Source organism: Protopterus annectens, chromosome 4.part1, assembly GCF_019279795.1.
Source record: "Protopterus annectens isolate FY-2018-M chromosome 4.part1, PAN1.0, whole genome shotgun sequence".
NCBI lineage: Eukaryota > Metazoa > Chordata > Ceratodontiformes > Protopteridae > Protopterus > Protopterus annectens.
The window spans coordinates 280,711,869-280,783,957 of NC_056734.1; positions in this window are offsets into that span (position 1 = coordinate 280,711,869).

The following is a 72,089-nucleotide window of genomic DNA, read 5'->3' on the forward strand; positions in this document are numbered from 1 at the left end:
ACACATTTCACAAGGGTGCATTTAAAAGTGGATGACCTCAGTGGGCTTGTCATAGTAGGGCTATGGGGGCAGTGTGTGTGCATGGGCCATAACCCATTCATCTAGAGGTTGACACACCACATGTGGGCACATGCAGCATTATATTCCACAGGTACATGTATACAGCTGCTAGATTACTACTTCCTTGTACAGTCATGTTGCACAGCTAGCACTTGCACCACATAGTCCATAATGCTGACAGATACCAGTGGCTAAGGTCTCCAGTGAGTGACATCTGAACCTCATGTGGTTGTAGCCATTTGGCTGTGTGCTCGCTGGGACAGGCCTCATAATGGATGGCCCCTTGTGACAGTCACTCTCTTCCACACATCTATGTACATCTACTTTTAGCTTATTATAGTGTGTTGACCTTGGATATATGCCTGTATTTCTATCCAGTGTGTGTGTACAAAGCATGAGTGGTGCATACTGAGGAGTGTCTGCACCAACATCTGCAACTGCCAGATATGTCTGGTCCACTGTTGTTTGCAGACATGGCCTTCATTTGTTTAAGTGTGTGAGCATGCCCAGTATGACCTTTCAGTATGTTGTTGACTGACATTGCCTTCATTTCCCTAAGTGTGTGAGCATGCCCAGTATGCCCTTCTGTATTGCATGTGTGGATCGATTCCAGGTAGTTTGTACTGCAGTGCAGACCTTTGTGTTGTACACCTACAGGTAGCATACTGTTTCTGCAGAGTATCCGTCGATCATTTGGCAATATAGGGACATACTGTGCAGGGGATAGTGTGTACTGTAGGTGATTGTGTCTGTGCTGCTTCAGCTGCATGGTACTGCTGTTAGCAGAGATATTCAGACATGTGTACTGTTATACACAGTGATAGTTTCTGTCCTCATGTACTGTCAGGTGGGCATTCTTGCTTACAGTGATGACTTGGGGGATAAGGGTGATTGCAGCTGTGTCCAGTATTGTGGGTAGACACCTACATATTTATGGTAAGTTAGGCCATTCTGGAGGGGGAGCTGCAGACACTTGGTGCTGAGTTTGTGCATCCAGTTCAGCACTTTGGTACAGTGCTGTCAGAGGATCCCATACTTGTCCGCCCATCAACATAACACTATGGCCTTATCTTGCTGTGGCAATGCCTCATAGCTGTACAGATTTGCCACAGGCAGGGACCATGGGTCAGGACATTTACCCTATTGTAGTGTACGGGCAGGTGTGTAGCTACCCATTTATGTGTTTGCAGCCAGGGATAGTGTGTGCACACAGCTTGGTGTCGGACCTTGCACATTCCATGCTGCCCATGCTCCCACACCCCCTCTTTTATTCTAACCTCTTCCATACATTATGCATACATTCTCTGATACTTTCCCTAAGGGTATCACCACATCACAGGTGTGTGCTAGTGTTGGTCCACAGTTCATGCAGTGGGACATGATGGACATGTTACTGTGGTTTGTCCACATGGCCTTGCATATGGCTTATGTGGGGTGTGTTATGTTGTTATTTGGGTGTCCATGACATAAAATGCATTGGCAGTATGTGTGAGACACAGGCCTTTGGCAGATGCCTGTGGGGCATTAGGTGTTGCTGCATGCCAAATGTGGCCATCCATTACATTCTGTCAGTCCTACAGTCCCAGACCACTATACAGTATATTCCCCTGGGGTGACAGAGTAGGTGTGATAGGTGTTCATACCAATGCCTTCTATCAGTCTTGATCAGGTGGTGTGGATGCTGGCAGGGTGCTACCTACAGTTAGGAACACACCTGCATGGGACACCTGCATTGCATGCTGCAGTCTTCCACTATTGCCATATACAGGTGGGGTCTTACTGTACCCATTCCCCACAGCAGGGATAGTACCAGAGACATGCCTGTGGGTGGTGTTTGCGTGGCTGGGTGCATGTGTGCTATGGACACTACTTGCATCTGACACACAGATATGCATGGGGCATTCTAGTTATGCTGGCATGTGCAGGTACATCAGCTGATTCCCAATACACCAGTCCTACCTCCTTTGTGATCTGTATGTGCTCAGGCAGACATCACCGGTATCCATACTACAGGTCCAGTTGCTGTGATGCATACCTATATGTACAAATCCAAGGATGTCTCCATTTCACAGTGACACAATATATACTGCATGTCTTGGGTACATTCCCCTGTGTACTGCTTATATATCTAGCCCAACAGCCATGCCATGTCAGTCTTTCAGATGGTGACACATATTACCACCATACATTTACAATGGCTTACTGCTAGCATGTGTTATACTGGTGGGGATTGTCTTTGACACTGCAGTTGTGAGGGTTTGTCCCTGTCATCAGCAGTAGTGGGCAATGGCCACCAGGTCTTACCTCAACATGCATACATACTGACCACTCTTACACATTATGAAACACACACCATCCAACACACACAGACCTGCATATTGTGCAAATGCAACAACCTATCCTGCTACCTTGGCCACCTCTGGGCATCTGTGCTCCACTCGTATTATACCTACTCATACATGTTACTACATTTCTACACAGGATTGGGGAGGCACACCTGAGTATAACTACATTTCTACACTGAATTGGGGGAAGGGGCAGACCTGTCTGTTTCCACATGTCAACATAGGGGTGGGGGGCACACCTAACTATTACTAAATTTCTACATATGATTGTGGGGAGACACACCTGACTGTTTCTACATTTCTACATTAGATTGGGGGCACACTTGACTGTTACTACATTTCTACACTGGATTGGGGGTAGGGGCACACCTGACTGTTTCTGCATGTCTACATGGGAGTGGGGGGGGCACACCTGCTGTTACTGCATTTCTGCATAGGGTTGTGGGGGATACACCTGACTGTTTTTACATTTCTACACAGCATTGGGGGGACACAACTGTTTCTACATTTCTACACATGATTGGGGGGCACAACTGACTGTTTCTACATTTCTACATAGGATTGGGGGGCACACCTGACACTTGTACACATTTGCTATGACTGTACTGGTATGCCAGGTACTCCATTTCATTCTGTATTCTAGCCTATCATACTGACTAGAGGCATATCAGTGTACTACAGATCTTAGCTTTGGTTGTCCTACATATTAGTGTCTGACTTCCTACCCTTCAAAACTAACATCCCACTGCCTGACCTGCTGTAGTCTGTCTGTGTAGGCCTGGAGGTTGGTTACCCATAGGCATCATTCAAAGGCCATACCACAGGCTCTGTTTGGATTTGTCTACACTTGTCCTGCAAGCTGTGACTGTTGTTGGGTATGTGAACCTCCCTGACTGGCATGTGTGAGTCATATAGACACACATGTCACCCAGCACATTTCTTGCAGTGGGTTTTGTCACCTTGTGCAGTACTGGCTACTATGGTGACTCCAGTATGTGTTACAGATGTCATGGTCTCATTATGGGTGTCTACTATCTTCTGCCATACAATTCAGCCACCAAATTCCCTTGCATACTCATATCCATACCATAGATACAGGTGGTGACACATTCTTCTCCATTTGGCACTTGGTAAGTTGATTGACTTACCTTGTGAGTATGCCACGATTGAGGATGGGGCTGGAGAGCTGCCTATGTTGGATGCACATACTACACTCCCTATACATGGTTGAGCACAGGTAGTGTTATATTTGCCATCCCTTTTACAGTATGTGTGAGTCAGAGAGAGGTGTCATTTCCTGGGTCCCTACTGTGTCAGTGTATGTGCTATGTGTTGCCTCTTTGCCAAGGCCAGGGCATACTGGGCATGCCTCCATCTGCCTACTCTGGCAGGCACAGGTTGTTCCTCCTCTGAGTCACTCTGTGTCTGTGCAGACCTTGGCATTGGTGGGGGGCTGTGTGGCCCTGCCCCTTGCTGTTCCTCCTGCAGCTGTTTCCACAAGATCATATTGTGTAGCATGGCACATACCATAACAATTTGAGTACATGTAGCTGGTGAGTACTGCAAGGCTCTGCTGGATGTGTCTGGGCACCAGAACTATGACTTGAGCATCCCAAACACATGCTCTGCTATAAGTCTGGTCTGTGCATGTGTCTCATTATGGCGTTCTTGTTCAGGTGTGTGTGCATTTCTGATGGGTGTCATCAGCCACGGCTCCAGTGTGTAACCAGCATCCCCCACTAGGTGACCGTAGGGGATGTCCCCATTGGCAAATCTCTGGTACAGCTGTGTCAGATGCCAGATGTGGGAATCTTGTTAGCTTCTAGGGCAGCCAGCACACACATTTATTATGATGCCCTGGGCATCGTACATGACCTGGCAGTTGATGGAGGGGAGGCCTCTGCAGTTGATGTAGGCCTTACCCTGATTTCTGGGAGGTGCTTTGATGTGTTTGTTTGTGCAGTCTATAGAACCCACTACCTCAAGGTATTTTGCTATTTGGTGGAAGATATGCATCTTGCTGGCCAGCACCTCACAGGTATTGAGGAAATATACATGCTCACTGGTATGTGCTGACATGGCATCAAGGAACTGGTGGAATACTCTGGATGCTGATGTCTGTGAGATCCCCATGATATCCCTAGTTGAGCTTTGGGAGGTCCCTGTGGCTAGTATTCCTAGGCCTACACATACCGTGGTATTCACTGGGATGGGTTCCCCTCAATCAGTTCAGTGTGTCAGGCGTGGCTGGCACAGCTCAACAATTTACTGTAGGAGGTCCATTTCCACCATATAGCACTCCACTATCTACAGCTCATGTAGCCCCTGATAGGTTACCCTGGGTCTGTACACTCTTCTCCATCTCTTCACTGTTGGTTGATCGGCAGCATTCATATTCTCACCACCCTCAGCCTCTTGCACATGTTGTTATATGTTGCCTGCTGCATCCCCTATCATTTTGTAGTTTTGTTTATTAAAAGTTCCCCACTTGTATACACCGGTGGTGTAGAGTTTGGGAAAAACCAGAGGGGAAGGTGTTTGCATAGTTTATAGTAATGTTCTGGGCTGGGCTGGTCTGCTGCCTGTGTAATTGGTTGATTCTGATACATTTCACCTGCCAGCTATGCTAGTAACTTTCTACTAGTGTTTTCCCTTACCATTGCCTTCCTGTTTAAGCCCGGGGGTGCACCGTGCAAACACAGTGCTCAAATGTACACAGAACTGCTATTTCCTGGTTTATATTTTTTCTTTAAAACCCTGTGCGCAGCATGCACACCCGCTTAGGCAATGTAAAGAGAGCTAGGCAGACTCAGACAAACCCCCCTTGCTTAGCTGTGCTTAGCTAGGAGCAAACCTGAGCCACAGGGCTCCAATTCACTTACAGTATGCCTGACACATGACACACACCCCATGATGTCAGCTAACTCCTAGGCTTGCACCAAGCTATTCCTGCTCTTACATTGTTGGGACCTGTCTAGCATGCTGGGGAAATCTGGGATTCACTATCATTCCCCTCATTTGCATAGGATTGCCTGGTAATGCATAGTTACATGTCTCACACTGAGCCTCCCCCCTTAGCAACCACTACTCACCGGCTATGTTGTCTTCTGCCTGCCATTGACTTTAATGGCAGAATAGTGATTTTAGTTAGAATACTTATTTTAGGTTTATTTTCTTATTCCCCTCCTCTCAGAATATACACAACCCCACAATGAAGAACAGCAGAAAGGACTAAGAAATGAGCAAGACCACTCATAGGTGTCCGCATATCCCCACCAACAGTCCCCCTCATGTACAACAGCAAGTATGTTTGTGTCTTTCAGCTTTTCCCGGTTAGGGGTTGCCACAGCGGAACTCCGGTCTGCTAATGATTGGCAGTGGATTTTTACGTGCTGGCTTGCAGGGCCTAACGCACAACCTTCAATGAAGGAACACCCATTCACGCATGTCACCACACAGAAGATGCTCTAACTGAGAATCGAACGGGCAACGTCTAACTGTGAGGCAACAACGCTACCGCAGCACCACCACCGCAGTACAACAGCAAGCATACAGAAATAAAATAATCAAACATTTTTTTTTTAAATCCGAATAAAGCTAACCATAGGTGTGCGGGTGGGCCCATCGCTTAGCTATGGTTAATGCAGCTTAAATTGCTGAAGAGTATAACAAAGAAGATATATGCAAATGAAGCAGAATAGCAATAGTGTAGTGGGCAGAGCAGTCGCCTTATGAATAGGCATTCCCAGTTTGAGTTCCACTGCAGCACAATCCATTTTCCATGGCAAAGCACGTTATGACCTATATTTATGTTGCATAACCCACTAAATAACATATAGTAATGAAATGGAGTACTGCAGTAAATGCACATGTGAGGTATCAGTATCATAATGAATAAAACACTTGTAAGCAGGTTTAAGCACCAATAAGTACTAGTAATCATATTTAAGCACTAGTAAGATGGTTTAAGCCCATTTGTGTGGGGGTAAGCAATGCACACACAGGTTAAGCAATTTTAAAGCTAACTCTCTGTAAGCATATGTAACCGGAGGTTAGCATTGCTTACCCTCGCGCAAGCCCGCTTACAAATCCTCAAAAGTGCCCTAATCACTCTGTATCCAATGGCCCTTGTTCTGCCCATCAATAAAAGAAACAGCCTTGCAGGTCTTGAACGCAGGACCCTATACACTATAGTCACAGTAGTTAACCACCAAGCCATCACAGAAATACAGAAGAATGAGGTATCAGCAAACAAGTCTTCACCATAGTAAAATCAAACTGAACCTATGAAAGGAATCAGTATGCAGACATATGTGCCTCAACCCACTACATAACGTAAATATGTGAACTGGAGTACAGCAGTAAGCCCAGAAGTCAGGTGTAATTGTAATAGAGTGTTGAAGTCCCCAGTAAAACACAAGGACCCCATACAGTGTAAGCACACATGAATCATGGATACCAGCCATACATATAAGGTGTAGTGAATAATAAATCAATGCCAAAAAGGAAATATAATGCAAAGCCTAATGTAAGCAATGCTAAGCATTGCGCAGGCCAGTTTAGGAGGTGTAAGTGATGTGTAGGCTAGCTAACACAGTGTGCCCAGAGGTATACCCCTTTAAACAATGCCACCTTTTCAAAGCCGGCCAATCACATAAAAGTGCGGGAAATCGGCCCTACTTAAACCCAAGAGGAGGGAATACATCTCATAACTGGTTGTAGCTTCCCCTTGCAAGCACCATGTCAGGAAGGGGAGAAGGTATGCACTTTCGGGTGCAGTGCTGGTGCATCCAGGAGTCCAGAGTTATGGCAGGACTCCTTGTAAAAGACCATGATCAGAGACTGGTGAAGGGCCAGTACTAGGGCTCCCAATATAAGGCAGAGGCCTGGGACTGTCTCGTCCATGACCTCACCAGTGCCACTGGCATACCCCAAACTGGTGATCAGGTAAGGCATCACTACCGACCTAAAGTGGCATAATGGGGACCTCTTAGACCAGTGGATCCAAGAGGCTAGAATGGAAGGGGATGTCCCAGCTGTAAGTATCACCCCACTATGTGTGTAATAATTGCCAGCTCACGTATATCATGGATAGGTATGGCTAAATATTCCTCTTATGTCTCCCACAGCTGCAATAGAGTGGGCCATGAACGAGGCCCATGTCAGTTGTTTGGCAAGGTTGCGATGCAAGGCAGGTCAGTAATACTCATGTATTTACTGTCATAGGAAATAAAACTAAAAGTATTAGTACATTAATTGCCTGTATAAAACGTGTATTGTTCAAGGCAAGTACTGCATACACCGAAGAATATGGCAGGAAGAGTCTCATATAGTTTGTATGTAAATAAAGCGTAATAGTTTGACAATAAATTTCTAACTGCTGGACTGCATGTGTATACTCTGGTATCATATGGTAATGTACATTTGCAATCACGTAATAGTACTGTTGTATTAAGCACTGTTACCCACACTGTGCACCATAAATACAATGCGTAGGAATGCCTGTATATGACTGGTGTAATTCCCAGAGGCCATTTACTACAGCTGAGAGACACATAGACAGAAAACAGGGAAAAGGCAGACAACAAAACCCGAATAGCACATGCAACTGAGATGTGAACTGTTATATTTTTAGCTCACACAGCCATGGTTTGAATTCTGGCAGTGGGAGTAATCTGCATACAGAATCATACCCCACAACTGTACTGATATGTCCAGAATGTTCAGTAAAGTGCCCCATATCTGGTGCCTGTCAACCTGTCCCCCTGTGAAATCAGAGGGATTATCCCAGATGTATAGGCAGCAAACAGGAAATACAACTGATTGACACACGTCTATGAGAACAAAGCTGGCACACTAGCAACTCCTGAAACTGTAAAGAGAGTAATAAGCCAAGTATATCCTATCTACACCCCCATGTTGTCAAGCTGTGACCAGAGTGTGTATAGTAACAGAGTGAGATGTATGTGAATAATACTAATGTGTAATCTGGAACTTTGTGTGGCAAGAAACAGGTAGTGCTAACAATCATTGCTCCCACAGGTACTTCGGATATGAACACTGTGCCAAGAAATAAAACCCTTCATGCCATGTACTGGTACTGTTTACTCTGGTATTGTAGGGAATAGTGAGTGATGCAGTTTCTCTGAATAATAAAATAACACTGATCACCATCACCCACACATTAATATAACTGTGTAGGAAAGCATGTATATGTGTGTGTCAAGTCAATAAAGGTTGTAGAGGGCAATAGTCTAGATATGTCTCGGTACACCTGCATGTTGTCAAGACATGGACAGAGTCTGTGCAGAAAGAGTTGAATAGCTACATGCACAACATCAACCTGGAATCTGGGAGTATGTGTAGAAACAGTTAGTTAGTGTTAACAAACATTTCCTCCACAGGTACACCAGGTAAGAGGTGTATACTGCAGGTAAAACCAGTTCATGTATAACGATAACAACAGTCATATCACTGTCCAAACTAAGGCCATAGGGTAGTATAGTAATACTTGAAAGGTACAGATAACAGCACTGACTAGGAAAGTAATGTAGACTACAGGAATATACTAGTTGTTAATTGACATCTTTCTCTCCCCCCACCATATCTCCAACAATAAACTACATATCCACCCCAACCGGTATGTAATGTCTCCAATGTTCTGATTATGCCATATTGGTTAATATTTATTTTTGTTTCCATGCATGTGAGGTATTGAATTATTCCAACATTGGTGGCATGGTGCCATCACTGTACCTGCATGCTGTTGTTATTACCATTGTGGTCCCATATATGCATATGTTCTGTTTGCTGTGCAACTGGTCCATATCTGGTGTCTGGGTTAATTGGAATATCTATGCATGCTGTTATACCTAACCCTGGAATGTGTTGACTATTACTAACCCACATATGATGATAAAATCTAAACACTATAGCACGTTTGGGAAGGCCGGTCCCACCGGACCCACCTGTCCCACCTCAGCAGGCTGTGGCACTGTGCACCAGCATATCTGGGGTCCAACCCAGGACCTCCTCATCTGTTGGTCCTGCACCACCTTCAGGTGGAACCACCTCAAGGGATTGGGCTCGCCCCCCCAGGAGTGAGTGCAGAGAGGTACCTGTCACCCGTCACCAGGTCAGGGTCGTGGTGCATAGAGAGCTCAACCAGCAGCTTGATGATCTTCTACCCCAGCTCGAGGACCATGTGTCATGACTAAAGTGTCAGTCTGGTTCTGTGACTCAGCCCCCAGCACAGCCACCATCAGGGCTGTGAAGGTGCAGTGGTGACTGCCCATGGATGTGGACCTCAGTCCCACTGTTTCCACCATGGGGCTCATGGGCTTCCGATTTCCCAACACCCCTCCCCATCAAGGTGTTTACCCCCAACATGTGTCATATACTGCCCCTGTATGTGTCTTGTTTCTCTTGTCTGTTAACCTACCCAACCTACCTCCCCACATATACCTACTACCTCTCCCCAACAACCCACTCTCACATTAAAAAAAATAAAAAAGGGCAATCTGTTCCCAAACAAATATCACGCCCCATACATAACTGTCCATTTCGCACACATGTCCACTGGACAAATGTAATCAGGTCTAATTGTCATCTCAACATATTGTTGTCCTCACCCCTCTCTCAGGGGTTTGATTGTCCAAATCTACCTCCAAATTCAGTGTATATGCACAGCTGTTGCTGGAGAAGAAATGGACAGCTACAGACCTTCCCTACACCCTTCCTGCACATCCCTAGCTATTTTTCCTGCTGTCTTACCCTCTTTGTGCCCCTTTTTCATCACTTTCCTATTAACCCTTTTTTCTTTTCTTTTAAAGAAGCTAGCATGAGGGTAAGCAGGAGTAAGTACTTTTAAGCAGCAGTAAGCAGGATTAAGCCTGTTTGCACGGGGGTAATCAATGCCTACACAGGTTAAGCAATTTATAAGCTAACTGAGTATAAGAAACTGTAACCAGAAGTTAGCAGTGCTTACCTCTGCGCAAACCTGTGCAAACCCTCTTGCAACTGCTCAAAATTTTATTAATCACTCTGTATCCAACGGCCCTTGTTCTGCCCAGCATCAAAATAAATAGTCTCTTCAAGTCTTGAACTGAGGACCCTGCACACCATTGCCAAAGCAATTTACTACAAAGCCATGTCAGAGATACGCAAGCCTGATGTTTTCACAAACATATCATCCAGCCTAGTCATTCAACAGTAAAGGGAATGTATTCCAACATTTATGTATGTGTGTGTGTAGATATTGTTATCTAAACAGATATAACATATCTATATATGTAGATATAGATATAATATAGAAATATATCTATATATATATATATATATGTATATATATATATATGTATATATACATATATATATATATAAACATATATTCATACAAATGCATACATCTATAGACATATATATCTACATATATACAGCAAGTTATATATATGTAAGCAGATATATGTACCTGCATAGGTATATACAGACATACAACTGTAGATAACAATGGGAACATAACATAAACATTTATGTCCACATGCACTGTTACTGGGGTTGAGAGGCCCCAAACAACATACATTTTGTACGATTAGGTATTCCTCCCCCACAGTCAAACACGTCTGCCCTGCAATACACTGCTAACTGCCGCAGCCCCAATATCCAGGACCTGACATGACATGGGCACAAGATGTTAACAGTACTCCATCCCACCTGTATGATGTCAGGCTGGTATCAGTAACATATGCAGTACAGTCTGGCTCCCATAAGGAATGTACAATGTGGTAGCAGTCAACATCCCTAGGATATATATATACACAGACACATATATGCAGATGCAGATATACACATATATGTAAATATATATATATATATATATATATATATATATATATATATATATATATATATACATAATATATATATTTTATATATATATATATATATATATATATATATATATGTAACTACATATACACACACACAGATATGTATAGAAAGATACATACGTAGAATGCACACACAATATGGAAGAGCCACTATTCCTACAGTTACCACCTTACCAACTAGACACTGTATGAGCCACCCATACAAATGACAATCATTGCCTGCAACATATATCCACAGAGAGATCAAAGGATATAACGCCACACACAGGTTTGCATAAATGGGAAAGCTGTAATTGTGTACTATTACAGTTGTATATGCCATGTCATATAGCTGTTTAGACACGGACACCCATATAAACTGAGTAATGCAACTGTGAAACAGTTATACTAATACAGTAGTTTGGAAATGTTTACAAATGTTGCTGTCCAGGCCAAGGCCATCAAGTAGTACAATAGTAAAGGCAGACTGGGCCACATGATACCAAACAATCAACAGTAAATAATGCAGATGTATAGTTCAGCAGCCTCTATCAACACTCTGTAGACAATCCCTAGGGGGTAAAGACCTCAGTTGACACAATGGGATGTAACTGTTACATAACAAAGCATAACTGACACAATCACAAGCATATTGACAAACAGAACAGTCTGTATGGCAGGTGGCAGTAGGCCTGCATTTACCCAAGGTGGATTGTATGGTAATGTACTTCCATATACCTTAAGGCAGCTCACCCTTGATGTTCTTCAGGATTCTGGGCTTTTCCTGGATTTTGTAGCACTCCCATATACATATATTTATATATAGATATATGTATATATAGATATACATATATGTATATATAGATATATGTATATATAGCTATATATGTATGCACATCCTATGTGTACAGATATGCCTAGTTATGTTGGTATATATATATATATATATATATATATATATATATATATATAGATATATATAGATATCAATAGCTATATGTGCATACATATCTATTCTGATATACCTACAGTTGTCAGTATATATGTAGATATCCATACGTATATGAGCATATGTATCTCTATCTGTATATGTGTAGACATATATTGCTCTGTATATGTATTTATCTGGGTATTTATGTGTATATTTATGTACATATACATATCCATCTATGTATGTTGATATGTATATGTGGAAGTCTATATAGATATCTGGATAATTATATGTACATATATCTTCACCATATGTCCTGAACATGGAGTGTAGCCCTACCTCAGCCCCTATAGTCCCAACTTCATAGTGTAAGGGGATGTCAGGTATGTATAGCAGGTATATTTGTAGACTATAGCTACTGTAATAGGGAGTGTCTTCACAGGCATGGTGTGTGTGGGAGGTCACATCTGCATTTAACATGTGCACCACTGGCTAATGACAGACATCCTAAGGGCATCATAGTACAGTACCACTGTTATCCCGTAATACTCCTGTGGACTACAGCCGAGATAATGGCCAATATATATGGACAGTCTGACATACTCTGGACAGCCAGAGGTATACACATAACCCCTTAGTGCAAGACATGTGGACCAATCCTGAAAATGTGGATGTTAACAGCCATGTAGATGGGTATAACACATAACTACTGGTATATATGTGCCCCCATAGGTTATGCATTCACACATCCCTGTCTGTCCTGCCACATAACCACTTGTACAGAGGTGCCATGGCCACATACTACCCACTAGATATTGACATACATCTGTACAGCATCCCACTGCTCTGTTTGGCATACATGACTGTTATGGTGGCCCAGCAGCAGTACATCTGGCAAGTATCTGGACATTACATCTCACTGGGTAAGTACACTAAGCTGATAGACATGTAACAAAGCACTGTTCAGGCTATAGGCAGACCAGCTCAACACTGGCCTACATATCCTATGGGGGAATGCACATGTACCTTACCTGCATATATAGCAGGCTCTACATGCATGCCACAGCACAGAGTAACATACACCTGTGTGAAAATGCATAGCCACAACCAATGTAAGCACAGCCACATATGGTATGCTAGCATAGTATTACAGTATATGGACAATCTGTTCAACACCAACCTCATATGTGCCACTCACACACTAACCTTACATATACTGGGCCAATGGCTGTCTGTTGTGTGGGACATGTGAGTGTATGGCCCTACAAACATGTAAGTTGAAAGGTTAACATACAGTGGAGCAGCATGTAACATCAGATAGATCAGGACCAAGAACCAATGACATCTACCACAGCCTGTACACAGGCCACGGTACATATTAACAATACACACACTGCCGACAATCACCATAAGTACACAGACCTCGGTACTGTACACACAACCACAGAATGTCCAGGTTATGTCATCAAATATAACGCCTACTTTACATAACATGTGCAGCAGTCTGATATCTCACTGGCTTGTTATCAGATATGATGTCACTAATTATGGTGTACAGCAGATATGCACCCCTTACAGCATGACATAAGTACAAAGGTTGACAGGGTTGTGGCTGGAGGCACATACACATTGCCAATATTGATATGTTGCTGTGATAACCTCATACATTTACTGTTGTAACAGGGTTTCATAGGTTCATAGGTTCATAGGTTGGTACTAGGCTATCAGCCCTAGGGCCTATACAAGCCTAGCCATAACAATTCCCTGGCTATTTCTTCCCACATTATTTACTTTCCTGGACCTCTGTCTAGCAGGGCGACTGACGTGACCCCTGGGGTGAATTTCCCTTCTCCCATCCAAACGTCAAGGTTCCTCTTGAAGAGGTCCAAAGAGGCACTCTGCTTGACATGTATGGGCAATCTATTCCAGAGTCTGGGGAGTCTCTGGGTCAGGAACCTATCCATCCAGCATGTTTTGTTTATTGTGATGACAAGGTTTAGATCCCTGGAGCGTGTAGCTCTGAGGGATTGGGATTTCTTTAAGTGTAGCATGTCCAACAGCTCTGGGTTTGACATGGCCTTGTATGTTAAGCAGAGATCACCTCTGAGTAGGCGATATGCGACAGAGTATAGCTGGAGTTTTTAAGGCGGTCAGCGAGGGGCATCTGCTTTAGGCCTGTGATTCTTTTAGTGAGGTATTTCTGAGGCCTTTCCAGTTGTTGCAGATGTCTTGAGAGGTACATACCAAATGGGGTGTTGTATTCTATAATGGGTCTAATGAGGGATGAGTACAGTGGGACAATGACCTCCTTTTTTCTGGATGAAAAGCCCTTCTTGATGAGGTGTGCCACATAGAAGGATTTCCTGACTGTTGTGGCGATGTGGTTATCGAAGGTAAGACCACTGTCCACCTGTGTCCCTAAGTCTCTTATCACACTTTCTGTGTTTAGTGTACTGCCACCTATATGGTAATTCATGGATACATGTTTTTTCCCAAAGGGGATAACAATACATTTCTTGGCATTGAGCTTGAGCCCATGGCTCTGGCACCAAGCATCTGTTTCTGCAAGGCCCTTTTGTAGAGTATCCACATCATTTGGGGATTCAATAATGGCTCCCAGTTTGCAGTCATCTTCAAACTTTGTTAGCCAGAGTCCCTTAGTGTTGACCTGTACTTCAGAGAAGTAGATGCCAAACAAGAGCGGACCCAGGACTGAACCCTGAGGTACTCCACTTGTAACTTGTCTGGAGCTGGATTTGGAGTCGGCTACTTTTACAGTGTGGGTTCTATCAGTAAGCCATTTAGCAACCCATTGGGTGACATAGGGATTAATACCCAACTTAGTAAGTTTATCTATGATTCCAGAGTGGGGGATGGTGTCAAAGGCCTTGGCAAGGTTTAGATAGGCTGTGTGGACCATATGAGGAATATGAAGTCAGTAACTCACACGGCCTTCACCATCTACAGACTGCAATCCTCACACTACCTTATGCAGTTCACAGATAGGTGCTCTGTGGGTAACACGTGAAACAAAAGGCACCACACATTGGCCAGTCTGCAGATGACCCTACAGATGGGTTTTTCCTCATAAATATAGCACTGACATGGCAGGTATTAAAACATGTAGGACAGCTATATCCACACACACACTGTTAAGCCAACATTACTCCAAGTGCAGTATAGCAGCACTTACAGTCTGTAGTCAGGTCAGGCACATCCCCCTCCTGTATGTTGGCCTGTTTCCACAGTGTATGTTGTTAGAGGTAAATCCCCAATCCATCTAAGATGCTGTTTGTCAAACAACAGATCAAGTTCCTGCTCACAGTGAATGAAAGGCCCAACACCAACATGATGTTCCTAGATATTGGAGTGTTTCCATGCAATTAGCAATGGGAATGTTACCACAGCTGTTCCACATGCAATCAGCTAGAGGAGGGCTGCAATTCATGCAGAGGCTATCAGCTGATCCTGAGCATCACTTAAAATACACATGCTGCTGCCTAAGCAAAGCAGGTGTAAGTCTACACATCCACCAGAGAGGGAGTAAGATAGGCAGACAGAGGAAAAGAAAAGACAGGGAGGCGTGGGAGAGTAAAACTTAAGCATGTTTGTGTCACACACCTACCAGTACACAGTATCAAATCCCTGATGACTATGTAGTGCTATCACATGTCCATGCAGTTATTGGATGCGCCACATAGGTTACATTTTGAGGAGCCCTCAGAACATGTATGTGATGGTGAGTGACATCTGCAACAGGGATATGGTAGCTATATGGTAGGTGTAGTACACATGCCTGTCCGCATGAACAGGTGTCAGCAGCAACACAGCCACACTGTCACAGGGACGCACACACATTGCCACACTTGTCAGGGTCAGGAATACAACTCTTCACTAGTGGGATTGCCACAACACCGTACTGTGCAGGTATCGCATGCACCACAGGGGTCATACGGAGGTTATATGTGCAAAGGGTATGTGGAGGTGTCTGACATCAGATAACATGCTTCAGTATGCCAATCGGGGGTTGTATTGAGTGCGAATGTGGTCATATGCATCATACAACACACACACGCACAGACATGGGTGCCAGTACTGACATGCATGGGTGCACTGCTTCACGGGTGTGCTGTGGTCGGCAGTGCCAGCCGGCTATATAAGGCTAGGTGATGTGTATACCTTGGCATCAGGCCACATGACAATGGTCTGCATTGTGGCTCAGGGGTGTAGTGTCTGGAGTTGCCCACATAGGTGGGTATTGTATTCACCATCCCGTCACCTGGGTGACTATTGCATGTGGCCAATGCTGTGCACTTCTTGCCATGTTTGTGTTCCTTAGTCCATGATATGGACAGTGTCTGGGATGTGCACACCTCCCACATGCATGTACAGTGACATGTGGAACTGTACCTGGGGTGTCTGGCCCATGTTGTGTTAATGGACAGCAGGTTGACCCTGCACCTACATTGATAGCATGATACTGGTATTCCCTGGTGTCAGTGGCATCTGTCCATACAGGGCTTATGTGTCAGGCATGGTACATCCTTTGTGGGTCTCAGTTGATGGCACCACAGGTGTTGCAGGTGTCCAGTGGGGAACATGGGGTAGGTGCACTGTCGGCATGTACTTGCGTATTGGACTGATGGACAGGGTGCCATGCCCTCTGTATCTACTGCAATCACACCATGGTTACTATCAGTGGGCAATATGCAGGGTACTACCAACATTGCAGCTGTTGCCTAGGCAAGTGTGTTTGTGTGTGTGTGTGTGTATGTGACATGGGTTGAGAGGGTTCCCTGCTTAATACAAGAGTTGCTAACATTGTTCAGCTAGCATTGATGTCAAATTTTGTGGTATGGATCTCTACCCCAGTCTGTTAGCTATTTCATATCTGTTATCCATGTACAGTGAACATTGTGATATATACTTGGACCACCATATAAGAAGTTTGCAAAACCCACGCCACATTGAGTCCAGTTGTTACACACTCATACCGGATATGAATGACAAAGACACACACAGACACACACACACACACACACACACACACACACACACACACACACACACACACACACACACACACACGCACACACCTGCCATGTCTGGGATTAGAACTTCTACCTAACTAGTATATTACACTACAGCACTACTCAGTTATAGGACGTGCCATGGAGATTACTGGAATACTCCTTCCCCAAAGGTGTATTTCACAGTGAATGACATCAGCAGGCTTGTCATAGTAGGGCTTTGGGGAGGGCAGTGTGTCTGCTTGGGCCATAACCCATTCATCTAGAGGTTGACACACCACATGCGGGAACACGCAGGGTTGTATTCCACAGCTAAGTGTATACAGCTGCTAGATGACTACTTCCTTGTACAGTTATGTTGCACAGCTAGCACTTGCACCACATTGTCTGTAATGCTGACAGATACTGGTGGCTAGTATCTACAGTGAGTGGCAGCTGGATCTCATGTGGTTCTGGCCCTTTGGCTGTGTGGGACAGACCTAGATGGCTCCTTGTCACGGTCACCCTCTTCCACACATCTATGTATGCCTACTTTTGGCTTATTATAGTGTTGTCCTTAGATATATGTCTGTATTCCTATCCACTGTGTGTGCAAAGCATGAGTGGTGCATACTGAGGAGTGTCTGCACTGACATCTGTGACTGCCAGATATGTCTGTTCCACTGGTGTTTGCAGACATGGCCTTCATTTGTTTAAGTGTGTGAGCATGCCCAGTATGCCCATCTGTATTGAATGTGTGGATCGAGTCCAGGTAGTTTGTACTGCAGTGCAGACCTTTGTATTGTACACCTACAGGTAGCATACTGTTTCTGCAGGTTATCCATCAATCATTTGGCAATATGGGGACAAACTGTGCAGGGGATAGTGTGTACTGTAGGTGATTGTGTCTGTGCTGCTTCAGATGCATGGTACTGCTTTTAGCAGAGATATTCAGATGTGTACTGTTATACACAGTGATGTTTTTTGTCTTTGTGTACTGTCAGGTGGGCATTCTTGCTCACAGTGATGTCTTGGGGGACAAGGGTGACTGCAGCTGTGTCTGATATTGTGGGCAGACACCTACATATTCATGGTAAGTTATACCATTCTGGAGGGGGAGCTGCAGGCACCTGGTGCTGGGTTTGTGCATCCGGTTCAGCACCTTGGTACATTGCTGGCAGAGGATCCCATACATGTACGCCCATCAACATGACAGTATGTACTTATCTTGCTGTGGCAATGCCTCACAGCTACACAGATTCACACAGGTTGGCCAGGGCAGGGGCCATGGGTCAGGACATTTACCCTATTGTGGTGTACGGGCAGGTGTGTAGCCACCCATGTATGTGTTTGCAGCCAGGGATAGTGTGTGTACACAGCTTGGTGTCAGACCCTGCACATTCCATGCTGACCATGCTCCCACCCCCCTTGTTATTCTAACCTCTTCCATACATTATGCATACATTCTCTGATACTTTCCCTAAGGGTATCGCCCCATCACAGGTGTGTGTTAGTGGTGGCCCACAGTTCATGCAGTGGGACATGGTGGACATGTTACTGTGGTTTGTTCACATGGCCTTGCATATGGCTTATGTGGAGTGTGTTATGTTGTTATGTGGGTGTCCATGACATAACATGCATTGGCAGTATGTGTGAGACGCAAGCCTTTGGCAGACACCTGTGGGGCATTTGGTGTTGCTGCATGCCAGATGTCGCAGGTCATTGCATTCTGTCAGTCCTACAGTCCCAGACCACCATACAGAATATTCCCCTGGGGTGACAGGGTAGGTGTGATAGGTGTTCATGCCAATACCTCCTATCAGTCATGCTACCTACAGCTAGGGACACACCTGCATGGGACACCTGCACTGCATGCTGCAGTCTTTCACTATTGCCATATACAGGTGAGGTCTTACTGTACCCATTCCCCACAGCAGGGATGTGACCAGAGAGGTGCCTGTGGGTGGTGTTTGCATGAGCTGGGTGCATGTGTGCTATGGACACTACTTGCATCTGACACACAGATATGCATTGAGCATTCCAGTTATGCTTGCATGTGCAGGTACATCAGCTGTTTCCGAATACATCAGTCCTACCTCCTTTGTTATCTGTGAGTGTTTGGGCAGACAACACCAGTATCCCCCACTACAGGACCAGATAATGTGATGCATACCTGTATGTACTTTTCCAAGGGTGTGTCCATTTCACAGTGACACAATATATACTGTATGTCTGGGGCACTTTCCCCTGTGTACTGCTTGTATATCTAGCTCAACAGCCATGCCATGTCAGTCTTTCAGATGGTGACACATATTACCACCATACATTTGCAATGGCTTACTGCTAGCTTGTGTTATACTGAAGGGTATTGTGTATGGCACTGCAGTTGTGAGTACTTGCCCCTGTCATCAGCGGTAGTGGGCAATGGCCACCAGGCTTACCTCAACATGCATACATACTGACCACTCTCACATAATATGAGACACACACCAACCTAACACACTCATACCTGCATATTGTGCAGATGCTACAACCTATCCTGCTACTTTGGCCACCTCTGTGCATCTGTGCGCCACTGGTATTACACCTACATGTACATGTTACTACATTTCTGCATATTGTTGTGGGGGGCACACCTGACTCTTACAACGTGTGTACATCAGATTGGTGGGGGGCACATCAGACCGTTACTACATAATTAAGTGGGGTTGGGGGGAGCACACTTGACTGTTTCTGCATTCCTACACAGGATTGGGGTCACACCTGACTATTTCTACATAGGATTGGGGGGGGGGCACACCTGACTATTTCTACATTTCTACACAGGATGGGAGGGGGGTCACACCTGACTATTTCTACATTTCTACACAGGATTGCGTGGAGGGCAAACCTGACTGTTTCTGCATTCCTACACAGGATGGGAGGGGTACACCTGACTATTTCTACATTTCTACACAGGATTTGGGGGCACACCTAAGTGTTACTACATTTCTATATAGGATGGGGGGCACATCTGACTATTTTTACATTTCTTCACAGGATGGGGGGGGCACACCTCACTGTTTTTGTATTCCTACACAGGATTGGGGGGGCACACCTGACAATTTCTACATTTCTACACAAGATTGGGGGGCACCCTGACTGTTACTACATTTCTACATAGGATGGGGGGCACACTTGACTATTTCTACATTAATACACAGGATTGGGGGGGACACCTGGCTGTTATTACATTACTATGTAGGATGGGGGCACACCTGACACTTGTACACATTTGCTATGACTGTACTGGTATGTCAGGTACTCCATTTCATTCTGTATTCTAACCTATCATACTGACTACAGGCATATCATTGTACTACAGATCTTAGCTTTGATTGACCTACATATTAGTTTCTGACTTCCTACTGTTCAGAATTAATGTCCCACAGCCTGTCCTGGTGTAGTCTGTCTGTGTAGGCCTGGGGGGGTGGTTACCCATAGGCATCATTCAGAGGCCATAGCACAGCCTTTGTTTGTTTGTCTACACCTGCCTTGTTGGCTGTGACTGTTGTTGGGTATGTGAACACCCTAGACTGGCATGAGTCAGTCACTTACCTTATGGGTGTCCTAGTATTGAGAGTGGTGCTGCAGGGCTGCCTATTTCGGATGCACATAGCACACTCCCTTCACATGGTTGAGCACAGATAGTGTCATGTTTGGCATCTCTTTTCTTTTACTGTATGTGAAAGTCAGAAAGAGGTGTTATTCCCTGGGTCACACCTGTGTCAGTGTATGTGCTATGCATTGCTTCTTTGCCAAGGACAGGGCATACTGGGCACACCTCCTTCTGCCTACTGGGGCAGGCTCAGGTTGTTCCACCTCCAGGTCACTCTGTGCCTGTGTAGGCCTTGGCAATGGTGGGGGGGGGGGGGCTGCCCCGTCCTGTTCCTGCTGCAGCTGTTTCCGCAAGATCATATTGTGTAGCATGGCACATACAATGACAATTTGGGTACACGTAGCTGGTGAGTACTGCAAGGCTCCACCGGATGTGTCCAGGCACTGGAACCGTGACTTGAGCACCCCAAACACATGCTCTACTATAATTCTAGTCTGTGCATGTGCCTCATTATGGAGTTCTTGTTCGGGTGTGTGTGCATTTCTGATGGGTGTCATCAGCCGCAGCTCCAGTGTGTATCCAGCATCCCCCACTAGGTGACTGTGAGGGATGTCCCCAGTGGCAAATCTCTGGTACAGCTGTGTCAGATGCCAGATGTGGGAATCGTGATAGCTTCCAGGGCAGCCAGCACTCACATTTGTTATTATGCCCTGGGCATCGCACACAACCTGGCAGTTGATGGAGGGGAAGCCCTTTCAGTTGATGTAGACCCTACCCCGCTCACCAGGTGGTGCTTTGATGCATATGTGCATGCAGTCTATAGCACCCACTACCTCAGGGTATTCTGCTATTTAGTGGAACAGTTGCATATTGCTGGCCAATGCCTCACATGTGTTGATGAAATATACGTGCTCACCGACATGTGCTGACATGCCATCCGGGAACTGGTGGAGTACCTTGGATGCTTTTGCCTGTGAGATCCCCATCATATCCCCAGTTGGCCTTTGGAAGGTACCTGTAGCTAATATTCTTAGGCCTACACATACCTTGGTATCCACTGGAATGGGTTCCCCTCTGTTAGTTTTGTGTGTCAGGCGTAGCCAGCACAGCTCAACAATTTGTTGTAGGAGGTCCCTGTTCACCCTATAGCACTCCACTATCTCCAGTTCATGCAGCCCCTGGTAGGTTACCCTGGGTCTGTACACTCTTCTCCATCTCCTCACTGTGGGTTGGTCGATAGCATTCACATCCTGACCACACTCAGCCTTTTCCACAAGTTGTTGTATGATAGCTATTGCAGCCCCTATCATTTTGTTGTTTTGTTTGTTAAAAGTTCCCCGCTTATATACACCAGTGATGTACAGTGTGAGAAAAAAACAGAGGGGAAGGTGTTTGCATAGTTTATAGTAGTGTTCTGGGCTGGTCTGGTCTGCTGCCTGTGTAATTAGCTGATTCTGATACATTTCACCTGCCAGCTATGCTAGTTTTCCTAGATTACCTTCCAACTGCTGTTTTCCCTTCCCATTGCCTTTCTGTTTAAGCCTGGGGGGTGCACCGTGCAAACACAGTGCTCAAATGTGCACAGAGATGCTATTTCCTGGTTTAACTTTTTTTCCCTTTAAAACCTGGTGCACGGCACGCACACCCGCTTAGGCAATGTAAAGAGTGTTAGGCAGACTCAGACACACACCCTTGCTTAGCTATGCTTAGCTAGGAGCAAACCTGAGCCACAGGGCTCCAATCCACTTACACCCCTATGATGTCAGCTAACTCCTAGGCTTGCACCAAGCTGTTCCTGCTCTTACACTGCTGGGACCTGACTAGCGTGCTGGGGGAAACTGGGATTCACTATCATTTCCCTCATTTGCATAGGATTGCCTGCTAATGCATAGTTACATGTCTCACACTGAGTCCCCTCCCTTAGCAACCACTACTCAGTGACCATGTTGTCTTCTGCCTGTCATTAACTTTAATGGCAGAATATTGATTTTAGTTAGAATGCTTATTTTAGGTTTGTTTTCTTATTTTCCCCCAATCCAGTTTGCATGTTGCTGCCCTACGCTTAAACAGCAGAGATCGGCTAAAAAAAATAAAAGTTGATTTTTTTTTTTTTATGCTTGGCCATTGGCGTGCTTCCTGACTGATATGCCCCCTTTATTTGGAGCTGTCACGGCTCCATTTTGGAATTTGCAGAAATGTACTCGGTTATTAACCGAGTACATTTCTGCAGATTACACTAGTCCTGCACGGCTGGTTTCCAGCTTCCTGGATCGCAGATTCACCTCATTTGCATGGTTTTCTCCTGCAAATGAAATAATTTGAATACAGGGGCTTAGTCCATGCAGGACTAGTGCAGGAGTGCTCGTGCACACCCCTGCATGCTATTCCTGGATCGCATGGCAGACATATTGCCTGCTGGAGCTCCTGCACTAATCCTGCAAACCATGCAAGGCTTGCAGAATCCAGAGGATAGGGTTAGGGAATATTTACATGGTATTGCATGTTTGAGCTTTAATGTACTTAAATGTGTACTACAATTTCTTTTCCATTTTGAGTGTAAGGAGTTAATCTTCACCCTAACTGTTTAACAGTACATAAGCAGCTACTGAGAAAAAATTGATATTCTGCTTCAGACTTAGTCAACATGCTAAACTATATTGATTCAGCTCAGCAATCTAAGTCATTCAGGAGTTATGACATGAAATTTCATTTAATGCAATTATTTTCTAAGTATTCTTTAAAGGGAGACAGCTGGTTGATATTTAGAGGCACTGTCCTAAATATTTTGTTATGCCTTTGATAATGATTTTTTTCAACTTTAAATTTTGTAAATCTGTTTTTTAATACAACACATTTCAGTTATTGAAGCTCCACAAAAGTTAGTATTGATATCCAAGTATTGTTTTCCAGCCTTAAATAAGCCAGATATGAATGCAGAAAATGTTTGCTTATTATATTACTTACCACAGTTTTCTATCTGTATGCTATAAACAAAGATAGTCCATCTTTATTTTCTAACATAATTCTCTAGAGATGATTGGAAATGCTTGAACACTGAAACCTCCATGTACTCGTTGTTTCCCCTCAGTATCTCATGAATTAGTTATACTCATTTACTCTACCTGCATTTATCCATATCATCAGGTATGTTCCTTTTTACCTAAAAGCTCATTTACTTTGTGTGGCTTGTTTATTTGCCTGAAGCAGGGTGAGCCAAACCTTACATACAGTGGGAGACAACTGCTATTTATATGTGTTGTAGTGCCTTCACTGATTACCTTATGCAGCAATGCCTAGCTAGCTTTTTACATTCAGAATTTTGCAGTTTGTAATATATTTCTGTGAAAACTTGCTGCATGAGTAAATTATGCAGTGGCAAGCTTGTTCTTACAAAAACACCTGGACGATATGCAAGAAAATGAACAAGAAGGTACACATGCCACATAACAAACTTCTTCTACATTGTGAACAAGCCATGAATACAGCATGTTTTGCGGCTAGAAAATGAGAAGGAAGGCAAGGTGAGTTTCAGGATTTTACATATATATATATATCTATATATATCTATCTATATATATATATATATATATATATATATATATATATATATATATATATAAGGATCTATATCTAATTGGTGAATTTACACATTGCCGAATTGCAGTTTACCCAGACCATTTGTCCGAAAGAACACTCAGCCAAAAACATACATTGTCAAACTTCATTTTGCCAATTTACATATATAAATTGTTTCCAGCATATCTACTATGCAAGGAAAGGTAATTTGAGTCAAGTAATACATCATACCTGACTACATCATGGCCAACGTGACAATGTACTCACCCAGAACCTTGGGTTGTGTCTACAATATGAAGGACGTTACAGTGAAGGTAAGGAAATATATCCTTTTTCCAACTGTAGTGTGATCTAAAAGTATATTTAAGTAGGGGTGTGTGTGTAGGGTGCAGCCCCCCCACATGGTTGAGGCAGGGGGGCTTGCCACCCTGCATAACAGTGTTTAAAGTATTTAATTCTTATTTTAATTGTGTCTGAAAACAGGCAAAAGTATTCAAATGTGGAGTATACTAGCAGGATTGCTACTTTATTACAAATGTAAAGACTTCAGTATATATAATTTGATAAATGAAGTGATACATTGGTTTAACTGCAATATTTTCATTTTTTCCATTTAGTTTTTAGACTATTTTGTGGAATTTACATCACTGTGGCTGTGTTGAATGGTTTAAGGGTGTGCAGTTTCATGTTTCCTGGTCAAGTTTTTAGGCAATGTGTAACTCAGCAAAATGAAGTACAGCTGTTGTTGATGTTGTTGTTGTTGTCTTTTGACTTTTCCTGGTTAGGGGTCGCCACAGCAGAACTCCAGTCCGCTAATGATTGGCAGTAGATTTTCAGGAATGCCAAGGTGCCAGCTCGACATCCAACCTTCAACTAAGGCACGCCCATTTACACATGTCTTTCGAATGCCACCCAGCCGTGGGGAGGACATGCAGTCTCCACACAGAAGGCACTCCCCACACTCCAGCCGAGAATCAAACGGGAGGACCTCTTGCTGTGAGGCAACAACGCTACGTTTTGGCTGAATGTTCTTTCAGACAAATGGTCTCGGTAAAGTGGAATTTGGCAATGTGTAAATTCGGCAATTAAATATAGATCCATATATATATATATATATATATATATATATATATATATATATATATATATATATATATGCTTATCAGTTCTTTTTACCTAGATACTTTTTTCAGACTCCTTATTCATGTATTCATGGCATTAAAAACACTAGAATCAATTGCTAATGGAAAACGAAAACAAATCTTCTATGCAAATGTTCAGAGATCAGAGTGTAACAGGAACATGTTAGCAGTTGCTTCTAATTTGTGCTAGGCTTTATTAGAAGAGCCTGAGACAAAAATAAAAATAGTAGCAATTCTGTCTGTCCATCAATGAAAGGAAGGAAGATAGCCCTTATTAAAATAAAGATGTGCATTTTTCCTTGCCTGAATATATTATTGAAATAAGTTATGCTATTGTAACTGAACCAGGTGAGAAAAAGTATGCCTGGCCTTACTTCATTCTGGAGACTAAATGTGTGACTGTAGCTAATAAATGAAAGAAAATGTTGTTTATGTGCATTACTGAAGAGTGCCACAGAGTACTTGTGTTATGTTACCCACACCAGATGGAAGAATTCATTTCTGCATCCACCTCAGGCAGATATTCCAGTTCACATTTTGATGCCTGCAACATGCTAAGTACTGGCAAACTGAGTTTAGGACCAGAACCTGCCACATTTCTTATGACATTGAAGCTAGTTAAGGGATACTGGGAAGTGAAACTTACAGCAAGTGCAGGAAAGAAAGCAACTTTTTTATGTACCAGATAGACTGTTCCATTATGTGTCCTTTCTTTTTTGAATTTTGTGGGTTCCCTGCTGCAGTTTAACATTTGGTGGATAAGGCCCAGTGGTCACATAGCCATTAAGCACCATAAGAATATGAATATTGTCTATAGTCAGGGCTACTTTGTGCTAGTAATGAAAGCTCAGGCAACACACAACTGCATTAAAATGGACAAGCCATGTATGCAATTGGGCTAGAAGTGAGCTGGTATCTTGTGTGCATTCTGGGTAGATGTCTGGTAAAATCATAGCTGGAAAAGTTGAAGTGGATGGCTTAAACTGGGATCAAAATGCAAGTAAAGGTCTTCATGGGTCTGTCTACCCACTACTGGAGGTTAGGATCACATTTTGCTACCTATACTTTCCATTTCACAAACTTGGCTAAGGCCCTAATCAGATGAAGTAGACTGATTAGATGGAATGGATCTTTTCTTTGTTGAAATTGTTCCGTTATGTACATCTAGTCCTGGTAAGAGCCAACAGTGAACCGTAGACTCTTGTCCAGACTGGTATTTTGTCTTGGGGCCATGCTGTCACAAACAGTTGGGGATGAGAAATACCCAGTTTAGTACCTCAGCTGGAAACTTTACAGTGTGAAACAGTGATACTCCTTCAGCAACCATTAATGATTGACCATCAAATGGACAAAGGAAATTCTACACTACATTCTATTTTGCCTGAGATTCTTAACCATTACTGACCATTTTCTTCTTAAATGGCTAAGCCAGCACCAGGGTAAAAAACGCAGAAACTTTTTTTGTCCTATAGTCACTTTTATATATTCTTTTTTTTTTTTTTGCTGCCAATTAGCCATCAAGATCGTTCACACCCAATGACTCATTCTTTCCCCTGGAAGACAGCAGCCATACTACTTAGTCACTCCTCCTAGGAAAGAGAGGCAAGGGGTAGAGGCTGTGTCATTACCAGACTTAGCAATTGTAATTACACACTTATACTTCTATCTCTTCCATTTTGCATGTACCATACATTTTCCCATCGGATGTCATGCAAAGGGCATATTTGCATACACTTCTCCTGCTTCATGAGAGATGTCACCTTCCTACTTTAAGGCAAGGACCTCTGGGAATTTCTGGTCTCCACTGTGATTTCAAAATGCAGCTTATACCCAACCATAAACTCCTTATCCCACACCCAGCATCCACAGAGAATGGCACAACCTCTGCCCCATCATTCATTTCTGTAGTTAGTCAGTTTTTCCAGAGCGTTGGCTGCTAATCACACTCAGGTACGCTGAGATGTTGTCAGTGCTTTATTGGTTCATAGGTAGGTACTAGGCTATTGGCCCTAGGGCCTATATAAACCTAACCAAAAAGATACTCTGGCTTTCACCACCCAAGAAAATTATTTTTCTGTGCCCCTGTCGAGCAGAGCCACATAAGTGATCCCCGGGGTGAATTTCATATCTCCCATCCAATCATCAAGATTTGTCTTAAAGAGTGCTAATGAGGAACTTTGTTTGATATAGATAGGCAGTTTGTTCCAGAGTATGGGAAGTCTCTGGGATAGGAATCTATCCCTCCAACATGTTCTGTTTATTATGGTGACAAGGTTTAGGTCCCTAAAGCATGTAGCTCGGAGGGATTGGGATTTCTTTAAGTGGAGCATGTCCAACAGCTCTGGGTTTGACATAGCTTTGTATCTTAGGCAGAGATCCCTCTGAGTAGGCGATATGCGATGGAGTAAAGCTGGAGTTTTTTGAGACGGTCTGTGTAGGGCTTCTGTCTGAGGCTGGTAATCCTCTTTGTGAGGTATTTCTGTGGCCTTTCCAGTTGTTGTAGATGTCTTGTGAGGTACATACCAAAAGGGATTCTGTATTCTATAATGGGTCTAATGAGTGACGAGTAGAGGGGAACAATTACCTCTTTTTTCCTGGATGAGAGACCTTTTGTGATGAGGTGTGCCACATCAAAGGATTTCCTGACTACTGTGGCGATGTGATTATCAAAGGAGAGACTACTGTCCACCTGTGTCCCAAAGTCTCTTATCACACTTTCGGTGTTAAGTAGACTACCACCTATGTGATAGTTCATGGGTACAGAGTTTTTACCGAAAGGGATGACAATGCACTTTTTGGCATTGAGCTTGAGGCTATGGCTTTGACACCAGGCATCTGTCTCAGTGAGGCCCTATTGTAGGATGTCCACATCATTAGGAGTTTTTATTATGACTCCTAGTTTGCAGTCATCTGTGAATTTCATTAGCCAAAGACCTTCTGCATTAGCCTGTACTTCAGAGAAGTAGATACCAAACAGGAGGGACCCAGGACTGAACCCTGTGGTACTCCACTTGTTAATGGTCTGAAGTCAGATTTGGAGTCTGCTACTTTCACAATGTGGGTTCTGTCAGTGAGCTAGTTGGCAATCCATCTTGTGACCTAGGGATTTATACCTAGTTTAGTGAGTTTATCTATAATTCCAGAATGGATGATGGTGTTGAAAGCCTTGGCGAGATCTAGATAGGCTGTGTGAACCACCTTACCCTCATCTACCTCTTTGGTGACTGCTTCAAAGAAGTCTATCAGGTTTAGGAGACATGCTCTGCCTTTTACAGATCCGAACTGGGTGGGGTCCAGAGTTTGGAGATTACCACTGTCATTGTTTATAAGTTCCATGATAATGCATTTCATAACCTTGCAGACCAGGCTCATCAGTCTAATGGGCTGGTAGTTCCCAGGGTCTGTGGTGGCTCCCCCTTTGCGGAGTGGGATAACCCTTGCTGTGCGCCATTCAGTGGGCACAAAGCCTGAGGTGATGCTATGATTGAACATGGTACTTAGATGGGGTGCCAGTTTGTTCTGTAGTTCATGTAGAACACAGCCTGGGATGTTGTCAGGTTACATGGATGCTGTGTTTTTGGCTTTGGAGAGTGTGGTTTTTACCTGTGCAGCCGTGATTACAGGAACCTTGCATTCTTCCAATATAGAAATGGGCCCTTTAGGGGGTGAGAGGGGGAAATATTAGCACATTAACCAGCTTCTAATAGGTGTTTTTCAAGTATATAAGGCAGTGAGACAAAAGAATGCTTCTTCAGCAGAATAAGCAGAACAGAACAGCATAATAACCTACAGTCTTGCATAAGGACAGCTCGTTACTGTTTACTATATGGTTTCTCATGTATGACTAAAGTGTACATAATACTTTTAGTCTTTCCCCAGGTTCCACTCTTCCATGGTATTGTCACTCTATTGTCATTCCATTTCTTACCTTGTAGGCTCACATTTCCTTAGGCTGATAATGCTTCCTGCCAGACAATGATAGTTCCCAAATTCTTCTCTCTTATGAATATCTTTTTCTGGGATGTGCTTCTCCAAGCCTCCTCAAGACCCAAAGATTAGTAATCTGTCCTTTTAATTCCCAGTGACCATCTTACATTCTGACCACAGATGTTCATTACTGGTTATTAAGTTTTTTTACGTCTGGTCTAGGAATAACCCTGCATTTCCCATCAAATATACATCCTCTTCTAAAAGCCATCTCCAAGCAGTTGACAACATCTCAGATTTAACAGTTACAATTATCTATCTATCTGTCTGTCTGTCTATCTATCTATCTATCTATCTATCTATCTATCTATCTATCTCTGTCTGTTTATCCATCTATCTATTTTTGGAAGGTATAGATTTCAAGAATGAGACTGATTTTAAGAAATGTGATATAAAGGAAGTTGGTAAAATGATACAAATTATCAATGAGCAATTATGTGATGACAGTGTCTGTGCAGATATGACGTAGTTTTGCTTGAGGAAAGTTTTGCATCTTTGCTGGTGTGTCATATTGGTTATTTATTTATTTATTATCTATTTACATTTGTTTACTAGGATGGTCTGACTGGACAGTGCCCTTTTTCTCCAGAAGCCCAGGGAGAAATGCTACACATTAAGTTCAGTAATACAATATGCAATATGCATGAGCAATGAAGAAGTGAGGCTTGACAACATACACCTTAAACAGTAGATTCAGCATGACACATAGTAGATTAAATGTGAGAATGAACTCAAGTAAGAGGAACAAGGAAGTTGTTAGCAAGATCACTTGTTTGATTAGTGTCTCTTTATTAGACTGAAAATACAGGTTATCTTACAAAAAGTATGACATTTTCATTTGGTTTACTTTCAGAAGTACATTATCATACATTTTATGTTTTCTTTTTACAGTTTCTCTATATATTATGAATTTCTTCTTTTTCCCTTTTTAATAAAGCAACAATACTAGCAAAGATTCTGCAGACAATAATGTTTAAAAGAGAGACAACAAGACTGGTAAAGGATTAGGTTTGACATTTACCTTAGAATACAAGAGAAAATGAAATGATAATATGTTGTCATACAGCATCTGAGAGAAATATTTCGGGGCCGTCTGGACACAGACCATTCTCAGTCTATACATAATTTCATTGTGTGATTACTAGATAAAAAGTGAGAGAATAAGAAAAGCATGGTCATGACATATAGCATGTGTACCATTTAATTAGATGCTGCAATGAAATAGAAAAGGTAGAAAGCATTGCATATTTAGTGGAAGTCATTAATCGGTTGGGGGTTCGGCTGTATTAGGGCATGGCAAAAAGGAGCATAACACAAAGGGCAACATTAGTTTTCGGAAAAAGTGACACTGCTCACTGAAATTCCAAACTGCACATCTGTCCTCTATGACATGAAAAACAGCTTAGTTCTATACTTCAAGTTCCGGAAATAATGTGCATGGCTAATAATGCTGCTACACGTGTTTGTCACTTTCTGAAGACAACCCAGGTGAATGTAGTTTGCAGCTAAAAAAATATTACTTGAAAACTGTATTCAGCCAGAAGAGACAATTCAACAAAACAGTGCTTTTTTAGGTTCATAGGTTCATAGGTTCATACTAGGCTATCTGCCCAAGGGCATTTATAAGCCTAGCCCATAGTTATGTGGCTTTCGCCACCCCTTTAGTTTGAATAAAAACTATGCCTATCATTTTTCTGTGCCTCTGTCAAGCAGTGACACTGAAGTAATCCCTGGGGTATATCTGCGATCTCCCATCCATTGGTCAAGATTCCTCTTGAACAAGGCCAGCGAGGTGCTCTGCCTCACATGTACCGGGATTTTGTTCCACAGCATAGGGAGTCTCTGGGTGATGAATCTGTCCCTCCAGCACGTTCTATTTATAACCGTGTCAAGGTTTAAGTCTCCGCCCTTGTGGTTCTGAGGGATCTAGATTTTTGAGGTGAAGCATATTCATCAAATCTGGGTTTGACATGGCCTTATATGTCAGGCACAGGTCACCTCTGAGCAAGCGGTATGAGACTGAATAAAGCTGGAGTTCTTTCAGTCGGGCAGCATAAGACATATTTTTGAGACCCTTTATCCTTTTGGTGAGGAACTTTTGGGGCCTTTCAAGCTGCATCAGGTGTCTGGTCAGATACATTCGAACGGGCATTGTACTCAATCATAGGTCTAATGAGTGATGAGTACAGGGGACGATGACCTCCCTTGATCTAGATGTGAATCCCTTCATGATCAGGTGGGCGATATAGAAGGTTTTCCTAACTACTTTAGCAACATGAGTGTCAAGCGAAGACTATTGTCAACTTGGGTCCCCAGATCCCTGATGACTTTTCTGTGCTCAGTGGATTGTCACCTATATGGTAGCTAGGGGTAACCTTGTTTTTCCCGAATGGTATGACTATGCATTTTTTGGTGTTTAACTTCAGGCCATGGCTCTGGCACCAGTTATCCGTTTCTGTGAGGCCCTTCTGGAGGATATCTGTGTCAGATGTGTTTTCGACTATGGCCCAGTTTGCAGTCATCTGCAAACTTTGTCAGCCATAACCCTCCTGTGTTTGCTTGTACTTCAGAAAAGTAGATGCCGAACAAGAGTGGACCCAGGACTGAGCCCTGTGGGACACCACTTGTGACAGGCTTTGAGTCTGACATGGCTCCAGCAACTCTGACCCTGTGGGTTCTGTCGCTTAGCCAGTTTGCAACCCATCTTGTGATGTATGGGTTTACATTCAAGCTGATGAGTTTTTCGATGATACCTGAGTGGGGTATTGTGTCGAAGGCCTTTGCCAGGTCGAGGTAGGCTGTATGGACTGCCTTTCCCTCATCAATGGCCTTGGTGACTGTCTCGAAAAAGTCAACCAAGTTTAAGAGGCAGGATCTGCCTTTGACAAAGCCAAACTGGGTTGGATCCAAAGTCTGCAAGTTCCCTATGTCTTTATTTATGAGTTCCATTATGATCCTCTCCATGGCTTTGCAGATAAGGCTTGTCAAGCTAATGGGGCGGTAATTTCCAGGGTCTGTGGAGGCACCGCCCTTATGAAGTGGGACCACAGTCCGCGTGCGCCACTCCTTGGGTACGTATCCTGAGGTGAGGCTAAGATTAAACAGCTGTCCTAACTGTGGGTTTAATTCCTCGTTGAGTTCATGAAGCACACAGCCGGGGACACCATCCGGTCCCATGGATGCTGTGTTTTTGCCTTAGTGAGGGCAGTTCTCACCTGGGCGTTGGAGATGTTTGGGGGCTACAATCCTCTGGAATAGATATCTCTCCTTTTGGGGGAGGGGAGAAGTTTGCACTGAACCTGTCAGCCAGTATGTTAGCAATGTGTGTAGGTTCAGTAATTTTCACATCATTTTGAACTAATTCTGAGCATATCTGGGAGTTTCCTCCTAGGTTTCTAACATAGCTAAAGAAGGCCTTATGATTGTCTTTAGAGTCCTTGGCGATTTTTCTCTCAAAATTTGCCTTGGATGATTTTATGAGAGCTCTTAGTTTTTACTTATAATGATCAAAGGTGTCTTACCTTTCAAGGATTTTGCTCTATCTTGTAGTAGCTTCCTCCTTTTGTTGTAGAGCTTGTTTATGGCTGGGGTCCACCAGACTGGACGCTTGCCTTTGGTACAGAGAGTCTTAGTTTTGTTTGGGATTGCCTGATCCATGCAGTCCTGTAGGTGCTGGTAGAAGGCATTTGTAAGTGATTCAGCGGTTTGAGTAATGTTTACCACTGGCTCAGGGGCCTTAAAGGAGACCACACTAGTTTTTAGAAGTGTGAAATCGGCTTTTGAGAAGTTTTTCACTGTGGTCTTTTTTGTTTCAGGTGGGGGCCGGATGAGGTCCTCCAGCGAGATTAGTTTATGATCTGATCTCACCAGTGAGGGGTATACTTCGGTGTTGAACATTTTGATCCCATGTTCGTGATGATGAGATCAAGTATGTTTTCACCTCTTGTGGGGATGGTGACTAGTTGTTCCATGGCATTTGAGTTTATGAACTCCAGGAATCTTTGGGTTAGAGTGTTCAGGCTTGAGTAGTGTTCCCAGTCTATATTAGGGTAGTTGAAGTCACCTAGTATGATGGTGTTTGGAGATACATTTATCCTCCAATGTTTTCAGGAAGGCCATGTGAGGTTCCTGAGTTTGAGAGGGTGGCCTGTAACATGCTACAAATTGCAGAGCAGTCTTGCCTATGGTTAATTGCACCTGGATGGTCTCCGATGCATCATGCGTTGCCACCAACCTTGAGGTGTGGGTGTCCTTTATGAATATGGACACCCCCTCCTTTCTTGGTGTTGTCCGGATTTTGGGGCGGAACATATGATATGAGGTGAAACCTGTTAGTGCTGGGGTGCTCTCAGGAGCCTTGAACCAGGTTTCTGTCACAGCACAGACATCGATGTTCTCCATATTGAGAAGGGCCTCGAGTGCGTGCATCTTGAGATTGAGACTTCTGGCATTGAGCAGCATTACCCTTAGTTTTTTTCCTTTTTGGTGTTCTAGGGTGCTAGGTTTAGAATTTGTGCCTTGCCTAAAAAGGCACTATGGGGTGGCAAGAGCCTTTGCCAATATCCGGAAGCCCAGGGTGACAGGTGCAAGCCGTCCCTTGCGAAGCAGCGTGGCTTGTCCAGCATGTCATCCCAGGCAGACAGACATTGGATCCCCTTTGAATGACACCAGAATTTAAGCCAATTATTAAAGCTGATCATCTTATCACTGTATTGTGGCATCATTCTAGGTGAAGGTAGGATACTGCTCAAGGTCAGGATCATACCTGCCTGGGCTACATAATCAGAGAGCTCCTCGACGTCTCTTTTCATGTAGTCCAAGGAGGTACGTCTCAGGTCGTTGACACCAGCGTGGACAATGACTGAGTCGTACTTGTACCTGCTGTTGAGAGACCTGAGTGCTTGCGTTATGTGGCGGATTCTAGCGCCCGACAGGCAGCTTACTGTGACCTTCTCCTTACTCAGTCTGGTGAGCGGGACGTCAGTGTGTCTGACTATGGAATCACCAATGACAAGTGTGTCTGGCATTTTGTTTGGCCTTAAGGGCTGTGACTGTTTGACACTCTGACTGTGTGGTCTATGTATTGCATGTGTTGGGTCGTGAGGTGGTAGTTGTTTGGGTGTCTGCTTTGGTGGCCTCTGCTGTTTTGGTAAATTTTTGACCAGAGCCTCCGAGTATGTCTTTGTGTGAGTATGTGTATGATTTGAAGTTGTGATGGTACCATGTGTGACTGGGTATGTATTGTGTGTGGTTGCCTTCTCCTCCTGTCTGGTCTTGCCAGTCCTATGTTGAGAGAGCTCAGCCTCCAGTTTGGCCGTATAGTTGCATCTCTCGCATGTATTTGTGTTTTGTGGGAGAAGGAGAGGATTGTCTGTGTACATGAGGCAATTGTAACATTGCCTCAATATTCCCAGGTTCACCAGTTGAGCTGGAGAGGACACTAGCAACTGATCCTCGACATACTAGAAGTAGTAGATAAAGAACTTTCAAAGGACTCCGGGGGAAGTGGGTTTTGGGCTGGTGGGGTACTATCTATAATAAGAGTGCTTTATCAAGGTGCAAGTACTGTAGGAGTAAGTGCTAGGCTTTACAGATAGAGAATAGTCTACTTGGGAATCAAGTAGAGATGAACTTTTCAGTTATAGGATATGCTGGTTAGATCAGCAGTACAGTTTAGCGTGTTTTATAGCAGGGGGCTGAAGGGAGCTAGGAATTGGCCCAAAACGACCAATGGCCAATGGCTAAAACCCAAGGCGTTCCATTTCTAGGGAGATGCACCCATTCACTTTTCAACTATTGTGATCTCCTCGAAGGTTAAAGCAAGACAGGTAATCAAGAAATTGCCTTACTCACAATGATCTGGAGTTTCATTTAATTTTTAGATAAATGTATCCTTTTGAGCACATCATAAGTGATCACCTGATACCAAAATCACCGCAGTATGCCGCCATGATTTACAGCACCACAAGTTGTTATAGAAGGAATGATAATGAAAGGGAGTGCTGGGAAAAATTAATGTTTATCTTGTATACAGTTACAAACAGGTGTCTTTTACTGGTCATCATCTATTGCAGTTTCTTTGTTGTCACTCTGGAACTTCAGAAACAATGTTATAAATCAGGTATTTCTAAAACAGCAGTGATCAATACAAAAATGTGTGTGGAATTGGTATGTAGGAATAATCCCTTTTATCAAACCATTAACACAAAATGATTGGCTATAAGTTTATACAATACATTTCACCAAACATTTAGCTACACATCTCAAGTATACCTCATTATGAAGAAAAAATACTCACTTTCTGACTTAAAAATGAGGTTTCACCCTTTTACACAATGAAAGGATTTTTTACACATTTATTATTATTTTTTTTCAACAAATATCCACACTAAATAATATTAAATAATGCTAATTCATCAAAATAACTTTTTGTAAGTTAAAAATAACACACTTTAGGGTAACCTATTGGTGGACAATGATTCAGTGGTGGAGATTCAAATGCTCAATGTTCAACCCGTCAACAACCTACTGACATAGAAAACCACTGTAGGTGAGATTTCCCACTTTTTGGGTTGGTGTGGCAGTTTATTTTTTTTGGCAAATACAGTTTGGGATTCTGTTTATCACTGCATTCCATTTTGTCTGTTTATAGTGGAGGCCATATTTTAATCATAATGTGAGCTTCCTAGTTAAAGTTGTTAGAAGAATTCCATATGTCCATTTGTTCCACATTTTGGAGATTAAAGGGTGAGATTAGCATTAAGTTTTTTGTACCCTTGTATCATTTTTTTTGTCCCCTTAGGCCTCATCTTTACTGGCCCAGCCCTCAGTGTCCCACTGTCCACCAGCTACTATCCAAGCCCTCTGGATGTATGCCTTTTTTTTTCTAGGGCCATTCATGGATCCTGATGGTGTCCTGGGGACTCAGCTCATCTGTGCTTCTGTCCGGGATATTTTTAATGAATGACCTATCCTCTCCCTTTCCCAATCCCACACACACTTGATGATTAGATATGAGGGCAACTCCCCTATATGGACCATGCCTCTCCTTGGGATCGTATCAACAAGTGCCCTCCTATCTTGAGTGGGCATGCCCAGCCCCATCCTTCAACTCCATCAGTCACCCGAGACACTAATCAGATCCTGGTTGACTGGACTGAAGTCAGGGCTTTATCCTTCTAGGCCACTAGACCAGTTGCCTTGTATCTTTCTTATACCTTCAAAAAACAGGCTTTTATCATTTTTGATGAGAGCTTTTTCTTCTATAGAACCTTGAATGCTCAAAGATAATAAACGTGAGCATTTTTAAAGTATACTAGCTGGTCACAGAATTTAAGAAAGGAGAAAAGACAGTTACTTGATTTTTGTGTCTGAATCTTTATCTTTTCTCTGAGCAATGATGGCTTTGGAAGTGATAGTAGCAGGGGTCTTGCCTCCTACATAATAATAATTTCAAACAAATTTCCAGTCATGATCATTTGATCACATTTTAAGGCAGTTGAGAGAGAGTGTTCAATATTTTTGGGATGCCTAGAAAACTTGTGTTACAAGATCAATATTTTTTTTTACTTCCATTGATTTTGCCACCAGCCTAACAATGGCTTATCTAAATGTTTTCAGTGTTAAATTTCCTGAGCTGCTGAATGTTGAAAATTTAATGACATCATGGTGAGCTTCACCACAATGTATTGTAGTGTTTGTGCGCTTTTCAAGGATTTTCCTCTTTATTTACTGTGATGCAACCGTGGAGTTGTTTATATATATATATATATATATATATATATATATATATATATATGTATATATATATATATATATATATATATATATATATATGATTAGACAAAATATAATTTCTAACATTCACATAGGGAAGCCCCCTAAGTATGTTATGTTGTGGTATGACATTCTTAGGTTTGTAGAGGTATGCTATCATCAGACCCTAGCCAGTAACAGTTCTACCATCAGACAATGAGCAGAATTTTTATCATCACAAATGTCTACATCTTCCTTATGACTTGGACTAGATTTATAGTTTTCAACCTCTTAGAATAAGAAATCTGGACAAAGCCATAAATAATGGGGGACAAAAGATTCAAAATAGGTACACTTTTTAAATATTGCTCTTACAAACTTTGAAAGTCAGTAGAATGACAGGTTTTGCATGAGAATGAATTTTCTGAGCGGTATGAAGTCTGAATCTCAAACATCTGTCATTATTTTCTGACTTCAGCTCTCAAAGATTTGGTAATGATTTGCCAGAAAAACACAATTTTATGAGTTACAGGCCAAAAATATGAGGCAAAAATCTGGAGATTCTGTGAAAATCTGTACAGTTTAGAGGTATGACTAGATTACATTTTAGGTTGTTTATTCTGTGTTTTCCACACAGAAATGTTGCACACATTATTGTGCTTTAAAACAACAGATGTCATCAGCCTTTTACAAATTCTACCAAACAAATATTATCTTGTCCAGATGACTTGGCCTGTATAAAATATTACCATAAAATGGATTTGACATATCTTGCTGTTACTAGACTGCTTAAAGGTTGACAAGACTGATTGTTTATAAATAACTCATACAGCCTTTGCTAAAATACCACAGCCTTCCTTACCTCATAGCATCTAATAAAGCACAGTCAGATCATTTGGTTTAATTTATTTCTTTAAGGCTTTAGTCTGATAGTGCTATTAAATATCTCCTTTAGTCTGAAGAATTTCCTTAAAATAAAGAGCCATCCTTTAAGTCAGAGCCTCAATAACACTTGTAAAGATTCTTGTCACCAATAATATTTCACTTTTAATTAGGTTCAATTCTTTCTTACAGAAACACAAGGCATCAAGTTAGGAAAATGTAAGCAGTGTTTTTCACGATACTACTTTTATATAGATTTACTAAAGAAAAGTAAAAGACAAATACTTTTTGTGCAAAAGCCAAATATTTTCCTTACGTCTGAGATATGGCAATAGTGGTGACTACAATAAGGAGGGCAGTGGGCTTGCCTACTTGCCTTCCACATGAAACACTCATTTTAGACAAATATCCATTTAAAATTGTATTATCATTATTGCGCATTTCAGGCAGAATGATCATTTTATTTAGGAGACCTTTTCTGATGTAATTTTTAGTCATTCTGGCAGAAGTGTAACATGCTACAGCCTTTTAATTAACACAGTCTTCTTCGTATTTAAAAAGCTATGGTGTTACACACTGCTGCAGGAGATCACACTAATGTCTTCAGTTCTGACTTTTTTTCCCACCCTCATCCAGTAAGTGCATAGTTTACTGTCTAAATAGTCAAAATATGAGAATATTCTCCTACTGGATATGTTGAAATGTTTGAATATTTCCTGGAGTGCAGGCAATACAGGCTTCTCCTGAAATGAATAGAGATGATAAAATATGAATAAGTAATAATTACTGAATATTGTCAGATATTGGTTTGATTCCTACATTTTCCACCTGTGCACTGCATGATTTAGAATAGGTCATACACATTTAAGTATCTAGATATCAATTCATAAAGATGGTAGCTGTAAATATCTTTCGCCCCATTGAAAGACAGTAGCTGCATCTTACAGACAATAAAAATCATGGCTGGCACAAGGATGAAGTGCAGTACATGTGTTCTGAAGAGCATGAAGAAATGTATGCCAGCATTTTTGTGTCAAACATTTGTAAGAGATTTAAGCTATTTTTCAATGTCACAGCTTTTACAAACATGTAATTGTTATGTTTGCAGTAGTGAAGAGTACCAGAACAACCTTCACAGAGTCATAGACAGGCTGCATGAATATGAAATCATAGGAAATGGTGAAAAATGTGAATTTATAAGAGACCAGGTTTTATATTGCAGGCATGTGCTTGACAAGATTAAACTGTGTAAGTCAAAAGGTAAAGCTTAAAATTGTGCTAAAAGAAATACGGTATCAGAATGTGTTACAGATGAGATTATTTTTAGAACTGTAAGACAGTACCACAAGTTTCTGCTGACCATCGTAGCAGGATATGCTTTGAGCTGTGTCTCAAGCACTGAACTAAGAGTTTCCCAAGTGTTGTTTTTGGCTGACTTCCAGTCCAGAGCAGGGCAGTACATAACTATGTCGCATTTAAAGTCAGTAGATAATTATAGCATTTTAAAATGATTTTTCAGTTTTTTTTTCTTCACTGTTGTAAATAATTCTTCTGACCGTAGCCTGCTTGGCCAAGTGGGAGCAATCTAAGAAAAGAATAAGTATTCTGGTGAGAGAATGTGATCTCTTACCATTTCTCATTCACTGATCTCTCTGTTCTTAATCTGAGCTGTTTTCTGATTGGTTCTTTCTGTTTCCAAATGCTGTTTTTTTCTGTTGAATTTCAGTCCATGTCAGGGAAGTACATATCTGTATTGCACTTTAAAATGTTACACTTATATAAAGTTAACTTTTTTCCTGCATTTTTCTGCTTTTCTTTTTCTTTTTTTTTACTGCTGTTAAGTAATCAATTTAACTGCAGCCTGCCTAGCAAAGTGTGGGGGCCATCTCAGAAAAGCATAGTGATTATTCTGGTGAGAGAAGGTTAATTGCTGCTTTTTCTTAGTTACTAAGTACTCTAGGCCCAGGTAGAGCTTTTTTCTGATTAGTTCTTACTGTTTGCTGGTATGGTATTTACTTTGTTGAGTGTCACTTAGCTCAGTGGCATAGGTGCAGCTAAACGGTGGGTAGTAAATGCATTTTCAAGCCTTCTGTTATATCAGTACTACTAAACCATCTTCATTTCAGATTTTATACTGCAGGTATTTTGTACAAAGGTATAATCCAGATTGTATTGTTTTGCACTTGGTTGAAACAGGGTGTGCTTGGTTGCTATGATTTGTACTAGCTGTGCTGACATCAGAGGAACACTGCAGGTAGCCCTCTTGGCCCTTCTGTTACTATTGTTTCTCTTTGAATAGAATTGAGACCGCATTCCAAACCTTCCCTTACAATGAATCCATATGTTATTATTTCCTCACCTCCTCCTTTGTGTTATAGTGCCACAGCCCTTTGCCAAATTATGCATCAAGAAAACCACCACTCTGTTAGTCCTAACACTGAACACCATGGTAGATCAGCAAATTAGTTTCCCTTCCATTGCCAGCTTACTAGCTCTTGGTCCTAGGGTTCACTGATAATGATCCTTTGATCACCTTTGAACTCTGTCTGTGAGAGGTTTAAATACCTAACAAATATGGAGGCACCCCTCTCTAGACATACAGTACACAGTAAGCAACACATTACACCCCCACAAGAATAAATTCACCATTCTCCATGAGCTGATACTAATATGTCCTATGTTGGTGCTATTAAAAAATCCCTGATTAAGCCTCCTAGAAGTAGTATGAATAGCTATCAGCATAAACCCACAAGTAAATCTAACTCACTCACTTTTACATCAAGTCATCATTATCAGCATACCACCTGCAGATTTGATACTTATAAACTAGCTTCTGGCCAAAATGTTTTGCAATTGGTGACTCATTTGCTAGACATACTGATTCTGCACTCAATGAGCTAAACAAAGGAAGTTAGGATTATGGACATTATGAGGACCCTGAAGACCGTCACCTGAGATAGGTGTGATTATGACATGGTAGTGGTCCATGCAGGGGGGAAAATTTTGAGCTTAGGATGCTGAAGGATATACTGAGGGAAGTTTCTTTGCATGTGTCAAATGCAAAAAGGGCATTAGTACTGATCGGTATCTTTCCAGCACCGAAAATGATGCCAAGATACAAAAATAAAATAGTTGGCTTTAGCAATTGGTTAAATAGCTGTCATTCAAGGGGGATCCAGTTTGTATCCATGTGGGTCGATATGGCTGACAGCCTAACTTGCAATCTGATGGATGGTCTGCAGTTCACATTTAAGGGTTTCTGCATATTGACAAATGTCTTTTGAATACCCATAGTTCCTTTTTATGCTAAGTGCATGTAATGAGCATTCCAGTCAAGCAAACTCATCAAATCCAAAACCAGAAAATGTTAAGGTTTATTGTTTCAGTACCAGGGATCTTAAAAGCAAACTGTTTTATCTTGTGGCACGTCTGCATCTTAAAAATCTATGTATGTGTAGTTACTGATACATTGCTTAAATATAAGGAAAATACTCCCTCCATACCTGGATTCTGTGCCTAACATGCTTTCAGGTCTTGTGGAAACTGTGGCAGTGTCTCAGTATTCATCAGGGACCATTCCTAACCAAACTGATATCCAAAGATCCCAACAGATGCTTTCAAGTTACATCTGCTACAGATCCCCTCTATATTACCATATTATCATACATATTTTAGGCATATTTAGAAGATATTTCCCATAAGAAATATCTCTGAAATCTTTAGTGAATTCAGTTACCAGTTCATTGACCCGAGCTTCTACAGCTTCAACATAGATTATGCTGAGAGATCCATAGACTGGGTAAACAGGAACTCTCTTATAGGTTCATAGGTTCATAGGTAAGTACTAGGCTATTGGCCCAAGGGCCTACGTAAGCCTAGCCAACAAGGTTCCCTGGGTTACACCACCCAAGAAAGTTATTTTCCTGTGCCACTGTCGAGCAGAGACACAGAAGTGATCCCCGGGATGTATTTCCTATTTCCCATCCACTCATCAAGATTTTTCTTGAAGAGTGCTAATGAAGAACTTTGCTTGACATAAATGGGTAGCCTGTTCCAGAGTATAGGAAGTCTCTGGGATAGGAATCTATCCCTCCAGTATGTCCTTTTTATTGTGGTGACAAGGTTTAGGTCCCTAGAGCGTGTAGCTTGGAGGGATTGGGATTTCTTTAGGTGTAGCATGTCCAACAGCTCTGGGTTTGACACAGCTTTATATGTTAGGCAGAGATCACCTTGGAGTAGGCAATATGCTACGGAGTAAAGCTGGAGTTTTTTGAGACAGTCAGTGTAGAGCATTTGTTTGAGTCCAGTAATCCTCTTTGTGAGGTACTTCTGTGGCCTTTCCAGCTGCTGCAGATGTCTTGTGAGGTACATTTCAAAAGGGGCATTGTACTCTATAATGGGTCTAATGAGTGTCGAGTAGAGGGGAACGATGACCTCTTTTTTCCTGGATGAGAACCCTTTTATGATGATGTGTGCCACGTAGAAGGACTTCCTGACTGCTGTGGTGATGTGACTATCAAAGGAGAGACTACTGTCCAACTGGGTCCCAAGGTCTCTTATCACGCATTTGGTGTTAAGTAGATTTCTGCCTATGTGGTAGTTCATGGGTACAGAGTTTTTACCAAAGGGGATGACACTGCACTTTTTGGCATTGAGCTTGAGGCCATGGCTCTGACACCAGGCATCTGTCTCAGAGAGGCCCTTCTGTAGGATGTTCACATCATTTGTGGACTTGACTATGGCTCCTAGTTTGCAGTCATCTGCGAACTTCATTAGTCAGAGGCCTTCTGTGTTAGCCTGTACTTCAGAGAAGTAGATACCAAACAGGAGTGGTCCCAGGACGGAACCCTGTGGCACTCCACTTGTCACTGGTTTGAGGCTAGATTTGGAGTCTGCAACTTTTACAGTGTGGGTTCTGTCAGTGAACCAGTTGGCAACCCATCTTGTGATGTAGGGATTTATGCCTAGTTTATTGAGTTTAGCTATAATTCCAGAATGGGGGATGGTGTCGAAAGCCTTGGCGAGGTCAAGATAGGCTGTGAGAACCACCTTACCCTCATCTACAGCTTTGGTGACTGCCTCAAAGAAGTCGATCAGGTTCAGGAGGCATGATCTGCCTTTCACAAACCCGAACTGGGTGGGATCCAGAGTTTGGAGGTTACCAATGTCTTTGTTTATGAGTTCCATGATGATACATTCCATGGCCTTGCAGACCAGGCTCATCAGGCTAATAGGTCTATAGTTCCCGGGATCAGTAGTGGCTCCCCCTTTGTGGAGTGGGATAACTGTTGCTGGACACCATTCAGTGGGCACAAAGCCTGATGCGAGGCTATTATTGAATGTGGTGCTTAAGTGAGGAGCCAGTTCATTCTGAAGTTCATGTAAAACGCAGCCTGGGATGTTGTCCAGTCCCATGGATGCTGTGTTTTTGGCTTTAGAGAATGCAGCTTTCACCTGCGTAGTTGTGATTACAGGGACTCTGCATTCTTCCTGTATAGATATAGGCCCTTTAGGGGGTGGGGGGGTGGGGGGTAAAGTTAGCACTGAACCTATCTGCCAGGATGTTGGCAATATCAGTTGGTTCTGTAATTTTCGTGCCTTTGTGCTGTAACTCAGAGCAGATCTGGGTGTTGCCATTGAGATTCTTGACATAGCTATAGAATGCTTTGTGGTTGTCCTTGGAATTAGCGGCAATTTTATTTTTGTAGCTAGCTTTGGAGGATCTTATAAGGGATCTCAGCTTCTTACTGAGGCTTACCAGTCAGCTCCTTCACTCATGGGAATTTACTCTCTTTTGCTAAATTTTCTTCCTTCTGTTGTACAGTTTGTTTATGGCAGGGGACCACCAGATTGACTTCCTTCTTTTGGAGGATAGCATCTAGGTTCTGTTTGGGATAGCACGATCCATGCACTCAGGTAAGTGCTTATAGAGTGCATATGCATAGGATTCAGCAGTTGTAACTGTATTGTCCATCTGCATGGGTGTCATGAAGTTCACTACTTCTGTCTTAAGAAGCATGAAGTTGACTTTGGAGAAATTTTTTACTGTGGTTTCCTTAATGGGGCGTGGGGGTGGGATGTGGATATCAAGGGTGATTAGCTTATGGTATGATCGGACCAACGAGGAGTTGACTTCGGGTGTGGAACACCGGTCACTCATGTTGGTAATGACTAGGTCTAGGATATTGTTGTCCCTGGTGGGGGTGTGGATAAGTTGATCTAGAGCATTGGAGTTTATGAATTCCAGAAAGCGTTGCACTAAGGAGTTGGTACATGAGTAGTTTTCCCAGTTAATGGTGGGGTAGTTGAAGTCACCCATTATTAGAGTGTTTGGTTGAACCCTAATATTTTCCAGTACATCAAGAAAAGAGGAGTGGGAATCCTGGGGCATGGTGGGGGATCTGTAGCAAGCTACAATTTGGATTGCAGTTTTGCCAAGAGTTAGTTGCACTTGGATAACCTCGGATGCATTATGCTGAGCAACTAGCCTGGAGGTGTGGATATCCTTAATGAATATGGACACACTCCCACCTTTGGTGTTTCGGTCCAGGTTACATGGCCGAAAAGTGTGGTATGAGTTGTAGCCTGGTAGTGCAGGGGTGCTCTCTGGAGCCTTGAACCAGGTCTCAATCACTGCACAGATATCGATGTTCTCCATTTTAAGGAGTGCCTCAAGTGAGTGCATTTTGAAATTTAGACTTCTAGCATTGAGTAGCATTAACCTCAGTTTTTGCTTGCTTGTTCCTGTTATGGTGTTGAATTTGTTACTTGAACCCTGCCTAAAAAAGGCACTATAGGGGCAGCAAGAGCCTTAGCCAGTATCCAGAATTGCAGGGGTGAAAGGTGCAGACCATCTGTGGCAAAACATCGTGGTCTGTTGACCATGTCATCCCAAGCAGACAGATACTGGATCCCCTTAGAATGACACCAGAAGCTTAGCCAATTGTTGAAGTCAATCATTTTGTCCTTGTACTGCGGTATCATTCTGCACAATGGCAGAATGCTACTCAAGGCTAGGGTCATACCTGCCTGGGCTACAAGATCGGAGAGCTCTTCCATGTCTCTTTTCATGTAGTCCAGGGAGGTACGTCTCAGGTCATTCACACCAACATGGACAATGACAGAGTCATATTTGTACTTGTTGTGGAGTGACCCGAGTGCGTGGGTTATGTGGTGGATCCTGGCATCCAACAGGCAGCTGACAGTAACCTTCTCTTTGTTTAGCCTGGTGAGTGGGACATCAGTGTGCCTGACTATAGAGTCACCTATGACTAGTGTGTTGGGTATGTTGTTTTGCCTTATTGGCTGTGTTTGAGTGGCACACTGAGTCTGTGGGCTATGTGTCATTTGGATTGTGTTGCGGGATGGCGGTTGCTTGTGTTTCTGCTTTGGAGGTCTCTGTTGCTTAGGCAGATTATTATTGAGAGCCTCTGCAAATGTTTTTGAGTTTCTATGTGTGGATTTTGGTGGAGTGGACGTAGTGAGACTATGTGATGAGTGTGGTGTGGTGCAAATGTTTACCTTCTCCTCATGACTGTCAGGTTCAGTCTTGGTTGGAGAGAGCTTTACCTCCAGTTTGGCTAGATAAGTGCATCTCTCACAGGTTGTAGTGTTGGGTGGTAGGAGGAGAGGGTTGTCTGTGTACATGAGGCAATTTCTACATTGCCTCAAGATGCCCAAATTCATCAGATAGACAGGGGAGAACACTGGGAGCTGACCCTTGGACATGCCTGAATAAAAACTATTTTCCTCTAGATAAGTGAAGAAAGTGAGTACAAGAGCTGTTTTTCTCAACGCCATTGAGAAAAGTAAGTACAAAACCTGTTTTCCTCTAGGTAATGAGGAAGACTGAGTGCTATAGTAAGTAGTAGCTTATTTAGTGCTTACAAGTTCTGAACAAGTGCTGAGCATGAATAAGCAAATTTAAGTGCTAAAACTAAGAATCTGTATCTGCACTAGACGAGTTACAGGAAATGCAGGCTTTCAAATCAGAAAGTTGAGAGAGATGGAAGATTGCCCAAACGGCCAATAACTACAAATTCTGGGCCAGAACCACTCCTTATGTGGTAGACAGGTTACCTAATGCTTACCACTCCCACTGATAAGCTAGAAGGTTTCCCTCCAACACAGAAAGGCTTGGGGGGCTCAGAAGCTTACAAACAGTCCTGGATACAGCAAATCTGTATATGGAACACTAGTTACAGGAAAGGTAGGAAACAGGCTTACATTTTTTTTTTTACAGAAAAGCAGCAAAAAACAATAGTAAAAACAATTCACATGCAGTGCAAGCTAGCACGCTTGAGTAGGTAGCAATATTAGACCACACACAGTTTGAAAAATTCAATTAAATTAAAAAGGACTAAAAGCAAGTGCAGAAATCATCAAACCATCCTTGAACCCACTAGCAACCAGAATATTCTGCACCTGGTATTTATAAATATGGCCTTAATCTGCTCCATCTCCCTAGTCTTCCCATGATGAATATAGTCTGGCCACAGAGTTGTGACATTATCTCTCAAAACTTCCATTCCTCCTGTAACAAATACCTCCCTTTATAAAGACTATAAACAGCTAAACCATATGCATTATAACTGAGCCTGGATCTGCAGCTGACTATACAAATGATTTTTAGGTACATTTAGGCAACTGCATTGATCAAGCAGTGCCTAGCAGAATAAAGTACATTTAATTCAAAATTAATCCCTCGTGGTCACTCAACATAAACAAACATTATAACAAAAGAAACAAATCTTTAAACCATGCTGCAAATCTAGAACTCCTTAGTCTGGGGACATTGTAAAAGTCTCACCAAAAAACTAAAATGTACTATAAGAACTTGTAAAGTAACCTATGAACAACGATTAGCAGCTGAAGCTAAGAAAACCTATAAATGCTTCTTTAGCTATGTGAGAAAACTCAGAAACAAAACTCAGCAGTTTTCTAAACTCTTTCATGATAGGGCCCCCTATGCCAATCCCAGTGACATCACAAATACACAAGCCAAATCATTCACAACTAACTTCTCTTAAGAAGGTTCTATCTTTATTCCAGTCATCTCAGAATTAGGCTACCATGAATCCAAAAAATTACAGACTTATAAGCCTTAGATGTTAGATCCATAAAACCATGGAGTGCATCATAACTGACCTCGTTAATTATGATATCAAAAATCTCATCGGTTCCGACACCCAGCAACTAGGTTTCATGAAGACTAAGTCCTGTCTGTTAAATCTTGCCAACTTCTTTGAGAAGGACATTCATATGGCTCATAGTGGACATGCTGTGTGTACTGCTTATCCTGAGCTGGCTAGGATATTTGATTCCATACCACATGATGGAATTAGTAAGAAGTTATCTGCATTAAACTTTGATTCCTCTGTGGTAACATGGATTGCCAGGTGGCTTAAAGAGAGAACAAACATTGTACATGTAGTGGATGCCTCTTCTTATAAGGTAAATGTGACCAATGGTTTTCAACAGGAGTTTGCGTTTGATCCTTTCCTGTTTGGCATTTATTTCTCCAACCTCAAAACTGAAAATGTTGATCTCTAGTTGACTAAATTTGCAGATTATTGCAAATCGGGTATAGTTGTCAAAACCCCCGATGATATGTATACTCTTCAGAAAGAGCTTATATGTGTAAACAATTGGTGTAAGGATAGTGGGCTGAAACTGAATTCCAAAAAATGTAGAACTGACCCCTTTGGAAGACAAAAATCCACTACAGCTTACAATGTTGACCAGCAAAGTGTCCCCGAGTCTGTGTGTAGGTGATCAGCAAAGTGTAACATGCTCATTAGACTGGCTACCCTTGCAGATTCAATGATCCATTTAAATACATGGCTAAAGAATGGATTTGAATGGAAATGGACAGAATACTGCCAATAGGGCTTCCAAGAAATATTGAAAATAAAATACCTAAACAAAGTGTTTAATCATTTTAATTAGTTGTCTATTAGGTTGGTATGTGATGCTTCACCTTACAGAACCATGTTGCTGCACTGTATAAACTCAAGGCTGTTAGAAACAGAAACACTGTATTCACATCAGGGGCAGTGCAGACTTCTCACAAAATGGGGAAGGCCTTAAACATGGACTGGAGGGTATAGAAAATCAACCAATATGTGTTCAGAAAAAGAGGTGTATACTGGTAATAGATCACCATTAACTGATAACTACATTCAGTCAAAGGGGGTATCTAAAAAGACTACAAATGGACTATAACATGGGGAATTCACATGAAATCAGAGGTGAGGAAATGTGTCAATAAGTCAGTACTAATGGGCTGCTATGGCAGCATAAAAAACAAATGAGAAATAATCCTGGGTGAAGTGAATGCATTCTACACATCATGAAACAAGGAACAATCCAGTGCTGCCTGAACTGCATGGATTGTTTGTAAAATGGTGGCCTACAGATGATAGATTGTCAAGCTGTCATTATGCCAAGGAACTTATTATGTAGCTGAGTCAGGGTAATCCTATTCAGAATGTACTGCCCAATGCAGGACATCAGGAGCAGCTGAAAAGGGTGTAAATAAAGACCCTCACTTGAAGTTATTGTTAGTAGGATGGCACTGATCAAGAGATTGACGGCTTTGCCAAAAACTGAAATGAATAACACATGATCCAAAATATGATCACCACTAACACACTTACATGCTCTAGAATGACACCTAACTCTTGACAGTGTATGTGTGTTAACCTTTATGGGATCGCTACTCTTGAGCAAAGCAGCTGTACAATCAGTGTGGTCTATGTCCTATGCAATGAGTTAATGTCTTCCAAAAACACTGCAATACTAGTGAGTGAATGTTTGAAAAAAAGGTTTACTTGACCAAATAGAGCTAATGATCTACAGTGCACATAAGAGGAAATAAAAGCACTTACAAAGCATAACTGCATTAAAATTTTCGACATTTTCTTTACAACACTCTGCCATGATTTGTACATATATTCAAGATGTTGATGCCTAAGCCCTGATGGTTGTCTCTCTAGTCCAAAAAATATGTACTTGTTTCACTTCCACGGTGTAACACGTGTTTACCGAAACCAAACCAACCATGTTACTCTAGAACATGTTTAGAACTCTAGTTTAGACTTTGTTAAGCCAAGATAGTACAACACACAGTTCCAACATATGAATTAGAAGTAACTGATCATTTTTATCAAAGGCAAATAAGTGCTGACTCGAGACTCAAGAAATAATAAATGGCAGATAAGACAAACAGATTCTGCAGCTGGGATACAATGTAGGCTATTGATGTCAGATGTAACATGTTGAAAAGATATACAAACTAAGTATAACATATTCAATAACTGGATCGCAACAGCCAGAAGCTACTCATCTGAGTCCTAATGACATGCCTCATGAAACACCATAGAAATGATGACTGTCTAGGATTGTCAAGCTGGAAGGTGATCACTATTAATACTTGAAAAAGGAGGCACAGACTTTTAAGTGTGTTTACTTAAATATGTAAAGGGCAAGGTATCTTATGGTCCCCATAATCACTTGCTTAATATTGTTTCTATGTTCCTATGATCATTTATTCTCAGAAAAGGCTAGTTATCATTTACCAGGCAAGGGTTGAGGGATTGACAGTCAGTGTTTCTATAGTAATTCATCTCTCATTGGGTAGTTCATCAAGGCAGGTGTCTAAGCAGACTTTAAATAGGAAAGGTGCATAGGTGAAGGGTTAGCTAAACTCTGAGAGGGAAATGAATCATCAATATCCATGAGATCTTGGAGACACAAGGATGGATGACATTCCTGTAGGACAGTAAAGGAGTAGGATGGTCTACATGCATTCTTGTAGGGAAGTAAATGAAAAGGACTGATGTCTGTGTACCTTCCTGTAGGAAGATGAATGCGATATATCATACTCAAAGAAAGTTGAATTGAACCAAAGAATAATAGATTACCACATTTATTCAGTATCACTGAGCAATGAAGATGCTTTACTGACTGTGTTCCCTACTTGAAATACCTCTGCAATTGCCTCTCCAGTTCACATTTTGAGAAACAGTGAGGCCAGAAAAAAAAAATTCTTAAGCAATTTATGTTCTTAGGGGCTAAATTTATGAAGGGAGAAGGAAATAATTGGGAAAAGTAAGAATAACTGCAAAGTGTTACTGAAATCACCATCTTAAAGAATAATTTATAGAAATACCCATCATTCCTAAACAATGTATCTATACAATAAGTTACCATAACAAAAAAAGGCAAATTGATTTAAAATGAGCATACTTTGGTTTCAAGGAATCTAGTTTATAGATGATAATGTCAGTTTTTGTTAGTTATGTGTGCAATGGATGTATATAATAAAAGGTACAGTATGAGTGTCTACTGCTAAAGACCATTGTGCTCCCACTTCCGTATTAAAAAGTAGTGTGGAAGATATTCTTATTAGTTTTTAATTCTTGTTTTATTCCTCTTACTAAATAAAAAAAAACACTTAGAATAAATGTAGTGTATCTGCATTGAAGGCCATTGCATATGGGGATTCACTTTATAATCCTGAAATCCTAGAATATCGAATTTCAGAATTTCAATATCATAAAGCTGAAACCTGACAATTCCGAAACCCCAGAAGAGCGAATTTTAAAATTGCGAACACTACACTAACCATACACCACACACAGACATACACACAGCTTCCCCCAACACACAAACACTCAAACCTACACTACATACAAGCAGGGGGGCAAGCCCACCTGCACCCCCCCATGTGGGGGGCTGTGCACCCCACATTCCCCTACTTAAATATACTAACTCCACGGTCACACTACACAGGCAAACACACAAAAACACCACCATACAAGCTACATTCCCCTCATACACACAGATCACAGTAACCAAACACACTGACACACACTAAAGCCCCTAACCAAAACCCTTAAACATAAATACTTACCTGAACTTCCAGCTATCGCTTCACACAGCGCAACGCCAGAAGCACTACTTCAAAATCTCCGTACTTCAGGATTTTGAAATTCCTGCTTCTGGGGTTTCGAACTTTTGAGCTTTCGGCTTTATAATCTCGGGATTCTGAAATTCGGTATTTTAGAATTTCAGGATTATAAAGTGTTCCCGCATATGGAGATATGAAGCCTCCTGAGTATGCCATTATGACATGTGAAGTTATAAATAAAGGCTGTATGCATTCAGACCCTGTCTCTGAGCATGCATTATGTATACTATTATCTTACACACATCTATAACAGGAAGCTTGATCATTCTTCCTTCTAGATATTATAAGGCAGATTTCTGTGCAACAACTCAATATAATCAGACTCAGAAAAGCTTTTTTACTGCTTCTATGATAGTTATTCATCATGTTATTTTTGATCCATTGTACCAATATTTTAAAGCACTATTTAAAAGGGAAGACTGTTATAGAGTGACTAAGAAATGTTCTTTATAGTAAACGTGGCAACAAAAATAATTTATGGAACTATAATTTGGTGTGATAGAAAAGGGAATATTAAAACATGAAATGCAAAGATCCCATTTGGCTTCAGATGTTAATTTTGCTTCTGAAATGAAAGATAAGCTTGTAAACATTCCATTATAACATACTCTTGAAAACACTGTGAGTAATGCTCAAGCTATCATGTTATTTACAGAGAAGAATGTACTTTAAAGTCACATCAAGTATAAAGTAACAATGAGTTTGAAATTAAAGAGAAGTAGATGCACAATTCAGACATTCTCTGAACAAATTGCTATGGTTAGCAAATTTAAAAATTAAGCTCCAATGTATTATATTTGTTAATGTATCAGTGCTGTTGCATGGAAAAAAATGAAATGGGCATTTCTACAAGGTATGCGATATCAAGCTGCTTTATATGTGTGTGTGTGTGTGTGTGTGTGTGTGTGTGTGTGTGTGTGTGTGTGTGTGTGTGTGTGTGTGTAAGAGAAAGAGAGAGAGAGAGAAAGACAGAGAGTGAGACAGAAAAATATTTTGAATTACTTGATGTGCCTGAAATTATAACAATAGTATAATCAGATTCCTGTTAGCACTTACAAACCAGACAGTGAGATTCAAAAGGAAAGACAATCAGTCACAGTCAGCTGTTTAGAATTTCATAAAGCTAGCTAAACACTTCCACGTCTGTAGTGTCCTTTCACTGTTTGACTACACTGACTTGACTATGTGATATGACATGGAACTGACCTCTTGTTATGGTGAAAGAATACTGACACATGATATAACGTGGAACTGTCCTCTTGTTTCAGTGAAAGAATACTGACATAAATGTTTTGCATCTCAGGTTTCCAGGTTACAGAACTGTAAGTGCTATAGTTTAATTGATTCACATCCTTGTTAAATGCAAAATAAATTGTTAAAAATGACCACTTACCGATAATTACGACACTGTTAGTTTAGTCATACTCGTGTACTATCATCAAATACAGGATATTAATTTAACTCTATATCAAGCTTTTGTTGATGAGCATTTCCTTGTACTATGCATATGGGATTATCCAGGTCACTAATTTTCCAGTTTTACGTCATCAGACCCCATTTTCTATGGCCATATTCTCAACTTAGTGATGGATCCATGCTTACCTGCTCATGCTGAGAGCCCATGCAATGTAATGTCAACTAACCTGCCTTAATTCTCCACACTTCATTGTTAGCCTTCCTTCATCTTTATTTTTTTTTCCCTGGAGAGATGATATAACGCTAAAAGTGGAACAAAGTGGCCACATTGCAAATGTTTACGGTACAAATCAGGAAGAAGTAAGAGGCATGTGTCACATAATTCTTGGTTGTATATTCCACTTCAACAATGACTGCTTGTGGCTTTGCATTTATTAATAAAGGAACATTGAAAAAATACCAGGATATTACTAGTTTTCTCACACTCATATTTTTCACTATAACCAGGATTTTATTGAATTCACATGCATGTTAGCTATCATTTTACATCATGACACACTTTCCTCCAACTCTGCCTGTGTTGTACATTTTTCCACTTTTGCCTTGGCAGTCCATTTTACTTGTAACCATTGTGTTCCTTTTTGGTGCTGAAGAGCTCTGACTATTCACTCACATGTCAGTGGCTCTTGCTTGATCTCCCTGACCTAACCCACTTACCTTGATTCCCTCCCTAACTCACATCATATGTCATCATACACAGCAGGAGTTTCCACTATAAATATAATAATATACAAATAATCATTTGCAGGTTTTTAGGTCTGCCTGGACTGAAAATGGCATCTACTCTGCAGACACTCCTCTAAAGTTGTTAACACACCCAAATTAAAGATGCTGATAAGCCACCCAGGTTTTATACAGCTCTGTAATGTAGCCTCAGGATCCTGTAAGCTCTATCCTCATACCTTACTAATGGCCGAATGCATTTTAAAATGAATCTCCTTAGTCTTCTGCTGAAAGCCTTCTTGGAGATTTCCAACTGGACTACTTGCCCATATTGTCTCTAAATCCTCCATGGAATAAGGCTAATTAAGGAATTTTGTTCATATTTTCAGCTGCAGAATGTCTGATGTGCATTGACGTGATACTGGAAGATTTTAGCTATCTTCATGCCCTTACTCTGAGGTGTAGTGACTTCATAGTTAGTATCTGTAGAAATAAGGCATGTGGGCGTTTTGGGGCTCCCTCCACAAAAAAAAAAAATGAATAAAAATAAAAATCTGGTGAAAAATAATTATAGATAATTTAACATTCAGTATTACAGCTAAACATTTTCCTTGTTTCCAGTGTCATTGCCTCTGAGGTGAACTCTCAACACTTCAGGCATTCAACATGCACCTCTATTTAACATTATTATAATTTTATTTTTTTAGGTTCATAGGTAGGTAGCCCTGGGGCCTATATAAGCCTAGCCAAAAAGGTTCCCTGGCTTTGACCACCCAAGAAAATTATTTTCCTGTGTCCCTGTCAAGCAGTGCCGCAGAAGTGATCCCTGAGGTGAATTTTCTATTTCCCATCCAGTTGTCAAGGTTTTTCTTAAAGAGGGCCAATGAGGAGCTTTGCTTGACATGAATGGGTAGTTTGTTCCAGAGTATGGGAAGTCTCTGAGACAGGAATCTATCCCTCCAACATGTTCTGTTTATTGTGGTGACAAAGTTTATGTCCCTGGACCGTGTGGTTTAGAGAGATTGGGATTTCTTTAAGTGTAGCATGTCCAACAGCTCTGGGTTTGACATAGCTTTGTATGTATAGGGCGGCGCAGTGGTGCAGCGGTTAATGCTGTCGCCTCACAGCAAGAGGTTCTGCGGTTCGATTCTCGGCTGGGGTGCCTTCTGGGTGGAGTTTGCATGATCTCCATGCATTCTTGTGGGTTTCCTCCGGGTACTCCAGTTTCCTCCAACATTCTAAAAGCATGCTTCTGGAGCATTTCTCCCCGGGCCTCCAATGAAAACAGGATCCGTGGAACCTAGTCGGACTTTCCTGGTCAACAAATGTTAAATAAATAAAAAATGTTAGGCAGAGATCGCCTCTGAGTAGGCGATATGCGACAGAGTAGCATTGGAGTTTTTGAGATGGTCTGCGTATGGCATCTGTTTGAGGCCAGTATTCCTCTTAGTGAGGTATTTCTGTGGCTTATCCAATTGTTGTAGGTGTCTTGTGAGATACATGCCAAACGGGCATTGTATTCTATAATGGGGTCTGATGAGGGATGAGTAGAGAGGAACAATGACCTCCTTTTTTCTAGAGGAGAAACCTTTTGTGATGAGGTGTGCCATGTAGAAGAAAATTCCTGACTACTGTGGTGATGTGGTTATCAAAGGAAAGACTATTGTCCACCTGTATCCCGAGGTTTCTTATCACACTTTCAGTGTTTAATGAGCTACTGCCTATGTGGTAGTTCATGGGTACCGAGTTTTTCCCAAAGGGGATGACAATGCACTTCTTGCCATTGAGCTTGAGGCCATGACTTTGACACCAAGCAGCTGTCTCTGTGAGGCCCTTTTGTAGAATGTCTGCATCATTAGGTGATTCTATTATGGCTCTCAGTTTGCAGTCATCTGCGAACTTTGTTAGTCAAAGACCTTCTGTATTGGCCTGCACTTCAGAGAAGTAGATGCCGAATAGGAGAGGACCCAGGACTGAACCCTGTGGTGCTCACTCATCACTGGTCTGAAGTCAGACTTGGAGTCGGCTACTTTTACTGTGTGGGTTCTGTCAGTGAGCCAGTTGGCCACCCATCTTGTGACATAGGGATTTATGCTCAGTTTAGTGAGTTTATCTATAATTCCAGAGTGGGGGATGGTATCGAAAGGCTTGGCAAGGTCAAGATAGGCTGTGTGCACTACCTTGCCCTCGTCTATGGCTCTAGTGACTGCTTCAAAGAAGTCAATCAGGTTTAGTAGACATGATCTACCTTTTACAAACCCAAACTGAGTGGGGTCCAGGATTTGGAGGTTACTTATGTCTTTGTTTATAAGCTCCAAGATGATACATTCCATGGCCTTGCAGACCAGGCTCGTCAGGATAATATGGCAGTAGTTTCCAAGGTCCGTGGTGGCACCTCCTTTGTGGAGTGGGATAGCCATCGCTGTGCAACATTCACTAGGCACATAGCCTGAGGTGAAGCTATGATTGGACATAGTACTTAGGTGGGGTGCCAGTTCGTTCTGTAGTTTGTGCAGTACGCAGCCTGGGATGTTGTCTGGTCCCATGGATGCTGTGTTCTTGGCTTTGGAGAGTGCGGTCTTTACTTGTTCATCCGTGATTACAGGGGCTTTGCATTCTTCCGGTATTAAGATGGGCCCTTTGGTGGGTGAGAGGGGGGTAAAGTTCACACTAAACCTACCTCTATAGTCTCTACTTTTCCTTTTTATGTATGATCTGTATCTATCCAAGTCTTTCAACCTTCAGCTCATATGTCTGCCTATATGTTCCTGTGAAGTTTAAGCCCATCACCTTAGCCCCCCCCCCCGAATGAATGTGTTTCAAAGGGCATAGAGTTAATTCCTTCTTTTATTATTCATAAAGGGAAATACAATAAAAACATAAATGCATAGTAAAGATAAAAACAACAAAGAACTAAGACAAAAAATATATATATATATATATATATATATATATATATATATATATATATATATATCGACCCAAAGAACAAAGAAACAAAAAAGACAGGATGGCAAGATTCAAACAAAACACAGAGATCCTATGGAAAAAAATAGAAGAAAGGAAAATTAATACAATTTGAAATTTAGCAACTATCGCTGCTTGAACAATTTTAGTTCAGGAGGATTTGGGAAACCCTTTTAACATATCCATCAAAAATATTTTAGCTTTCAGAGGAACATCAGTGTTCAACAGTACCAGTGATGTTGCAGATCAACACTATCTTTGTCTCAATGCCAGCAACTGGAGCTTATTATAAAGTTCATAAAATAATCTGTGTAAAGTACAGAGAATACCACAGACATTTATGCTGACTTGATAAATTTCAGTCTGATCTGTGTATTACAATTGACTTTTCTTGGTTACATTTGTTTGCATTAAAACAATTTGTCCTGGTCCACTTCAATAAACACAGAACATTGAATGACATTGACGACCTTTATTAAATTTCCATAAACATGATTATTAACCAATAATTATAACTTTCAGTCAAGACATGACACAGGTGATAATAACATCCATAAAAGAAAACAAAAAATAACCATAAGGGTAGCGTAACCACTCACCCTTGATAAGCAGCATCCCCCACTTGTTCACTTATCTTTGCACTAACAAGGCAGCATTACCCCGCTCACCTTCAATTTATTATATTACACCACCATTCAAATAAGCAGCTCTGCTTGCTTATTAACTTATCCAACAGAGCAACCACTTACTTTCCTTCCTTACTTATTGAATTGCACATCCAACACCAGAGGGGAACAGAAAAGGGCAAGCCTACCCCTCTTCTCCACCCACCAGCCTGACCAGGCTGTTCCCCCTCTCTCTGACCATACTTCCCGCAATATAACCACCAGTAAGGCACCAGGTCAAACATCATTTGGTATAACCATCCTCACTAACCAAGCTGGATCCAAGTCATTACCTCCTAACCATATACATAACTAACGGAAACCACCAAGTACCTAACAACTGAAATAAACCACTGACCCCTCACCTATGCTAAGGTAGCAAACCATAACTTCATCACCTATCATAACTACTGCCATGATGTAATTATACCATACCACCAAACCATAGGAAGCCTTGTAATGATACTAATAGCATTACCAACCATTAGATCCACTGCTAAGCTCACCAACACTGAAGCCATGCCGAGGCAAATGCATACTACCATGCCACATTGCAAACCCATAGTACTGCCCAATGAAAAAAACTTTTTTTTTTGGTGTCCAATGAATGTAACCCCATACCCTTAAATCCCATCCAAATTCCATTAAACAAAATGTTACCAACACACCATTCTAAACAGTAAGACACTTAAACCACCAACATGGCTGGTAGCAGTACAACCCCAAAACACCACCATCATGGCCAGTATCACCAACAACAGACCAAGCCAGGCAAAACCAACCAACACAATTTGCCAACAAACTACAGAATTCCTGATGCCACCAGGTCACGCAGTGTCCGTGACATGCTATCACCAACCAAAATATAGTGAATCAACCCAGCCCAGTCTATCCTGAAACTGCAGTAACTCAAAGCTAATCCTTCAATCATACCCCCCCATCCTAACTCACAAGCCTTACTGACACATGTAACTCGCTAATCCCCTACCCCTGCTGTCTGCAATAATATCTGGCCCCTTCCCAAGAAGACCCCCGCTAACCATAAAACAGTGTAAAATTCCACACTGATTCCCCCCATACAAGATCAAACAAAACAAGACATTACCTTGTGCCTACAGGGAAGAAAAACACAACAAACCAGCAAATCAATATTCGCTGCACTGTTGGCAAACTGTGACCTCCTGTCGTACCACTCCAGCAGCCGAAACCCTCCTCAGATACTTCTCTCCCTGTCAAGTCCACATTTCTTCAGTCCCCCCAAGTAACTACCAATTCTGCATGTCCCAATCTGCAGTCAGAGTGAAAAGACTGTAAATGCTCCACACATGCATAAACCAAATTCTTAAAGACTATTATACACCACCGAAGGCATATCTCATTTATCACTACATAAAATGCAGACACTACCAGATGCAAAACACCCATAAAAATTAAATGTCCTACCAAATATCTCCTAAATATACCTCCCAAATCCCTTAGTAACAGTACAACAGATAGCTCTGTGAAATAAAACAAGATCTTATTTTATAGCTAAAATTATCACTCTTCTACTGACACAGGAACTCTTAATGAAATTAATGACTAGCCAAAGAAAATTTAAAACCGGCCACAATCCTACTGTACAGCCATTTACAAAAAACAGACGCAAACTCCCCTTATGTCTCCATCTATATGCCCTTAGGATAAGGACAACATTCACCCTTGCCCATTTAAACAATGGACAACATGCACTGCACTCTGGATTGTGAAAACTCACTTACCTGAATATGGATAGTTCATCAGAAACCTCAGGAATGTAAGTCTGGAAACCACCCTCAAATGCAAAATAACAAAGTTAATATCATACTGTTTACCACACCTCAACCCTACATCCCCCCACAGCCTACCCTTCAAATGGAATTGCAGGACTCCAAAGCTTAACAACCTTAATCTACTGTTTGTCCTCATCCTCTCCCTTAAAGCTTTTCATCCCTAACTAGCAAGGAATTGAAACCTGGCTTGGATCTACAAAGCAACCCAAAACTATGCCTTGCTTATGCCTTCTAACTTCCCCAACGATGACATAGCACCCAGTTCCAGAATTATCCTGAAAACACCTACATACCTGCAATGTTTCCTGAAACCCAATCTACAAATAACTGAGTAGAGTAGGATCACCTGATACCTCACTGTACCATTCCAGCCACCAGAATATCCACCCGGCAGAATCCATTACCTTTCAGCTCTACTTCCTTCAGGTCACTGACCTCTTCCCACCTGTGACCTCACTGCATGTAGCTCCAGCATTCAAAACCCCTTTGCAGCTACTATGCCAATGTGTGCCTCATAGGTCACTTTATGTAGTTATGCAGTTGGCTGAGGTGTATGCTAGCCTACTAAATCCTGCTGCACTACCATTAGTTAAACTGTAAATAAAGAAGCCTATAGTGAGGACAAGCCATAAGCAACTGTGAGGCAAAGGCCGGAGCCTAGAGTAATTATTTTTACACAATTAATGGGCTTACTGGATTAATAAGGAAAGGTAACAACCACCGTGGCCATCCTGTCAACCTGCTGCAACAAGAACTCTAGACAGAGTCACACAGCACCTGTCAAATCCTGCCATGCTACCCCTATGGCTGAAGGGAGGACATGCGGACTCCACTGCTATAAATTGGCCTTATAAGGGAAGAATACAGGGATGTTATGGCCTCTTTGTCCCTGATAATCTTACTTATGAGGTGGGCCATGTAGAAAGCTTTCCGCTCAACAGAAGCAACATGGTATTCAAAAGCCAGGTTGCTAACAACCTGGATGCCCAAATCCCTCACTACCAATTTTATACTCTAGATGTTGTTATTAAGGTGATAACATGTGGGGATGTCACTCTCCCCAAAAGGGATGATGATGCATTTTCTGGCATTCAGCTTGAGGCCATGTTTCTGGCACCAATCATTCGTTTGGGTGAGACCCTCTTGGAGGACATCCACATCACCTGGGAAACTGATGACCACGTCCAGCTTGCAGCCATCTGCAAACTTGGTCATCCATAGCCCATAGCACTGACTCTGTAGCCAGAAATGTATGCACCCCCCCCCCCCCCAAGCTTTGCATGGTCTAATCTGTCAGAAACTTGGGAGACTGACAGAATTAACATGAGTTATATGTTACAAAAAGGAATATTTAACTTGTGCTAACATAAGCAATGCTAACCTGTAATGATGCTGGAATAAAAAGAGTCCCATGTCATTATTTTTCTTTCAAAGAACATACAGTCAAACTCAAGAAACGGTCACCCAATGACCTAATCATGATTTGGTACAAAATGCCAGAAAAAGTCCATGAGGAACAGAGGGATTGCCTCACCAATCCAAGGCTCCCCCCATCATCAACACCCTAGAGAAGCCCACACACAGATGCATGCCCCCCCCCAACAAAAGCCCCCAAGTCCACAAAAGCAATCCATGCCCACAAGACACCCCAAACAGTGTCCCATCAGCTGGCTAACAGCAAGAAACCCCAGAGCACACTAGGCAAGCGGGCAATGAACAAAGACCAGCTCGCAGGACAAATTAACAGAATTTCAGAATTGAAAAGAAAACACTCTCTTCAACAAGCAATGTCTCCATCCTAAATAATCCCAATGATACCAAACAAACAGTACCCATCTGCTGCATGTGCATACCAACATGACTATCCAATGCTAACTAACAGAATATTGAATGCAGAAATCAAACCAGCCCTGGCAGGTCTCGATCCCAGAAAGCTGTACTCCAGAGTCACAGCAACCCACCACCACACCAAATTAGCTGTGCTTGACACTCCACAGCAGCATATGTAACATACTCTAAGCCTTGGGCCATTCCACCCCACCCCATTTCATGCAGAAATTGCATGCCAGCACAACATCTGTCATTCCCCCAACTCTCTAAGCTTATATGAGCAATATTCGCAACTTGCCTGTATTTCTGGGCCTTTGCACCCTATTATACTTAGCCTTGTCCACGTTTCATCCTAAGATTTTGTGAGATATGCATTGACAAATGAAGTCAGCGCGTGTGCACGTATGATTATGCATGCCCTTGTGGGGAGGGACTAGCATCCCATGAACTATCAATTCAATTTTTTTTTTTTGCCTCATGCCCACTCCTAAAGAATAGTGTCTGGTTCCCCCACAATCATGAAGTGTAACCTGACTGGCAAATGACAATGATAAATGGATGAACAAACACCCCTCACCAACAACACTCTAAAGAAAGAGGTTAAATAACGGACAAGTCAGATCTTTCCAATCTACCAGTCACCATCATGCAGTCATGGAGCCATGCACACCCAAACAGAAAATACAAACAGGCATAGAGACTGACAAACAGTGAACTCTCCTCTCCTTTTTCCCCTTTAAAGCACAAAACAAAGCTTCTCAAACAAACCAGAACAGACTTTGCATTATTCACTGCAATTATTTAAACTGAAAGATGCTTCTTTTTAAAGTAATGCTTTTATACTACCAGTATCTTTCCTGTATGGCATTTGGTAACTCCTTTATGTATCCCTAGCGGGTGATCAGTCATGTGAAGAACAAAAAGAGGTGATAGTCTCCCTAAATCATGTATAATTGCAGCTAACAAAACGGTGCATGTCGTGTCGAACACTTGGTTCACTGCTAAATGGCTAAGCTTTTATCTTAATGTTTAATTTCGTCCCAGACTCCAACTACCCCCCCTTTTTTTGATTAACTGCCAACAGAAATCAGCCATGATTGAGAGACCTAATGACCACAATCCTCCAACCGTCACTGCCCCCACGCATGCGTGACAACAGTCACACCGAAATGCTGAGAGCCCACGAACCCATTCAGGGCTGCTCTTAAGGGGTACCTCAAATGAGGATGGAAAAATGACCATGACTGAGAAACCCTAGCTCAAGACACAAAGCTACCACCAAAGATCCGAAAACCTCATTGCCAAATAAACAACCGGCGACAGAACCGCATCACTAATTCAATGCTTTTACTTTCCCTTCACTACCACCTCTAGAGAAGCTCCACACAGACCTCTTTTGCTGTCTTTTGTGTCAACTGCACCCAACAAAAGAGAACTACCCCCTTTCCCTTGCATGCAACTCACAACCAATGGAAACCCCACATCCCCCTTCAAAAAAAAAAGAAAGAGTGCCATTGACACATGCCTCTCTTAATCCATCCCATCCACATCTCAAATCAACACTAGTAACCCCAACAGAGCATCACAATTATCCACAAACTATTATTTTTTTTTAAATTACTCTGTGACCATGCTCCTTACTCACGGAGCCCTCCCCCGACACATGAAAGCCTGCGAAACCTAATGCCATCAAAGAAGCCAAAAGGAATACCTTTTATAAACCGGACTACCTGAATCAGTCAGCACCAGAAGCATGGACCTCCCATCTAGATTTCCAAGGAAAAACATTGCTGGGTGTCAAAGATTAAAGAATTTTAATAAACTGTAAAAATCTGCTTCTTTTTCTTTATTGTTTGTCAGTGTGACCTTTTTACCATTTGGTCAGGATGCTAGTTGGAATATTTTGAAGAACCTAATGTTGATTGAAATATGGCTTGATTTTAAGCTCTGTGTTTGTATAGTGTAGAAAAAGATTTCACTTACTTTGTACTGACATGGTCAGAAAAAAGTCAAAACATGGCATGCCTACAGCTAGTTTTTTTTTTTTAATTTGGCCTGAATACATTATAAAGACTTAAGAAAATGTAAAAAGTCATAGGCATACAGAAGCCATGCAGCTGAAACATTGTTATGTCCTGATGGTGTCAACTGCATATATCCTGTAGGCCTCCACTACAGAAGGTTTATGTATTACGCAGTAAAGAATTTTACTTGGCTGAGTCTTTCTTGCAGTTTTTATTTAATGGTCTGTTTCAGTGACCTTTTTAAGCTTTGATTTGGATGTTATTTGTGATGTGTGTGTGTGTGTGTGTGTGTGTGTGTGTGTGTGTGTGTGTGTGTGTGTGTGTGTGTGTGTGCCGAAAAAGCGACTACCTTCTGGATTTAAGTATCTTTGCTTTTTTTTCACTGAAAATAGCTTCTGCTGCTTACTTTGAACTAGCCTGAACTGTTTTTTTACTGATTACTGCATTTATTTTAAAATCTGCACTTAAAGTTACATTTAGTCGAATTTAGTCGAAAGTTTGCTTGTTTGTTTGTTTAATTGAACTGTGGAGGCTGCCCACTAAAGTGTGCTAGCCTGTGTAACTAATTTATCACTGTCTCTGCATTTTCTGTGTATTTCTGCAAAAAAAACCCAAAAAAATAATCCTTGTTTCCCTGCCTTTCTCGACTAGTTTAGACCAGTGTACAGGCATTGCTGTATTCTGGGCTGTGGTGTAGTTCCGGTGTTGTCCATTACCTTACTTGGATAGAAGGAAGTTTCTTTGCTCATCAGTGGGAGTGGGGAGCCTTGAGCAGCCTACCTGTCCTTGGGGGAAGTGACCTCAGCACAAGAAGCTGTTAGTAATTGGTTGTTTGGGACCATTCCTAGCTCTTTTGTAGTTCACTGCTTAAAATCCGCCTCTGGGCATTTTTTTCTGGCTATACTGCTTAGACAAGCTCCACGTGGGTTTACAGAGTGGTCCTAGCAGCAAGGAACTCGAAAAAGCGGCTACCTTCTGGATTTAAGTATCTTTGCTTTTTTTTCACTGAAAATAGCTTCTGCTGCTTACTTTGAACTAGCCTGAAATGTTTTTTTTTTACTGATTACTGCATTTATTTTAAAATCTGCACTTAAAGTTACATTTAGTCAAATTTAGTCGAAAGTTTGCTTGTTTGTTTGTTTAACTGAACTGTGGAGGCTGCCTACTAAAGTGTGCTAGCCTGTGTAACTAATTTATCACTGCCTCTGCATTTTCTGTGTATTTCTGCAAAAAAAAAAAAAAAAAAAAAAATAATCCTTGTTTTGCTGCCTTTCTCGACTAGTTTAGACCAGTATACATGCATTGCTGTATTCTGGGCTGTGGTGTAGTTCCTGTGTTGTCCATTACCTTACTTGGATAGAGGGAAGTTTCTTTGCTCACCAGTGGGAGTGGGGAGCCTTGAGCAGCCTACCTGTCCTTGGGGGAAGTGACCTCAGCACAAGAAGCTGTTAGTAATTGGTTGCTTGGGACCATTCCTAGCTCTTTTGTAGTTCACTGCTTAAAATCCGCCTCTTGGCGTTTTTTTCTGGCTATACTGCTCAGACAAGCTCCACGTCGGTTTACAGAGTGGTCCTAGCAGCAAGGAACTCGAAAAAGCGACTGCCTTCTGGATTTAAGTATCTTTGCTTTTTTTTCACTGAAAATAGCTTCTGCTGCTTACTTTGAACTAGCCTGAACTGTTTTTTTACTGATTACTGCATTTATTTTAAAATCTGCACTTAAAGTTACATTTAGTTGAATTTAGTCGAAAGTTTGCTTGTTTGTTTGTTTAATTGAACTGTGGAGGCTGCCCACTAAAGTGTGCTAGCCTGTGTAACTAATTTATCACTGTCTCTGCATTTTCTGTGTATTTCTGCAAAAAAAACAAAAAAACAAAAAAATAATCCTTGTTTTCCTGCCTTTCTCGACTAGTTTAGACCAGTATACAGGCATTGCTTTATTCTGGGCTGTGGTGTAGTTCCTGTGTTGTCCATTACCTTACTTGGATAGAAGGAAGTTTCTTTGCTCACCAGTGGGAGTGGGGAGCCTTGAGCAGCCTACCTGTCCTTGGGGAAGTGACCTCAGCACAAGAAGCTGTTAGTAATTGGTTGTTTGGGACCATTCCTAGCTCTTTTGTAGTTCACTGCTTAAAATCCGTGTTTGCACGGCTTTGCGCGGTCGTGCGCATAGCGGTTAAACTTTTTCTGGCTCCGCCAAGTTTGCTCTTCAATTTTTCCCTTAGAACTGTTCTACTTGCAATCTAAACAGCCTATACTCTATCTGAAAAGCTCAGCACTTGCTCCTAAAGCATTTTTATACAGGTAAAGCACTCTTAAACAAATGAAAGTACTTCATTCACCTAAATTCTGTTGAGTACCCATTTCCCTATAGGTCCTTTCTGACTCAGTTACACAGCAATCTTTTTCACTATTTCTAGCATGTCGAAGGGTCAGTTGCTGGCGTCCTCTCCTGTTCAGCTGGTGAATCTGGGAATCTTAAGGCAATGTTACAATTGCCTCATGTACACAGACAACCCTCTCCTCCTCCCAACAAATACAAATATATGCGAGAGATGCAACTATAGAGCCAAACTGGAGGCTGAGCTCTCTCAATTCAGTACTGGCAAGACCAGTCAGGAAGAGAAGGTAACCACACACACCACAAACCCAGTCTCACATAGAACTATCACAACTGCAAACCAAACACATAAACACACAAAAACATACTCGGAGGCGCTGATTAAAAATCTACCAAAACAACAGAGGCTTCCAAAGCAGACACCAAAGCAACCACCACCTCAAGACATAGCACATGCAACACATAGTTCACAAAGTCAGTGTGCTAAACAGTCACAGCCCTTAAGGCCAAACAACATGCCAGACACACTTGTAATAGGTGACTCCATAGTCAGGCACACTGACATCCCGCTCACCAGACTGAACAAGGAGAGGGTCACAGTAAGCTGCCTGTCGGGAGCTAGAATCCGCCACATAACACAAGCACTCAGGTCACTCCACAGCAAGTACAAATATGACTCAGTCATTGTACATGCCGGTGTGAACAACCTGAGACGTACCTCCCTGGACTACATGAAAAGAGACATAGAGGAGCTCTCTGATTATGTAGCCCAGGCCGGTATGACCCTGACCCTGAGCAGCATCTTACCCTCACCAAGAATGATGCCACAGTACAAAGACAAAATGATCAGTTTTAACAATTGGCTTAATTACTGGTGTCATTCTAAGGGGATCCAGTGTCTGTCTGCTTGGGATGATATGCTTGACAAGCCACGCTGCTTTGCAAGGGATGGCTTGCACCTGTCACCCCTGGGCTTCCCGATATTGTCCAAGGCTCTTGCCACCCCCATAGTGCCTTTTTTAGGCAAGGCTCAAATGACAAACCTACCTCCCTAGAAAACACAAGTGGAAAAAAACTAAGGGTAATGCTGCTCAATGCCAGAAGTCTAAACCTCAAGATGCATGCCCTCGAAGCCCTCCTCAGTATGGAGAACATTGATGTCAGTGCAGTGACTGAAACCTGGTTCAAGGCTCCTGAGAGCACCCCAGCACTATCAGGTTTTACCTCATATCATGCTTTCCGGCCCCAAAACTTGGACCGAACCACAAAAGGAGGGGGAGTATCCATTTTCATCAAAGATACCCACACCTCGAGGTTAGTGGCAACGCACGAAGCATCGGAGACTATCCAGGTGCAACTAACCATAGGCAAAACTGCCTTACAGTTTGTAGCATGCTACAGACCACCCTCTCAAACTCAGGAACCCCACACAGCCTTCCTGAAGACACTGGAGAGTATGAATGTCTCTCCAAATACCATAATTTTGGGAGACTTCAACTACCCAAACATAGACTGGGAACATTACTCAAGCCCCAACACCCTAGCCCAAAGGTTCCTAGAATTCATAAACTCAAATGCAATGGAACAACTAGTCACCATTCCCACAAGAGGAGACAATATACTAGACCACAAACATGGGGACAAAATGCTCCACACTGGAAGTACATCCCTGTTTGGTAAGATCAGACCATAAATTAATCTCACTGGAAATCCACATCCCGCCCCCACCCCCTGCACAAAAGACCACCGTGAAGAACTTCTCAAAAGCAAACTTCACACTTCTTAAGACAGAAGTGGTATCTTTCAAGGCCCCTGGGCTAGTGGAAACCACAACCCACACTGCTGAATCTTTTGCAAATGCCTTCTATGGGCACCTTCAAGAATGCATGGATCATGCAATCCCAAATAAAACCAAGACCCATTCCCCCAAAGGCAGGCACCCGGTCTGGTGGACCCCAGCCATAAACAAACTTTACAACAGGAGGAGGAAGCTACTACATGACAGAGCAAAATCCCTAAAAGGGAAGGCATCTCTGATCAGTACTAGCAAAAAACTACAATCACTCATAAAATCATCCAAGGCCAACTTTGAGAGAAAAATCGCAAAAGACACAAAAGACAATCACAAGGCCTTCTTTAGCTATGTTAGAAACCTGGGTGGAAACTCCCAGATATGTTCAGAGTTAGTCCAAAATGACACAAAATACACTGAACCCACTGACATTGCCAACATTCTGGCAGACAGGTTCAGTGCAAACTTCTGCTCCCCCTCCCCCTCCCCCCCAAAAGGAGAAATAACTATGCCAGCAGAGTGTAGCCTCCCTAACATCTCAGATGCCCAGGTGAGAGCTGCCCTCTCTAAAGCTAAAAACACAGCATCAATGGGACTGGATGGTGTCCCGGGCTGTGTGCTACATGAACTCCAAAAGGAACTAAACCCACACATAAGGCTGCTGTTTAATCTTAGCCTTACTACAGGATACGTACCCAAAGAGTGGCGTACGGCAACAGTGGTCCCACTTCACAAAGGCGGTGCTTCTACGGATCCTGGAAATTACCACCCCATAAGCTTGACGAGCCTGGTCTGCAAAGCTATGGAGAGGATCATTATGGAACTCATAAACAAAGACATTGGGGACCTACAGACATTGGATCCTACCCAATTTGGCTTTGTCAAGGGCAGATCCTGCCTTTTGAACTTGGTCGACTTTTTTGAAACAGTCACTAAGGCCATTGATGAGGGCAAGGCAGTTCACACAGCCTACCTTGACCTTGCAAAAGCCTTTGACACAATACCCCACTCGGGCATCATAGACAAACTCACCAGCTTAAATGTAGACCCATATGTCACAAGATGGGTTGCAAACTGGCTCAAGGACAGAACCCACAGGGTCAGAGTTGCTGCAGCTATGTCAGACTCTAAGCCAGTCACAAGCGGTGTCCCACAGGGCTCAGTCCTGGGACCCCTCTTGTTCGGCATTTATTTTTCTGAGGTACAGGCAAACATAGGAGGATTGTGGCTGACAAAGTTCGCAGATGACTGCAAACTGGGCGCCATAATTGATATTCCAGCGGACACAAACATCCTTCAGACAGGCCTCATAGAAACGGATAATTGGTGCCAGAGCCATGGCCTTAAGCTGAACGCCAAGAAATGTATAGTCATACCCTTTGGGAAAAACAAGGTACCGACAAATTACCACATAGGCGGTAATCCATTAAGTACAACAGAGGTAATCAGGGACCTAGGGACCCAGGTTGACAGTAACCTCTCATTTGACACTCACATTGCCAAAGTTGTTAGGAAGACCTTCTATATTGCCCACCTTATCATGAAGGGTTTCACATCTAGATCAAGAGAGGTCATTGTGCCCCTGTACTCTTCTCTTATCAGGCCAATGATTGAGTACAATGCCGCATTTGGGATGTATCTCACCCGACACCTGCAGCAGTTGGAAAGACCCTAAAAGTTTCTCACCAAGAGGATAAAGGGTCTTAAACATATGTCATATGCTGCCCGACTGAAAAAACTCCAGCTCTATTCAGTCGCATACCGCCTACTCAGAGGTGATCTGTGCCTGACGTACAAGGCCATGTCCAATCCTGAATTAATGGACATGCTCCACCTCAGAAAATCCAAATCCATCAGAGCCACGAGAACAAGTGACTTAAACCTCAACACAGAAATAAATAGAATGTGCTGGAGGGACAGATTCATAACCCAGAGGCTCCCTACACTCTGGAACAGAATCCCAGTCCATGTTAGGCAGAGCTCCTCACTGACTCTATTCAAGAGAAATCTCGACGAGTGGATGGGAGATCGTAAGTTTACCCCGGAGATCATCTCTGTGTCACTACTAGACAGAGGCATAGTAAACTAAACCCTAAAAGGGCGTAGTATTCTCATCCTAAGGGGTGGTGTAAGCCACATACACTCTGGCTAGGCTTATAAATGCCCTAGGGCAGATAGCCTAGTACGAACCTATGAACCTATGAACCTATTTATATATATATATATATATATATATATATATATATATATATATATATATATATATATATATAGGAGCGCTACAGAATCCTGAAAGCCCAAAATCCTGAAGTCCAAAATTCTGAGACCAAAATCCTGAAAGTTCAAAATACTGAAAACGCAAAATACTGAAAACTCAAAATCCTGAAAACACACAGGATACCAACACTCACTATATTCCAGCACATAGTGAGTGTTGGTATCCTGTGTGTTTTCAAGATTTTGAGTTTTCAGTATTTTGCGGTTTTAGTATTTTCAACTTTCAGGATTTTGGTCTCAGGATTTTGGGCTTTCAGGATTCTGTAGCGCTCCTATATATATATATATATACACATAAACATAGAGATAAATGGGTCTACTTCATACCATCGAAACCTCACATTATCGAATCCCACATTGTCAAGACGAAATCAACAAAAACTCACTTTATGGAAAGATCAGTTCAGCAAAACTCTTCCCAGAGCAAGCAACCTGTTCACCAACAAGGTGAACTTTGCCCTTTTCCAAACTGTAGTGCGATCTCAGAGTTGTTATATTTAGTTAGGGGGTGTAGGGAGTGCAGCCTCCCACATTGGGGGGTTTGGTGGTGCAGTCCCCCACCTGGGTAGGTTGGTGATGGTGTGGTTTCATTTTCGTGACTTTTTGGTACTCTTGATTACTTACCCTGGGAATGTATTCGACAGTCCAGTCTTTCACTGAAGTGGGTCATCTTTGATTTTGTCTTAGTGATGTAGGATTCGATAATGTGGGTTTCATTAGTATGAAGCAAACCCAAATAAATACATATATATATATATATATATATATATATATATATATATATATATATCTATATCTAAATATATATATATGTATATATATATATATATATATATATATATATATATATTATATATATATATATATATATATATATATATATATATATATATATATATATATATATATATAGATATATACATATATATATATATATATACTATAATAGTTACCATTGCACACATTTAATTGTGCATTTTATTGCTTTTTTCTTTTTTCGAGTTTATGCACCCCTGAATTTACTATAGTTAATTTCTCTGGCTTTTTTTGTTTTACCTTTTGTAATCTCAATAACCTATTGATTTACATTTATGATTACTTTTTTATGAGGATTTTAGTTGTAGTTAATGGATAGTGCAGGTGAGTCTGTTCAATGTTTTGTGTTTCAGTCAAACTCATTGGTGATTATTTAATATATATACACACACATACAGTTGCAGCCTGTAAGAGTGAATGTTCTTTTTTTTTTCCTTGTTTTTTATCCTTATGGCTGTTTTGTGGGTCAGATTATAGTACAGTGGGGGTCTGGGAATTTGTCATTTCCCCACTGCTGTGCAATGTCAGAGTTGATATATATATAATTGGGTCTATGTTAAATAAACAAATGCTTAAAATGTCGAGTACAACATACTCAAACACTTTTAAGCAAATGTTTATTTAACCGACAACCCAGAATATCATAAGACACAATCCCGAAATGTTTTGTTTGGCTGCCTACCCCTCCCAAGTGCTACAGAACACTAAACCCACTAACAGCAACTTCAAATACATCATAACAAAAAATTAACCATAAAAACATACAATAACATTGCAAGCAGGGGGGCAAGCCACTCTGCACCCCTCACATGGGGGGCTGTGCCCCCACACCCCCCTACTTATATATACCAACTCCGAGACCATACTTCAGTCCAGAAAAGGGAAAGTCTCCCTTTCTGCACCATATGGAGCCATAGCAGTAGCTGACATGACGTAATACATTCTTGGCTATCAATTAAATAAACGTTCACTTAAAAGTGTTCGAGTATGCTGTACTCGACATTTTAAGCATTCATTTAACATAGATCCATATAATTAGGACCGGGTGTGGCGGACATATGGAGATTTTTCCTCCTGAAAAAAAGTGTTTTTTTTTATCTTTGTAACTTTGCTCTAAAATATCACTCTTTTTGTATTTGCTCTTTGGAGCATTCAGTATTTGATGATAGAGTCTATGGGGCTGGATAACAAGCCAGACTGCTTAACTGGCCAGCCTGAAATGGAACAGTCAGCATTCCTACAGAGGCTATCAATGTCATCTTTCAATCAGGCTTTTAGCTGGATGCATGGAGGACAGCAACTGTTATCCCTTTGTACAAAGGTGGGGTGTCAAAAGACCCTTGAAATTATAGACACATAATTCTGATCAGCCTCATCTGTAAGGCTATGTAAAGGACCGCTATGGAATTAATAATCAAGGATGGAAGTAACCTACAAATTCTTCACCCAAGTCAGTTTGGGGTTTGTTAAGGACAGCTCTTGCCTACCTAATCTGGTTGACTTTTTCGAGACGTTTACTGAAGCAATGGATTAGGGCAAATCAGTATCTGACCCATATCTAGACCTTCCAAAGGTATTTGACAACAGCCCACACTCGGGTATGGTAGATAAACTACCCCACCTCAATGTTTATCCCTGTGTAACTTATTGGACAGCAAATTGGCTCACAAATAGAATGTCAGAAATTAGGGTATCTTCTCTATCTCCTCCAAAAGACCTGCCACTAGCAGTGTACCCCAGGGTTCAATCCTTGGGTCACTCCACTTTTAGCATTTTTTCTTCACTGAAGTCAAAGCTACTGTTATATTGTATGGTTGACTAAGTTCACAGACAGCTGTAAACTTTGTGCCGTCATAAATTCTCAAGATGATACCAAGATCCCTCAAGTGGGCCTTTCCAAAACCAATACTGGTATCAAAACCATGGACTAAAATTGAATGCCAAGAGATGTATAACAATATCATCTGGCAAGCAAGTAGTTCCTTGTAACTATCACATTGACAACATACCATTGAATATTGCTCCAGGAGTTAGTTACCTGGGAACCTATGCAGACAATGGGCTGCCCTTCAATGACAATATATCCATTATTGTTAAAAAATGCTTTTTATTGCATAGCTTTTTACAAAGGTATAGAGTACAGATCTAGGGATGTGATCATTCTGATGTATTCTGTGCTCAACAGGCTGTTTGAGTGTAATGTCCTTTTGGTATGTACCTGTCTGAACATTTTAGAAACTTGAACACCTGCAATGTTTTTTATTAAGAAAAACAAGGGAATAAATCATAAAAATTAAACAGACCAT